The sequence below is a fragment of the Lycium barbarum genome, chromosome 12, assembly GCF_019175385.1.
Source record: "Lycium barbarum isolate Lr01 chromosome 12, ASM1917538v2, whole genome shotgun sequence".
Classification (NCBI taxonomy): domain Eukaryota; kingdom Viridiplantae; phylum Streptophyta; class Magnoliopsida; order Solanales; family Solanaceae; genus Lycium; species Lycium barbarum.
The window spans coordinates 93,543,019-93,603,619 of record NC_083348.1 but is presented as its reverse complement, the minus strand read 5'-3'; the positions used below and the strand labels follow the sequence as shown (position 1 = coordinate 93,603,619).

The following is a 60,601-nucleotide window of genomic DNA, read 5'->3' as shown; positions in this document are numbered from 1 at the left end:
GAGGAAATAGTTGGCAAAGGTTGCCATATCGAGGGATGCCTACCTTGACAAACAAGAAAAAGTGTCTTCCACTTTTAGTGGGGGAGTGTTCGCCTATGAAAAGGCATTGGGCCATGTGAAAATTGAAGGACGATTGTCTTCTGAAGTAAATGGTAAGAAGGGACTGCAAGGGTTGCAGTGGGACTGTGGAAGTCGCACCAATGGGTGCTATGTAGGAATTACCAAGAAGGGAGACAAAGGTTCCTGATCAGAGGAAGGCCGTGAGGAAAATAGTGTGGATGACAGGCGGGTCACCACAAAGTTAGCCACCAGAGGGTGCAAGTGCGGAGGCACTTTCCAAGCGGGGTGCAGAGGCACGCTTGGGAGAAACTAGGGAGGAGAAGTGCATGGGGCACGACTGCATTTTTAAGAGAAGATGAGATGGGTTTTAGACCCAAAGGATTACGGAAGGGGGTGTGAGACCCCGAGGGGGCAAACTCTGGGTTGACGTGGACGTGTCTATGTCACCGAGAACGATGACGAGCTTGAGTGGAAGAGAGTGTTACGGGCTGCCTTCGTTGTGCCTCGGCGCCCTGCGCCCCTGCGCCCCCCAAGAGGGCCAAGCGAGTGTCAGTCGTGCAGGAGACGTGCGTAAATGAGTGTCATCCGCGCGCAGGCAGGGTCGGCCGCGCAGGCAGTGTCAGCGGTGCGCGGGCGACGTGCACTGACAAGGGGCTCCGACGGGCGAGAGTCAATAAGCATCTAGAGATGCTCTATGGCATATTATAAGAGTTCCAAGGAAGTTTAGCAAGGATCTGGGATGAGCCCATGGGCCGTCGGCGGACGAGGACACGCGCGAGCCTGAGTGTCAGTCCCGTGCGTTTCCGAGCTATGGATGGAATCTTGGGATTTAGGGTGAGAGGACCCTTCCTAGGATGTTATGGAATGTGCTTACCAAGTTTGGCGTCATTTGAAGATCGTTCACCTAAGGGCTTGACTTAGCCAAGGAGCAGTGTCAGTGATAAAGCTCCCGAAGGCTATATCTTGATCCACGAGTATGGGAATGACATGAAACTTCATGGAGGAGTGAAGGAAGTCAAAGAAAGAGTTAGGAACAGACAACGCCTCATTTGGAGTTCGGAAAAGTGAGAAAGGCCAAGTGAGATTCTCTGGCAAAATGATGTCCAGTGCTAGAACTTGGGTTTTTCTTTTTAAAGCATATATAATGGGGCAGAGGTGTCTACAGCTCAGCCAGCCTCCCCCGTGCGTGCTGTCGGCCAGTCGCACTAAGTGAGAAACCTTGAGGGAGGACCTCAAGGGCCTGCCGAGGCACCTCATTGGAGTGTCCTAGGTATCCATACGAGTTAGGGGACCCTATGGACGGCGCCGTGCCTGCGAGCCCGCGTTGGGCGCACAACGAGTGCCGGAGGCTTGACGTATGAACTGATTATGCCCCGCGGGCTATCTTTATGGATGTGAAAGACCTCTGTGCTGATTGAGTACTCGAGGTACCACTCAAGAGCCTCGTGTATTGACTTGTGAGCTTGGCTTAGGTTCAGCCTTGCAAGCAAGGGTTCGTTGGCCTAGACGTACAGTCGTGGGGTAACGCTGCACTACGAGGGATGGAGGTATGTTGCGAGGGCTATGTTTGCCAATGCCATGGGAGTACCATAGGCACAGAAAAGAGGACCGCACTTGACAAAGGCCAAGGATTGGAAGTTTCCTTACTCGGGCACGCACAAGGCAAGTGTCAAGCTTTAGGATAGGACTGTGCGCGCAGGAGCGACGCTCAGTGCCAGGCAAGGGACTTGTATGTCCGTAGCCAACCCAAGGGGTGCGCATAGACGAGACCCGCCATATGAAATGTGCCACGAGAGTATGTTAGCAAGACAAGGCTGAAGCTTGACATCAAATGGGCGGCACAAGGAACGCTAAGCCTGTGAGGCAAGCTTCATCATAGGCATGGGGTCTTGCTAAGAAAACCTGGGATAAGGAAAGGTTGGCTTGTAGTCAGGTGGGACTACGGGCGCCGCACGGGCTATTTGTGTGCCGCTGTCGCTTAGGAGGAGTCGGCCCGTGACAGACCTCATGGTTCCGCCACTTCATTGACCATTCACTATAAGAAAAAAGATATTTGGCAACAGAAATATTTTTGTTGCTATAAATTGATTATTATTGCAAAAAGTACTTTTAGCAACAATAAAAAAAAAATTGCATAAACTTTTCGCAACGGCTATTATTGCAACAATGTGCAACAACGTTTTTTTTTGTTAAAAGTACTTTTTGAAACAATAATCAATATTATGATAATAAAATTAAATTGTTTGGCTACAAAAAAATTCATTTACCAACAATAAAACTAAGTTATCTGGCCACCCTTGAATGTCTAGTCAATTTCATCACTAAATGAAGGGAAAATTATGAAAGATCCTACACAAGTATATGCGATGAGTTTAAACTTTTACATCTCGTATAAAAAAACTTACATTATCATATCACACAAAATATAAAAATTAGCTGTAATATGTGAAAACTTTTGAAAAATAAGACAACAACCTATTAGAAAAAGTTCTATAATACCGATCATAAGAATTCTTTAGGACTAAAATGTATGGAGTTTTACTACAAGTTAAATTCAAATGGGGGATTGTCAATGAGGAATCCCATGGGCATTCTTTTTGTGTATATAGATTTTTATTTATTTATTTATATATTTTATGCCATGTTTAAATTTGTTTATTTAGAGCCTGTTTGGATGGGCTTATACCTATAAGCTGAAAATAGCTTATAAGCCAAAAAAAATAAGTTGAAATAATCTAACTTATTTTTTTTAGCTTATAAGCTGAAATAAGCTGTTTTAGATAAGTTAAGTCAAATGGACCAAATTATTTTTTTAAGTTTATTTTAATCACAAAATAATTTTAAGTTGGTCAGCCAAACACTCAAAAAAACTGAAAACTGCTTATAAGCAACTTATAAACAACTTATAAGTGAATCCAAACGGGCTCTTAGTTCTAGAACTTCACATCCTTTAATTTGGCCCTTCGGGGATGAAGGGGTAGGAGGAGAGAAGCGTAAATCTGGAAATACAAATGAATGATCAAAGAATAATGCATGTGGGATCACTGTTTAAGCCAGTGGCTAACGGGGTTAATGTGGCAGTCAATGGTACATAATTTAATCATTCTGTCTAATATTAGAACTATTTATAGACTAGGTGATGACAGAAGGCTAGTTTATAGGGGAAGTATGGTTGCATTTGGCTTTCCTGATTGGCTAAATAAGAAAAAAGAATGAGGCAAAATATTGGTGGTGAACTGTTAATTTAAAAAGTTACTCCGTTCACATTTTTCCTCATGCACTATTTTAAAAATAAATTTTTATTTTATTTATCCACTTTATCATATTATAGGAAAGATAATTTTTTTATTTTTATTTTACCTTTAACATTAATTACTTATTTTTAAATTATTCTTCAAGTATAAAAAAAAATCATTCTTCACGTTCAATGAGACTATACATCAATCAATATGGGTATTATAATAAAATATATACGTCATTTATTAATTCTTAACAGATGTGTAAAATTAAAAATGAATAAGTAAAAGTGAACGGAGGGAGTACAAAATTTAACCAGTCATGTAGAAGAAACAACCAAATACTGAAACGCAAGGTTATAACTTTCAGGGTTTGGGATCGTACCACCTCGAAAACAGTAGAAAATTAGTAGGGGTAGGTCTCTAGATTTTGGAGTAATTAAGTCACTGTTGTCTTCCAATTAGGTGGTAATCTTTTTTTAACTTTGACTAATTACTAGCCAAGCCACCCCAAAAGTTTAATTACCTTACCTTTCAGCTTAGCTAATTAGATGCGTGGCTCGAGATGAACAAAAACAGTGAGAATTCACCAACGCTAATCTGATTGGGTCATTCCAATTATAACAGCTCATGTAATACCCAAGATCTTACCTAAGCTATTACATCATTCTCCTTTTGTTTGGGAAAATAATCGAGCTCAAATAAAAAAACATTTAATCTTTTAACATATTTAAAATTGTTTGAAATGAAACTAGGATTGCAAAATTGAGTCCCTTAATCCTATGAGCATCCTTTGGTTTTCTTTATCTTTTTTCTTTGTCTGTATTTAACTATATTTCCTTAGAAAAATTTATATGGTTTGATAAAATATAATTTAGTATAGCTCAAGTCTTAAATTTTCTCGAAGTGAAGTTCCCCTTTAAACCGTGACAAACTCTGTATGTTCGAAAAGAAAATATTCGGACATCGAATTCAATAAGTCGACAAGTATCAGTTGATCAATGAAATAAAGTGTATAGAAAGCACTTTCACAATTGCACTCTGAAAAGTAATGAATCATAAAGTTGTAGCAATTCAGTGTTGTGCATTGATTTTCATAATACTAGGGCGAATGTACGTAAGTGGATAACACAAATGGGGTCCGGCCACAAACATGGGCTATGAAAGCTAAGTACTAGCTAGTGCCTAGCTTCTTTGTTTTCTAATGAAGGTGGTATTTGTATTGTTTGTGTGCATCTCAAATATTTTGTTAACCACTTATTACTTTCCATTAATATAAATATCTCATAATTTTGTTTATCAAGATTTAAGTAGATGCATGAAAAAAATCATCTAGTAGTAATATTTTGTCTGATCCATAAAATTTCAAGTTGAAACCTCATTATTCTTAGCTCACTTTATTAAGCATCAAATTGTTGGCATAAAATAGCCCATAAATACTATTAAATTGTGTGGTATTGTCCAATGTCACAAGCTTGCTCGATATTTCCCCAAAGACCTTTACCATTAAGTTTCGTATGACCATCATCAATATTCATGGGCAAATTTGGAGATTAATTGTGTTTCAGCCTATCAATCGAGTAGCATCTTTTTTATGTGTATGCGTTTTTCAAGCTCTATGGGTAAAAATGGCAAATTGGTCAGTAGACATGAAAATTAAGGCGCTAGCTGAGTCCTATGTCATAACTTAGCCATCTTCGTACTCTTCTCGCTGAATCATGATATGTCACTCAAAAATACTCTTAACATAATATGTCACACTATACATTTCGGGCAAATTGCTAGCCCACGTTGATTTTTTTTTTTTTCCTAAAAAACTTCATACCATTAAGAATATTGAACATCATATAAATGATTTAAATTCTTTTCGGCCAGTGATGTGAAACTTTATTTTTGCACACACAACACAAGGGCCTGTTTTGTCTGTTAGTACGTAAATGAACAATTTTCCAATTTTATTTTTTTTTTGCTGAGAAATTATTTCAAAGTCTTTGTCATTGTCTTTAAAGCAAGGACAGAAGTCACTGTTCAGATGGCCAAACCTTTTCGGACCCTCTAGTCAGTTCAGTTTTTGGATCCTATATTTGATAGGTCTACGAAATTCAATATTTTTTACGGCAACAAAAGAGAGAGGATCATTGCAACTCGAGAGACAACTTGATGAGGGGATTGGGTTGTACTTTTTACAGTGTGGTACAATACGTGTACCTATTAACCACCACCTGACTAACTACTACTTATCTTTGTCAGAGCTAAATGCACCCTATATTTGATAGGTCTACGAAATTCAATATTTTTTACTTGAAATATAAATTTATACATACAAATATCAAAATTATTAATAAGTATTAAAATCAAAATTTATAATTTAAATGTATAATGTATTTTAAAATAAAATATTTAAAAATTAAGCTCATTAAATTTAAATTACGAATTCGCTTCTCTTTTCACATTTCTAAGTAGGCGTTTGACCATGCATATTGATTTCAAATCAGCGTTTGTTTATTCAGTTTGCACAAATTTTCAACTTCAATATCATATCATGATTTCAAATCCTAAATTCGCTAAAAAGGTTTGACTTTGAATTCCAAATCATGAATTTAATTTTTTTGAAATGTAAAACTTGACTCATGAGTTTATATTTTATACAAAAAAAAGATTCTTCAGTTTATAGATATATTTACCAATCATGTTTATCCATTTATATCAAATATTAAAAGATCTGCAAGTTGATAGTATATTTATAACAAATTTACTCTTACCAACTGTGAGAGGATTATTTTAAGGAATAATTACACTACAACTCATGTTCAGTTTTCCTTTTTATTGAACTAAAGTTATATTAATTGATGTTCTATTTTTCAGAAAGACCTAATAGCGTATTAATTTTATTATGAATTGTGATTTGGTCAATAGGTAAGATTGTATAAGAATTTGAAAAGTTTTGATAATTTTCATAACTTGTGAGATTTTTATGTTTAAAAAAATACAACTTTAAAATTTTTAATTGCATAGCTAAACAAAACTTTAATTTCAAACTATGTCTGAACAACTGTTAAATAGTTAGCTGAATCTGAAGCCAAATAAAGGAAAGTAGAAGAAAGGAGACAGCTCCACAGAGCAAGGAAAGGCACATGGGAGCAACCTACGAGCTTTTACGCGCGTCACTCCCCTAATGAGTTACAAGGGACCACAACTCACTTTACCAATCACGTGTAATCTTTCTAGTACATTTCAATCTACCAAACCTGCCATTTACCAACCTATCAACACGCACTCCCACACTAATTCATTTAATTTAATTAACTCTATAGTAGTATATATACAGTTATAATCATATAATGGAGCAGGTATTTTACGGTCTTGGCCCTTGGGTGTAATGTGAAAAGAGGTGTTTTAGGTTTTGCACACAAACACCATACTTATAAAACTTTTTCTATACTAGTATGATATCAAGTTGATAGATAACAATAGATCATTTTTTCACTTGTAACATAAAATCTCCTTATTCTATCATTTATGAGTAACTTTAGATATCTAACAAATCTTTAAAATTGTATTGTGTATAGTTGAATCAACAATAGACATACCTTTCCTAAGGTATCCCTGGAATTGAGTAAGCCATCACGTTGTTTTTGTAGAATTCTCAAACTACTCAGAGAGAACACTTTGTTATTGATTCATAAGAATAGTCGAGTACATGTGCTCCATTTATAGGAGTGAAAGATACATAGAGACCTTAGCCTACTACACTTGAAATACATGAGTTCTATTTTAATACAAACAATACTACCTAAGCCTTACGATGACTCAACTAGATACATACAAGAGTTTGAGTACAACTACAACTCAAGTAGCCGGATAACAAACATTAATGTATATCTTTATGTATATCCGATATATCCTGTATATCAGGATCCTTATCTTCAACAGTTTTTCCTCAACTATATAACAGAACAGTGACGGATGGAGAATATAAGTATTGGAGTCAAATGAGTTCAATAATTTCAACATGAATCATAGAAATATATCTTAAAATTTACTAATAATAGTTTAATAGATTATGAATTCATAATCTCAAATATGTAATGGATTGATAATAATGACCTAAAAATTGAATCCATCAAATTAAAATATGCTTTTGACAGAGCAATATAACAACACAAAATGTAAGTGGTACATAATAGATCAAAGAAGATCCCTTCTTATAAGTTAGTTAGGCATATATAAACATTTCTCAAATATAGTTATTACAACATCATTTGGTTTCTCTCTGTGTAAAATGATAATGTGACAAATTAAGAAAGATATACGCATTAAGTAAGTGTTTCATATAATGAACATACGTTGGGTCCTTCTAGACTCTAGCTACTTTACTTTACTACTACATAGAAAGGTGGGTTTGGGCACCTTTTCGTCGTCCGTTTTTGGGTAAAAAAATAATAATTTGTGGGTCCACATATTTTAAACAATTACTAATATTTTTTTTAAAATTGTGGACCCCATATTAAACACTAACCAGTAATAAAAAAAAAAGTGAAACCCACCACATTCAAACTCACGGGAAAAAAAAAGTGGATCTCATATTAACAAAATCAAGCAATATTAAAAAAAAAGTGAATTCCATATTAAAAAAAAATATAATGTTAAAAAAAAGTGCTTAGAAAATCAAACAATTAAATCAATAATGATGGATTCATTGCCACATGCGTATCAACCCATTAGAGGGAGCAAATGAAATTATTGTACAGCAACATACTTAAAATACAAAAATGCTTAGAAAATCAAACAATTAAATCAATAATGATGGATTTATTGCCACATGCGTATCAACCCATTAGTGAGAACAAATGAAATTATTGTACAGCAACATACTTAAAATACTTATATATATATATCCGTTTTCCAATTTTTGAAAGAAAAAAATTGTGGGACCATATAGCCTAATGGATTCATTGCCACATGCGTATCAACCCATTAGAGGGACCAAATGGAATTATTGTACAGCAACATACTTAAAATACAAAAGTGCTTAGAAAATCAAACAATTAAATCAATAATGATGGATTTATTGTCACATGCGTATCAACCCATTAGTGGGAGCAAATGAAATTATTGTACAACAATATACTTAAAATACTTTTAAAAAAAGGTGTGGTCCCCATATTAAACATCAACCAATATTAAAAAATTCAAAAAAACACCAACCAATTAAGCATTTAAAAAAAAGTGTGGTCCTCATATTAAACACCAACCAATATTAAAAAAATAATAATAATAAAGTCAAAACCCACCATCTCCAAACTCACTGGAGAAAAAAAAAGGTGAACTCCATATTAATAAAATCAAGCAATATAAAAAAAAAAAGTGAATCCCATATTGAAAAAACAAACAATGTAAAAAAAAAGTGGAGACTTTGTATTCATAGCAAACACTAATATAATAAAGTTTTAGATATGGAGCACGAACTATAATGTTATACTAATCGTGTTTTGAACATAGTATATATATATATATATTATATGCATAAAAATAGTGCAAACTAATAATATCCAAAATAATGGGCCGCATACTAAACAACACCAAGCAATATAAAAAATAAAATAAAAAACTATATAAAGCATGGGTTTAGACCCATGCTTCATCGTCCGTTGTCCCTAAAAAAAAAAAGGGGGCGGGGGCATACTAAATAACACCGAGCAATAAAAAAAAATGAAACTCACCATCTCCAAACTCATGGGAAAAAAAAGTGGACCCCATATTATCAAAATAAAGCAATATAAAAAAATAAAAAAACGTGAACCCCATATTAAAAAAAATATAATGTTAAAAAAAAAAAAAACAGACTTTATATTCGTAGCAAACACTAATATAATAAAGTTTTAGATACGGAGCACAAACTACAATGTTATAGTAATCGTGTTTTGAACATAGTATATGTATATATATTATATGCATAAAAATAGTACAAACTAATAATGTCCAAAAAAAAAAAAGTACACCCCATAAAGGGTGGACCCCATACAAAACGACATCAAACAATATATAAAAAAAAGTGGATCCCACCATCTTCAAACTCACGGTAAAAAAAAGTGGACCCCATATTAACAAAATCAAGTAATATAAAAAAAAAAGTGAACCCCATATTAAAAAAAAAGTGGAGACTTTGTATTCGTAATAAACACTAATATAATAAATTTTAGATACGAAGTACAAACTACAATATTATATTAATCGTGTTTTGAACATATTATATATATATATATATATATATATATATATATATATATATATATATATATATATATGCATAAAAATAGTGCAAATTAATAATGTCAAAAAAAAAAGTGCACCCCCTATTAAAAAATCAAACAATATTCATGTAATTTCCAATGTATCTCATTAAATCAATAATCATGAATTCATTACCACGTGCGTGTCAATCCATGAAATTGTTTTTCTTCAAAAGGTTAAGTAGTCAAACCATACAATTTTCTTTCTTTTTTTATATTAGCGTGAGATCTAATCTAGATATTAAACTGTTGTATTTGCTATTCCGCCATGTCATTTATTTGTTATGTTTACTAAAATAAATATACTTAAAATATTTATATTTTAAAATAAGATAGAATTTAATTACTTTTTTATTTTTATTCTTACTCTAATAAATGTGAAAAGAAATTAATGTTGTAAAAAAAATATATCAAATACAGATCAAATAATGAATAAAGTAAATTAGTCAAATTATAATTCTAATCGACATTTTCTTAAAAAACCATGCAAAAGACAACATGACAAGTAAAATGAGCTACACCGAGAATATTTACTAAAAATTTAAAAAATAGTATTTCTTCGTTTAAATGAAAAATCAATTTCTACTTTGTTTCGTTTTAAACATGTAAAATTAATTTAATAATTTGAATTATAATTGTCCAAATGAAAATTTGATAAAAAATAATAAGTATTTTACACCTTTAAATTAATCGAATTAAAATTGAAAGTATCAATTGATGCTTAAATATTGCTATTGTTTTATCTCAAAGAGAAGAAAATAGTTTCCTTTTAAACAAGTGTTCTCTTTTAAAAAATATTAATAAATTTGCCGATTTTGTGTTCATAGCAAACATTAATATAATAAAATTTTAGATACGGAGCACAAACTCTTATGTGATATTAATCGTGTTTTGAACATAATATATATATATATATATATATATATATATATATATATATATTATCACTATTCAAAAACAACTAAATACACATAAATACACTATAATCTAAAGTGTTGGACCCGTACGCAGCATGGGCATAGGCCGTCTAGTACAACTAGATATCTGAGGTTATGTTATATATATATATATATATATATATATATATATATATATATATATATATATATTATCACTATTCAAAAATAACTAAATACACATAAATACATTATAATTTAAAGTGTTGGACTCGTGCGCAACACGGGCATAGACCGTCTAGTACAACTAGATATCTGAGGTTATGTTAAATATAAATTCAGATTATGTACGTTTTTCAGCCACTGCTTGCATTTGCATGAGCTAGCCGTGATTCATTTCATCATTATACATTTATAGGTTCTCACGTTGACAATTGTAACTAAGGGGGAGGCTCAAGTTTCCTTTTTTTTATAGAAGAACTAGCAAACTTATGCCAGTGCGATGCACAGGGCTCAATATGATTAATTTGGTTACTTAATTTAGTTAGTTTTTATGGTTTGTATATTTTGCAAAGGATACTGCGATTCTCCCTAGTGAGTCTCCATATTTTTTTTTCTTTTCCTCTTATTTTCCCCCTTAATTTTTCAATTGTTGTTAAAATATGTCTTATTTTGGTTATGCCCGCCTCTTTTTATATTTAGTAAGTTGACAATTCAAATATCCTACATGTCAAGTTTATAATCACAAGATTCAAATGATATTTTATTATATTATACACATTTTAATTTAGAACAACAAGATTCAAAAGCCTGTCTTTATTTCTTAAATTCCGCCTCTTATTAAACCTAGACACTTAAATTGAGACAGAGGGAGTATATGCCAAATGAAGGAAATGAAAGGACAATTGAGACACTGCGGACACGTAGGGACTTAAAAAGTAAACACATAAGAGATAGTATTAATGTTAAACTTCTGAAATGTACACATGTTAGTCCCGGTTTAGAGTACAATTTCAGTTGTTTTTTGTACAACTTATTGTTGTTGTGTTCGTCCATCTTGAGTGTTTGTTGTTAAATAAAAAAAATGGTCTTATTTTGATTATGTCCGCCTCTATTTATATTTAGTAAGTTGACAATTCAAGTTTCCTACATGTCAAGTTTATAATCACAAGATTCAAAGGATATTTTATTATATTATACACATTTTTAATTTAGAACCATGAGATTTGAAAGTCTATCTTTATTTCTTAAACTTCATGCCTAGTCAAACGTAGACACTTAAATTGAGACAGAGGGAGTATATGCCAAATTAAGGAAATGAAAGGACAATTAAGACGCTTCGGACCCGTAGGGACTTAAAAAGTAAACACACAAGAGGTATAATTAATGTTAAACTTCTGAAATGTACACGTGTTAGTCCCTGCTTAGAGTACAATTTAGTTGCTTTTTGTACAACTTATTGTTGTTGTGTTCGTCTACCTTGGGCGTTTATATATAATAAGAAAAATATAGAATAGAAAAATAGACATATATTTTTAATAATGTGGCCAAGTAATATGGACGAAGGGAGTACTTCATTTATTAATTCTTAAAGAACGTGAAAAGTCATGTATAGTAATGTGGTCAAGTAACATGAGACGAAGGGAGTACTTCATTTATTAATTCTTAAAGAAGGTGAAAAGTCAAGTAATGTGACCAAGTAATATGGGATGGAGGGAGTACTCCATTTATTAATTCATAAAGAACGTGAAAAGTTAAAAGTGAACAAGTAAAAGTGCACGCAGGAAACAAATATGTGTCGGAGAATTAAAATTGAAGTGCATACATGTATACATGAGAAGAGAATAAATATTCCGCAAGAACATGAAAAGTGAAAAGTGAACAAAAGTGCACGGAGGAAATAAATATGTGTCGGAGAATTAAAATTGAAGTGGATACGTGTATACATGAGAAGAGAATAAATATTCAGTATTATGGCATATGTCCACGTGGGATTTATTAATTCTTAAAGAACGTGAAAAGTCAAAGTGAACAAGTAAAAGTGCACGAAAAAAATAAATTTGTGTAGGAGAATTAAAATTGAACTGCATACGTCTATACATGAGAAGAGAATAAATATTCAGCAAGAACGTGAAAAGTCAAAAGTGAACAAGTAAAAGTACACGAAGAAAATAAATGTGTCGGAGAATTAAAATTAAAGTGAATACGTCTATATATGAAATATTAAGTACTGTGACATATGTCCACGTGGAATAAAAAAATAATTGATTAAAGTGTACAAGTTATATAATTTTTGGTATAAGTATTCATTGTGTGTACAATTTATAAAGTGTTTGGTAGAAGCAGTCAATGCTGTGTTGATCGCTCTTCCACATTTATATATAATAAAATATGTTATCGCCAACAAAACGCGGCCAGACCTCCACGGTCACCCTTTTCATAAATTTATCAAAGAATGATAGTACTTATAGGAGTAGTGGTTGTTTTTTTAAGTCCCTCTGTCCTAATTAGAGTGGTGGTGTTTGACCGATATCTTTTAAGAAAGAAGATACTTCTGATTCGTGGTTTAAAATAAGTTAATATGTGACTATGATTCTATGGACCATCTTATTAGGGGTACAATAAAAAGTTTACAGTTAAATTGTATTAATTATTAAAATATATTATTCTTATTAGAACTGGCTAAAAAAAAAAATATATCACATGCATAAATTAGGACACAAGGATCAATATTTTATACTCTTCCGTAAATTTTTACTTGTCCACTATGTTAAAATTAGCTAATATCCACTTTTATTTATTCAATTTGAAAAATCAAGAAATACTTTACCACTTTATACATATTTTACCCTTTTATTTTATTAAGTACTAATTATTGCTACCCAGAGGAAGTCTGGGTAATTTGATAAAAAAAAGTACTAATTATTCCCAATTCATTTCCTAATAAGTGATTTGACTTATAATAATTAGGGATGATATAATAAAATTATTATATTATTTATTTTTTCTTATGGGGTGTGTCAATTATGGACGGAGGGAGTAATTGGATCATAAGATGTGTCAGATTTCAAAGGTCATCGCATGCGCTGATTGGATTTTGATTTTTGAGATTTAAGTCTTGATATCATTACCCTGTCGATCTCCACTACATCAATCGACCATCATATAAAATCATGAAAATCCTATAAAAATGGCTTATTTTCTTATTCAGTTGGAGTTTTCTTAAGCAAGAAGCTGGATAAGACTAATTGCGGTTAAGATAGTTTATTACTATTCTTACAAGGTTAACAAGGTTTACACTAAACCTAGAAGTAGTAATATAGTTAAGAAATAAAAGGATAAGGATGATCAAGAGGGGCGGGGGGCTGGGGGGTGAGGAGTTTATGCGTAGGACATTCCTACTCGCCTAGTATATTTAAGTTGATCGGGTCCTTGTCTTAAGGGTGATTAATTTAATTAAAATAATAAAAGGAATTCAAAAGATTATTTTGAAAAAGATGCGCATGGCGTGGGAAGGTTTCCCTTTCATATGCTTTTGACGAGTCTAATTGAGTCGTCTTTAATTTAATATATTAATATGGTTTCACATTGCATAAACTAATTGGTGCCATGTTTATCCCGACAAATCGAGCTCCTGTTTCCTATCTTCCGACTTGGTAATATATATGCTAAACACCCATTAACGATTGGATTTCAGCACTTTGGCTAATCAGAATTGTTCCTTGATTATTGTCTTCATTAACATTTCTTTATTGTTTTCATTAGTACACTGCATTGATCTCCAATTTAACTCTATTAGGACTTTAGGAGTATATGTCACGGGCATCATATGAATGCCAATTTATATTTTACTTGCCGACGTCCCTTTGGTTTGAAAGAGAAATTTTATGCTTTAGTGGTTCTAATTTAAGTAGCACCTTGATTTAATTTGTATAAGCTTTTAAACTTAGATCCATCTTCGTTTGGTCCGTACATTAATTTGCGCTCATTCAACCATTTACTCAAATTATATCTCGTCGTCCTATAGATTTAAATTTTATTTTTAAAAAAAAAAAATCTTACAAATATATCTCAAATTGAACAGGTATTAGAAGTTAGAAACTGAAATACATTAATTCCGACATAAAGCTTGAATAGAACATTATGTCTTCTCTTAGTTTCTAGTATTAAACACTGACTTAGCCATACAATTTAATGATAGCAAAACTATTTCCTCTACTAAGCTTCCAAATCAAAATTTACAGTACGAATGCATGATGATAACCTTTACCAAGCAACGAAATGATCCAAGAATCATTTGTAACCATTTATATTCGTTGGTGTTCCTTTTTGTCAAAATTAAAGTTGCGTAGTATTATTGATACGACCTAGACAAGCTAGTCCAATTTTATATGACAACTATTTCTAAAAAGCTGCATGCATGGTAGCCCTAGGGATCTATATATGTGTCTTTAGCTTCGTGTCAGATATATGAATCCTGTTAGAGTATAATGAAGATGGTCTCTCCTATATCTAATTTGCTAGTGAAATGTACGATGGTCAATTTTGTTTTTTTGTTATAATATGTGACCCCCAGTCTCCTTCCATGTTTCCCTCCACCCTTACACTTTGAAAAATGTCACTTCTTTGGTCTTAATTTTTGTGATACCCATTTTACATGAGTATGACATTTAAGAAGAAAAAAATAGAAGACTTTTATAACATGTGCATAAACAAATCCTAGAAGTTAGTGAAATTGTAAATTATTTCATTATAGGAGTTTAAAATTATTTTTTAAAATATAAAATTAAAATGATATTTCATGTGATAAAATAAAAAAGAAAGTGTTTCATATAAATAAGGAAAGAGTAATCACTTTCTTCATTTTCACTTCCTCCCGTCCGTCTTACTAGTATCTTATACTAAAAATAAATTTTCCTTTTTACTTGTCTATTTTAATAAATTAAGAGATTTCTATTATTTTCTTTCAATACTATGCTTGTCATTAAGTAATTATGTAAATTTTTAGTTGTCAAATTTAAATTTCCAAAACATAGTTAATATGAGTAATTTAGTATTAATTAACACAAACTCATACAATAATAAATAATTTTATTAAAGGAGTGTCAAGTCAATAACGAGGACTAATAAAAGGGAAAGATGGAAGTCGTTTTTTTTTAATATTTTTTATATTTATATCTTTTGACTATATTTCCTCTGAGTTTGAGCCTGTTTTGCTTCATTCTGCAAATTCTTACTCGAGCATGGATTGAATAGTGTAATTTATCTACGCCCATAGAATTTGGCAATCCCTAATTTGCGCCTTACTTTAAGCCATAATATAGGTAGGTTATGACTTTTTAGTGCCCAAGCTCCATTAGCTTCTTTTGATGGTCACATATTACAAGTGCCGACGAGCCACTAAAATCGATTTAATCGAACAATCAAGTTAATTTTTCTTGCTAAGGAACCTGACCGACATTTTCCCTATTGATAAATTAAGCAGCAGTAAAAGATTTATATTCAACGAGTCAAATGCTCAAAGGAAAATCCATAAAGAAGGGCAGCTTTTTCTCTTTGCTATTGGAAGCAAGTTCGGTAGTTTATTACTTTCGTTAATTAATTAGAGATAAAGAAAAAAAGAGGAAATTAAAGCCCCACACCACCAAATTAAGCTACCTAAACATAAAGTAAGATTATTCGCCGGCCATATTTAAAAGCAAAAAATCTACAAGAAACAGCTAATTGCATTTGATATCAACGAATCTATGTTTAAACAAATGGCTCTAATCAATTAAAGTAGTAAGTAATCTGACAGTAATAATCAGACTTAGAATAACCTAGATATTTTAGAAATGGATTACGTGTCCTATCAAATCTTGCAGTCTTCTTTTGAGCAAATCTGCTAGCTTTGAGCACATGGTCACCCACTTAATTACTAATTCTGTTGTTTTTCAGTACCTAATGAGCCTTCTTAAACAATAATATAGCCACCAGCTTAATAAAAAAAAATTAAACACGTCTCGATCTATGACCATGGCCACGTCTATAACTATATATTTATAATTCAATTTAAAAGGAATTGTACACGTGTCCCTCTTGTGTCCAAGATCCGAAGACAATGGTGCGTGGATACTACATCATCTTCTTCTGATGGTTTAGTGGTCCCATAGAGATATGAACCTTTTGCCCTGTCACTTTGAATTCTTAGCTTGTTCAATACTGGTAAAGGATTTAAATTTTAAAATTTGAAAGTGATCAATGTTTCATGGTTAAGCTTAAATAGACAAATTCACCACCAACAACAACTATCCAGTCTAATCTCACAAATAGGTTTAGGAATGATTACCCTTACATTTATGGGGAGAGAGGAAATCCGTTCATTCTTTTTTCTCCGATAGATGGTCAGAAACTTCATACACCTTAAAGTTCATATGATGAAAAAAGATGTGTTCCAAGATCAAATTCATATCCTGAAAAGTATTATAGCAGTGCCAAAAAAAAGTGAGTATTATACGCTTTTAAATAATTAACTATCTTATGTCTCACCGCATGCCCAGTTGATTCTTTTCTCATGTCTAGACATGTATGTTTGATTCCTTTTCATGGCCAAACAGATGAAAATTGGTTTTCGAGTGACGAGGAGATTTATACCTAGGAGCTTTTACCAACTCTGGTACCATATGTGATATTACCTCATCTAAAACTTTAAAATGTCGAGCAAGTACAATTTTAGTTAGTTAATTATATATTTATATTATGTTTCAACATTTGTTACAGTCGCAAATAAAAACGTCTTTCTTTACCAATTTACATTTGTAGATAAGGCAATCATACAATCTGGTACAGATGCGGCACAATTCAAATAAATAAAATTGTCTTTTCTTTACCAATTTACATTTGAAAAGGCATCTTGCTTTCTTTCCGAGTCAAATGTTTCTATGAAAAGACACGACTAAGGTCTAATATTATGTTAAGGTATTGTTCTAGAAAACGTTTTAAACACTTTCTTTGCTATAAATCATTAGTATCAAGAGAGTTCCCGGAAAAAAACAAAATCCGCAAATTAAATTATCCGAAGAAGAATAGACATCTAATGACGTTCATGAATGAATCATACTATCCTTGTTAATGGTAACTTCCTGTACTAAGTGCCAACTGATTAAAATGTGGACAAGAGTCAAGAGGCCTAAGGTTCATGGCATCGGTTCCAATTATATATCATGAATGAAAGTTTTAAAGGCACGTACGTGAGTTTTTTTTTTTGTTCGATAAGTAGTCTCAAAACAGAGTTTAGTCACTGTCACTCAAAATCTATGCAATAAAAAATAAATTAGAGTAATTATGGGTCTGTTATGAAATATATAGTATGTCCACTACACAAATATAATGCCTCTTCCATTATCTTCCACCATCTTAATGGTTCTTCCATTATCTCATATATTGAATGCATATGTAGCACTATAAATAGAGGCATAAGTTTTCATATGGAATTGACTTGTAACACATTTTGGATTAATAAGAAATCTCTCCTCTTTTGTCACTTTATTTCTATGGTTTTCATCCTTTAATATTATTACTTTTTTAGCTTCATTTTATAACACGTTATCAGCACGAATTGTCTCAAGTTTCAATTTTATTCACCACTTCCAAGTTGAGTTTTATTTAACCAAATGGGAGATACCAATAGTTTGGTGTGATGATGAGAAGGAGGAGTAAACAATTGTTGATCAAGTTTATGCATATGAACTGATCACATCTGAAGCAAATTTATGCTAACGCAAAGATACGTTTGACATATTTCTTTATTCAATTTTTGTCTAATCGAAATTTATCTATTTGCGGTAGTAACTATTTTTTTTAGTGGATTTTGTAAAGCCAATCGTAGTTGAGGTCATATGCTGCATGCCTATTGTGTCTGGAGAAGCCTTTCATGAAGGCTTAAGTTGTATTGGTCGATGGATACAGAACCATATGTTTAGTTTGGAGTTCTAGTATGTTTTCTAACTCTTACTGTTGATAAAATAAGGTAAATTGATAAAATAATTTTACCTTCGACAGTTATCCTTATCATATACAGTAAATGTCTACAAAATAAGGCTCTTGACATGCCCATGAGATTTAATCCTTATTCTCTAATTTTTTTATGCATCAAGTATTACTGCTTCATGGATATTTAAATATATATCATCTAAACATAATTTATTGGATACTTAAATTTGCTTCAGTGTAACAATTGGTGTATTTTTAAACGGATCAATTGGTGACATTATATTTTCAGGCCTAGATTTCCTTCTAACCACTGTTACATAGGCAATTAAGTACCTTAGTATGCTATATCAATTTTGACTGTCAATTGATGGCATGAATGCCAGTTTGAGTTTGTGCAGTACTATTTTTCCCTTGTAGATATGTTACCATAATAATACTTGTAAAAAAGGCTCATTTGAACTACTAATAAAGTTCACAAATGGAATAAACACATCACTTTGTGATTAACATGCATAAGTTTTAAGAACCACTTATGGTTACTGAATATATAAGGTGAGATTTGCTTTATGTTATCTTATAGTCTGCGGAATTAGCGAAACGTATGTACATAAGGATCAGATATTCTTCTTTGGCTTTCTAATATATATTTGTTCGTTGTTACTAACCTATTTGTGCAGATCTATTGGACTTCTCGTGGTATAGATATTTCTACTTTGACAATTTATTTTATCATCACTACCACAAACGAAGGAATATTGCTGGATAATAAAAGTTTATGTATTTCACATAAATGTCAGAGGTTACAATTTATATATGGTGATTTGAAGAGAATGTGACTTGTGATAAGCATCGTGAATGCTCGCCCATTTTGAAAGTGAAATGTGAATACATTATGGATAAGGCCGTGCTCATAGATGGTTGAATGAATACCACACAACTCAACTCTACGAAAGGTTTGAGAGAAAAGAAAATTGTTTTGACATAAAAGGTCAATGGTCAAGCACTTACTTTTAGTACTTCATAAATATTATGGTATGTATTATCATGAATTACCAAAGAGTAAAAGTAAGAAATAAGTATTGCTTATAAAGGTTTTGACCATGACCATAATGACAATAATTTTCTCTCTAAGAGGAGATATTCACCATGCAAATGGTGTGATGAAAGATTTGGTAGTGCAAAATTAATTGGGAACTCTCAAAGAGCTAAAGAGTTACAACCCGATGGAAGAATTTTTTCATAATATTGGTGTTGTAGTAAGTCTCAGAAGAAACTTTTTAAGTTTCAAAGGCATTGGCCAGAAATAAATTATATTGAGACTATAAATTATGGGAAGGTTTAATATCTTCATATTACTACAACTATAGCGGGGAAACAAAATGTATGTGAAATGTTGCTCGTTTTTCCTCAGAATTTGTACCACATAAATATAAGCATGATGGAATCACATGCTATGGAGGTTGGCATGACCGGTTGACCATCCCGGTTCAATGTGATGTGAAAATAATTGAGAATTCATATGGTTATATTTTGAAGAAATAAAGAGATTCTTCAAGAATTCTCTTGTGCTGCTTGTTCTCATGATGCCAAATTGATTAATTTACCAGCTAAGGCTGGGATTGTATCCCATGATTTTGGAACGTATAAAAGGTGATATGTATATATGGGCCCAGTCACCTGCCATGTGGATCGGTTTATTATTATATGGTTTTGATAGATGCATATATGATAGTCACATGTGCATTTGGTATCAACTTGCAATTTGATTTTTGCAAGGTTGTTTGCTCGAATTTTTAAATTAAGAGCACGATTCCAAATTATGAAATGATGTAATAATGCTGGTTTATATCCAAGTTGGTTTAGCTGAAATTGTATGCCTCCAATTATAGCTAAACAATTGGTTATGAGAACAAAACTCCTAAAAAGAAATTTGGGATGAAATATGTTATTTAATATATAGCAGCACTTGTACGCATCAAGCCAACAAGTGATATTAAGTTCCCCTATTACAATTGGTTCAGTGTCAGGAATCAAATAATTTCCATCTAGAAATTTGAATGTGCGATATATGATTTAATTGCTCCACCAAAATGCATAAAGATGGGTCCCAAATAATGTTTGGAGGTAAATGTTAGATTTCCTAACATTAGGGGGAGGGATGATATGCAGCTGGAAAATAAGGTATATGTAATGAATTATCACTGGTATGATCCTCGTTGAAAGGATAATTCAAGTTAACTGCCAGACGCATTTGCTGACCCAAAAGTGAATATTATATTCTAGCCACAAATGCTCCAATTAGAATTAAAGTCCTGGAAGAACAGAGTCTATGGCGATAGACCAATCGGTTCCAAAGATAAAACTCCTTGAAGAAGGAGAGGAGCAAATGATCAAGATGGTCATATAATGAGGCAAGTGCTTTAAAGAGGACCACGGCATAACCTTCATAAAACCTTGGGAAAGGTTCAGGTACCTGAAATTGATAAAAAATGAAGAGATCTCAATAAGTTATGTCGCATTGGAACCGATATCAAATAACCGTCGACGGTATCTTTGAAATAATGTAGTGCTCAATATTATAATGGTGATGAGGATCTTGAATTCAAATCTGTCAAAGAATATGGACAAATATAATGATTGGTCAAATAAAATACGCTGTTCAAGTAAATTTTTCTTTCACTTGGAAAAGTGATGCTTTGGACCTATAGTCCGATGATCTCAAGGTATAATGTCAGTGGGGTACAAATGGATTCTTGTGCGAAAAGTACAATGATAAATAAAAACCGTAAAAATAAAGTACGGCTTGTGCCTTGTGGCATAAAGATTTTTCGTAAAAGTCCTGACATTATTGTATGGAGACGTATGTACTCTCCTGTGGTGGATGCAATGGTGTTTCTTATCAGTCTGGCAATATATGAAAATTTTGAATGCGTATAATTCATTGATGTCAATATGGCTATATAGACAATAAAAGAAAATCCGTAGGGATTTAAATTGGTTTGAAGCATTTAAGGTTTACGAAAATAAAGCTTCACAAATCTTTATATAGGTTAAAGCGATTCCATTGAGTACCCCAATGGTTGTGATGTCGCTAAATATAAATAAACATCATTTTGACCTAATGATAATGATGAGTATATTATATTGCATACTGTAAAAGAAATTATTAATATAGATTTGTTTGTCCTAACAATTATTATCAAGATTTTGGTGGTTATGTAAATGCAGGGCATTATTTGTATTATTACATGAAGTTTGGTTTTCAAGCAAGTACTGATTTGCATGTGAGGATACTGCCACACTATAATGTTCGACATGGCAGTCAATTGTTGATACTTATACAAAGCAATTCAGGAATACGTGTCTGGCTGAGATCAATAATTCAATACATTTTGCAATACTATGATGTTTATTTGGAAATGAAGATTTCAACAATATTGTACGAAGCTTGCATAGCTCAATTGAAAGAAGGATATAACAAAGGAGACAAAATACAACACATTCCTCAAAGTTCTTTTCCAGACATGATCTTCAACAGAAAGGTGAAATAGGTTTTCAACAAATACGCTCGATTGATAAGTTGACGGACATGTTCAGTAAAGCATTGCTAACCTCGACATTTGAGAAGTTGATATACAAGATTTGGATGTGTTGTCTCCAAGAATTAAGTGATACTTTTATCATGGGGAGTAATACGCGCTGTACTCTTTTTTCCTTAGCTGAGGTTTTATCCCACTGGGTTTTCCTGGCAAGGTTTTTAATGAGGAAGCTAGCAATGCGTATTACGAGATATGTGTACTCTTTTTCCTTCACTAGGATTTTTTCCCACTGGGTTTTTCCTAGTAAGGGTTTAACGAGACACATCATCTATTAAGACATGGACATCCAAGGGGGAGTGTTATGAAAAATAAGTGTGGATGTCCACCACTCTAGAAATAAATTCCCACTTCCTCCATGATCTCAAAGGTTTAATGTAATGTCTCCCACTTCACCCATGATCTTCCCCACATTCTCATATATTGAATGTCATATTTATATCTTCCCCACATTCTCATATGTTGAATGTCATATTTATATCTACCCTTTTATATGCCTCTATGCACCACTATAAAAAGATCCGTTCCGACGTCAAGAAGAAAATGAAGAGCTTCTTGGTCCTGAAGTACCATATCTTAGTGCAATTGGTGCACTTCTGTATCTTGCTAACGCTACAAGACCTGACATAGCGTTCTCTGTTAATTTGCTAGCAAGATATAGCTCTTCTCCTACACGAAGACATTGGAACGGAGTTAAGCATATATTGCGATATCTGAAGGGAACTAGCGATATGGGTTTGTTTTTATACTAACAAAGGTAGTACAGATCTTGTTGGTTATGCAGATGCAGGTTATTTATCTGATCCACATAAAGCTCGATCTCAAACAGGCTATCTGTTTACATGCGGAGGTACTGCTATATCATGGCGATCCACAAAGCAGTCCATTGTTGCTACTTCTTCAAATCATGCTGAGATAATAGCTATTCATGAAGCAAGTAGAGAATGTGTGTGGTTGAGATCAGTGATACATTTCATCAAAGAAAGATGTGGCTTGAAGTGTGATACAAAATTACCCACAGTATTATATGAAGATAATGCTGCATGCATAGCTCAATTAAAAGGAGGATTTATAGAAAGAGATAGAACGAAGCACATTTCACCAAAGTTATTTTTCACACATGATCTCCAGAAGAATGGTGATATTGATGTGCAACAAATTCGTTCAAGTGACAATCCTGCAGATTTGTTCACCAAAACTTTGCCAACTTCAACTCTTGAGAAGATGATATTCAAGATTGGAATGCGAAGACTCCGACATCTGAATATTGGTCTTCGTCAGGGGGAGTGAAATACGCGTTGTACTTTTTTTTCCTTAACCAAGTTTTGTCCCATTGGGTTTTCTTGGTAAGGTTTTTAATGAGGCAGCTCTCAAAGCGTATTACTAGATATGTGTACTCTTTTTCCTTCATTGAGGTTTTTTCCTAATAAGGTTTTTAACGATGCACATCATCTATGGACATCCAAGGGGGAGTGTTATGAAATATATAGTATGGATGTCCACTACACAAATATAATGCCTCTTTCATTATCTTCCACCATCTTAATGGTTCTTCCATTATCTCATATATTGAATGCATATGTAGCACTATAAATAGAGGCATAAGTTTTCATATGGAATGGACTTGTAACACATTTTGGATGAATAAGAAATCTCTCCTCTTTTGTCACTCTATTTCTATGGTTTTCATCCTTTAATATTATTACTCTTTTAGCTTCATTTTATAACAGGGTCTGTGTAGTTCATTAAAAAAAACGTTTTTCTTTTCTATTCTTTAAGATAGTTGCTTTTCATTTTTTATATCGGAAGTTCTGCTTCATTGCATCTATAATACGGTCACAATTCATTAGAAAGAATCAAATTTACACATGAAATCGACAAACAAAAAAGTAGACTCATTTGCTTAGTGGTTTTGACTTTCCATTCTTGTGATGATTTTTTTGAGGCCAACCAAATGGAAAAAGTGGAAGAAAGAGATAGCAACAGAGTGAGACAGGTAGCTGGGCTTTGTAAATTGGTGGTCCACTAGTAAGATCAGTGTGGGTTTTCTATGGTGGAGGTGCCCAAATAAACAATGGGCCGGGTCTATCATCCTTTTAGGAAAAATTACGTGAGAAGTCACGATACCATAAATAAGAACATAAATAGCAGAAATTTTCATATTCTACAAAAACAACGCTATTTATTACATATATAACACATTAAAAAAAGTATATGAAGAATGGGAATATCCCCAAAATCAGGGATTCAATCATATCTTTTAGTCTTTATTTTCATTTATCCATCATTTACGAGATAAACACATCATTTATTCTCTGATTTAAGATAAACATCTACTATGTATCAATCTTCTCCAACATATATATCCTCCATCTCCTATTACTCATCCCTCCATTCCTTCATTTTCCAGTTGAAAAAATACCATATTTATTTATGGTATAAATATATTTTTGCAAAAATACTATGTATATATATATATATTAGAAAATACCATGTATATTTTTGCTAAAATGCCATGCATATTTATGGTATAAATACATATTTTCGAAAATACCATGTACATGCTATAAATATATTTTCGCCAAAATACCAAGTATATTTATGGTATAAATAGATAATTTCAAAAATACCATGTATAATTATGATAGAAATTTTACATGTATTAAGAACATAGGAAAAAACGTTTAAAAAGAAAAGGAACAAAACTATTTTTTTGAATGATTGTATCAATTGTATATGGAAGATAAATATTCAGCCCAAAAAAATAGGAAGAGTTAGTTTGGGATTGATTCACGTTCAACTGAATTATAGGGATTTTCCTTTGGAAGTTTAATATTTAGTTGCTATGAAATGAAAACTAAATAACCTTGCTATGATTATGCAATTATTCGCTAACTATTGCCTAGTTATGTTCTTTTCCCATTATTTTATTTACATAGAATCAAGGCTATTCTTGTCTACTTGTACTGTTTCCTCTGTCTCTCTAGCCCCGTGTCTATGGGCTGAAATGTTCTCATCAGGCCCATTTTCATTAGATCCAATTGTCAAGCCTTTGTTGTTTGCCTGTTGCTTTAATTGGGCCTTCGAAAAGCCATGGGCTAAGAAGTCTTTTTATCTTTTTTTGCACGGATTGGCCTTTAAAGGTGCTGGTCTTTAATTTTTGTCCTTCGCTTAAAAAAGTGATTGAAAATACCCAAAAGTTTTGGGTTCGAACCCCTTTTCAGTCAAAAAAAAAAATTGCAAGGCAAGGCTTTGCGAAATGTCTGCCTTCAAGCAATTTTTTTTTTTACTCTGCTGGAATTCTAGAAAAGTTAGGCCTCCCGAATAGGCCTAATTTTGCAACAAAACTCTATCTTGCAATTTTTTTTTCTTTTACTGAGCCGCGGTTCGAACCCAGAATCTCTGAATATTTTAGACGAAGGGAAAAAATTAAAGACCAATGATTTGAGGGGGAAAAATTAAAGACCACCCCTGAATAAGGACAATCGTGCAAATTGCCCACTTTTTTTTTTTTTTTTGCGTGGATTCCATTCATGCGGACTAGTCTTTAATTTTTGCCCCTCAAATCGCTGGTCTTTAATTTTAGCCCCTACTTCTAATTTAATTTGTGGGCAAAGGTACACTTATTTGTTGGTCTATGAAATCAAAGATTCTGGTTCGATCCCCAGCAGAGGCGATGAATTTGTTGTTTTCTTACAAAAAAAATAAAAATCGCAAGAATAAGTTTAGGGAACCTTTGCCTTGTCCGGCATAAGTTCCTTAGGAATTAAATTATGCGGCATAAGTTGTGTAGTAACTAATTCGCAAGGCTTATGTTTATAGAAAGTTTGCCTTGTCCGGCATAATTTCTGTAGGAATTAAATTTTCCGGCATAAGTTGTGTAGTGTGGAGTGAATTAGTTACTACCAACTTATGCCGGAAAATTTAATTCCTACAAAAATTATGCTGGACAAGGAAAAATTTCTATAACATTATGCCTTGGAAAATTAGGGGGTAAGCCGATTTTTTTTTTTTTTTTTTTGATGTTAGGATATTTTTGGCCACTTTTTTGTTACTTAAAGTGATGAAGGGCAAAAATTAAACACGACCCCAAGAGAGGGGCATTTGTGCGAATGACCCCCGAAGAAGACGGAGGAGGATGAGAATGAAGAGGAGCTTAACCATTTTCCAATAGGGGAATTTCATTAGTGGTTTAGGGGACACGTGTTTAGAAGACGTGCATATATCAAATAAAAGTGTTTATCTGATCATTAGCTAAATTAAATATAAAATGAAGGTCATATTGGAAAGAAACGGTAGGGATAATCCCAAGTACTTCAGAATTATCAATGTAATTCTCAATTAGTCAGAAGTGGTTGTTTAAAAGGAAATATTTTAGAGCATTAGAGTGTTTGACAACCTTTTAAAATGAAATGATTATGAGCAGCATAATAGTAGTAATTTTTATGTTGTTGGAAGTAATTTGAAATTTGTAGTTTGTCAAAAGAATCATCGAAAATATTAATTTTACCAGAGTAAAATTACCGTTGCAAAGAAATTATATTCATCGGTACCTATCTCTTATAAGATGTTATATATATATATATATAGTTTTCTTTTTCATATTGGGTAACCTTTTCTTTATGTCATTGGACTAAACCTGTTAACCGGTTCCAACCGGAACCGGACCGGTAACCGGTTAAGGAACCGGTCGGTTCCGGTTAACCGGTTTTAAACTCCAAACCGGAACCGGTCCGGTTTGGAGTAGTTAAAATCTTTTTTTTGTTTTTGTTTTTGTATTATATATATATATTATAGTATTTATTAGTATATTGTAGGTATATTTACATATGTTATACAACTTTATAATTAAAGTTTAAATATTTACTGACTAACAGCCTAACAGCAAGTCAGCAATACAGAATAGTGTTTTTCGTATACATATATATATATATAACTTACATATACTTATATATTTGTATAACTTAATATATATATACTATATATACTGATATATATGTACTATATACTCTATATACTTATATATATGTATAACTTACTATATATACTATATATACTTATATATATATGTATAAATTAATATATATATTATATATATGTATAACTTAATATATATACTAAATATATGTATAACTTAATATATATACACATATATATATGTACTATATACTCTATATACTTATATATATGTATAACTTAATATATATACTATATATACTTATATATATGTATAAATTAATATATATACTATATATATGTATAACTTAATATATATACTAAATATATGTATAACTTAGTATATATATGTACTATATACTATATATACTTATATACTATATATACCTATATATATGTATAACTTAATATATATACTATATATCCTTATATATATGTACTATATACTATATATACTTATATACTATATATACTTATATATATGTATAACTTAATATATATACTATATATACATATATACTATATAAGTATATATACTTAATATATATACTATATATATTTATATATAATATATACTATATATACTTATATATGTGTATAACTTAATATATATACTATATATACTTATATATATGTACTATATATGTACTATATACTATATATACTTACTTATATACTATATATACTATTTTTTCTATATATACTATATATACTTATATATATGTTTAAGTATACTATATAACTTAATATACTTATAAGTATATTCTTAGTATATTTTAGGTATATTCCTAACTTAATAAAAGTAAAAATATGAACACAAGTAAATAGAAGAAAGCTCAATGAGCCATATATTTTATTCAGTCTTGGATAACATTTATTTGCAAGTTGTATTTTTTTTTAACTTGCAAATAATACATGAGTTGTACAAAAATAGTAGAATAATAAAATCACCAATTTTGAACCATTTCGTTAATTTCCCCCACATCATATTCGGTCATGGAAATATCTTCAAAGTCTTCCATTTGGTCCGGTCCACTAGCTATCAAATCTTCAATTTCTTCCTCTTCGCCTTCCTCCGCTTCTGAGTTTTGGTTGCGTCGCTCCGATCTAATCCAATCTCGAATGCACACTAGTACTTGCAAGCTAAAGCCGGATAATGAATGTCTATGGCCCCGACAAGCCCTTTTTGCTACTCTGAGAAGTAGTAGGGCGTGGAGCAACGGGTGTAGCACGTTCTTCCAAACTAGAATAATGAGTAAAAACTTTTCTAAACTCATCATCAATAGCGAGATCGGCTTCAGCTAAAGATGGTTGAACTCCCTCTTCAATTTCTAAAAATGTATAAATTTGACTAACCAAATTTTTAGTATAAGACACTTTTAAACAAGGATTTAAAAGGGAACCCAATATAAATAAAGTTGGGATGGGAAAAAAAATACTTCTTAAATTTGATTATCATTTCAAATATAGCCACTTGATAATCGGGTTTATATTTATACTCTTGTAAAACTCTAGCTATTTCCGCTAAGTAGGCTAAAATTCCGGTTACCGTGGGATAGAATTGTCTAGAAAAAGCAAGAGTTGCATTATAAAAAATTTCTAAGAGTTCAATACATTCTTTAACATCTTCCCAATGCCTAAAAGTTAACCAATCCTCACTATTAATATTATATTTGTTGTGAACTTGTTGTATGGGAATCCTATACTCATATGCTTGTTGTAGCATAATGTAAGTGTAGTTCCACCTAGTCTCAATTTCTACTTGAATTTTCCTAGGTCTAAGGTTATTTTCCACACCAGCATTCTTAAAATCTCTAATTCTTCCCCTATTAGCATTACAAAAAAGAAACGCAACAACATTTCTAACTTTTTGAACAGAATCATCAAAATGCACAAGACCATCTTTAACAATTAAATTTAAAATGTGACAACTACATCTTACATGAAAAATATTTCTTAGAGGAGGGTTTATTTCTCTTTTTAAAAGACCAATTGCCTTTGTATTATTAGAAGCATTATCTAAAGCAATACAAAGTGTTTTTCTATAAATGTTAAAAAATCTCATTATAGTAGACATTGAATCGGCTAAAATTTTTCCATCGTGACGACCTTTTCCTTCGTCGTATAAAAAAGCTATAATTCTTTTTTGCATAACCCAGTTGTCATCAACCCAATGACATGTAATATCAAAAAAATCTAAATGGTTAATACTAAGACCCAAATCAGCGGTAAGACAAACATTACAATTTAAAGAATTAAATACATGGCGCAAATAAAATCTATATTTTTTAAACAAATCTATAACATCGGCTCTACAAGTACTTATAGGAATACCCTCAAATAACGGGTTATAACAACGTTGAATGTAAGTAACAAACCCCAAACCCGAGGGAAAGGAAAATGGTAAACAATCATAAGCTACCATTTTAGCTATTTCTACGCGTTCTTTTTTCTTGTCATACTTAAAATTTCTACCGGTTCGTGGGTCTATCGTCATTTGAATCCCCCCCACATTTGAACCCGTTTGCTCTCCCCAAACATCCATATGTTTGGTTCTCATATGAGCATTTAGTGTACCCGTTCCACCATCCTTACCAGTTCCTTGCTTAAAACTAAATACTTGTCCACATAGGGTACATGTAGCTGATTGGTTTTCCTTATTCTTAGTCATAAATTTCCAAACTTTAGCTGTTGGCTTACGAGTTCTAGGCGGTTTGTCTTGTGTATGTGATTGTGCAGGACATGTATCTCCTATGGGATTTTCGGGGGGTTGTGTTTCATCATCATCATCTAAGTCTTCATTAAAAGTGTCGGTAAAATGTTGTTGCATTGCCTCATGACCTAAAAGTGGATTATTTCCACCAACATCAATACCTAAATTAGGTGTTTCTTCCACAAATGTTTCCTCATTAAGCGCATCCCTAATAGTACGACTACTACTACCGGCACCACGTCTTAATCTCTTTGACATTATTAAATAGAAATAATTTAAATCACAATCAAATAAATCACAAGAAAATAAATTGCTAGAATTAAATTGCGTTAATTAAATTGCGAAAAATAAATTGCTAGAATTAAATTGCGAAAATTAAAGATAGAGTTGGAACGAAGGTACCAAATTGCCGGATTAATTTCCAACAAAGTGAAGGCGGCTAGAATTGCAAATCCACCAAAGCTACTTCGGATTGTTGCAAAATCACCAACTCCACCAACAATATTATAATTGCAAAATTAATAATTGAAAGTTGAAACTATAATAAGACTTTGTGGCTAATTATTGCAAAGTAACTATAATTGAGAGATTGAGATTTGAGAGAAAGATGAAGAAGAGTGAATTGATGTGAATTAAAATGAAAATGAAGAAGGGTTTATATAGGGGTGGGGGATGGGCTCTTTCTTCTTTTTTTTTTTTTTTTTTTTTTTTTTTTTAATTTTAACCGGTTAAACCGGTTCCGGTTAAAAAAAAATTGGAACCGGACCGGTAAACTAATACACGGTTAACCGGAACCGGTTAACCGGTTTAACCGGTCCGGTTACCGGTTAAAACCGGTTATAAAGAACCGGTTGCCACCTTTACATTGGACAAAGAGTCAAAGAAAAGGACAAAAAGTCTAACTGAAATTTGAGACGACAGTTTAATCCTTGAACTACTTGAAATTTTGAGGGAACTGATTTTCATATTGAATTTGACAAAAACACTCATTACCACGTTACAAATTTATGAAGCAAACACAACAAAAAAGGATAGAATGAAAACTCAAAAAAGGAGTTGTAATGTGAATTCAGAATAAATTTTATGATGGTTTTTTACACGTCAAATTCATCATAGTTACTTGGTGGGAGCTTCTTCCTTTGCCTCTAAATCTTCTTATTTTTTCATCTTCCCTTTTTCCACTTTTAGGAAAGGAATGCCTTGTGCTAGAAGACAATCAAAGGGAGATACATTAGAATTAAATCCCATGACATGAAAATACTAGCTAGTAATGTATAATGCATACTTGCGTGCTACAATTTCAACCGTAATATTAGGAACTTGAGCCCATTTTTTTCGTGATGGTTAATTAGTTGAATTTTTCTCTTTCAAAATCAATTTTAAAACACAAAGATAGAAGAAACTATTTATTGGAATTCAAATCAAAGTCTTCATCTGTTTCCGTAAAAGTATGAAAACGAAACATATGTTTCTAGAAAAGATTCAATTTAGAGAAAAAATAAATTTTATATTATCAACACAATTTAATTAGCTTAGCTCTATGTTGAGGTAACTACAAAAGTTACCTATTGTTATAAGTCAACATAACATGATTGTGAAAGTAGAATTCACAGATTGTTTGATCAACTTGCTGAAAAATCAAAATGCTTAACTATCAATATTTTAGTAATAGCAGATAGGATTAAGTTAATTTTGAGAGATCGAAAAAATTGTTTCTCCCCAAAAACACGTTTGAAAGTTTGGCAAGCACAACTTATTGATCTAACATTAATAAATGTTGGAATCGAAATACTCAGGGTGTATGCTGAAACTAATAATTGCAAATCTTGAACAAGATGAATTGAACAACAAAGAAAAACTATAAAACAGACTTTATGGTAGATACTTTGAGTTTTGGTCAAATAACCTACATACGATAATCCTAATACGAAAAATATTTTAAAGCTATCGAGAGATTAAATCTCACCTTAAGCAAAACTAAAGGACTACATCATGGATACTCTTAGTGTGTATTGTTGTATGAGAGAGATTCTTCAATTTATAGAAGTCTAAATTATTTTCTTTCAAAAAGAGGTTATCCAAATATAAAAGATTATTTTTTCCTTATAGGAAAAGTAAAACCGATAAAGGTTCTACTTTGTCTTTCCTTAAATAGAAAAGTAAAATCAATACATGATAAGAAAATCACTGCAAAAATCCTAGTAAGCAGTATCGATATTCATAGAAGAAAGAACAAAAATTTAATTATCACATATATAATATAAGACATATCACTGACTCGTAGTTTAGTTTAAAGTTAGAAGAGGTTGTGGGTTCAATACTGCTTAACCACAATTTTAAGTAAAAGATGTTATTTTTCCAAACATAGATTACTACTCTTCAATAATATTTTTTGAAAAAATATTTCTGACAAAACCACTTCTAAAAAATAAATCGATTTTAAAACTCTGATTAAACAAGCGACTACTTATTAAACTAAGATTAAAAATAACTCATTGATATACGAACGTGGCGTCCATGCAGGTGGGAAGCACCGTTACTACCCCAATACGTAACGTAGCAGATTAGAACTACTTTATGTCATTTCTTACTTTTTTTTGTTTTTTTTTTTGTTTGTATACATACAACAAAATAAATAGTACTACTCCACAAAGGACTACCCTCAATTAATAAATTACCAAATTTAAGAGATTTTCCCTCTTATTTCTATCGCTGTAACTCGTTTCAAATGCTAGCCTACCCCTTAATACCCCTCACTCCTACACCCCCACAGGGTTTTGGTTTTTAATACGTACGCATACATACATACATACACTCTTCTTTTATCTCTCTTTTTTTCTTTTCTTGTAATGCAACAGTTGCTTTATAGCTATGGTGGATACTAAAGATTTTCTCAATCTTGAATCTTCACTTTCTAACCCTTTTGGGAATTTTTCTGATGGTGATGATTTTTCTGCTCAAAATGTTGTTAGCATTGATAGGAAGCTACTTATTGATTTACACCAGCTTTCTATTGGTCCTATGATCAGTGATGGTCCTTATTCTGTTGTTTATGAAGGATTGTGAGTACCCTTTTTCGTTTTCTTGATTTTTACAAAGCCCCATTTTGCTTTTCTTGGTTTGTGTTTCTTGAATTAATTGCATTTCTGTTTCAAGATTGCATTTTTGGAGGTTTCTTGATTTGTGGAGTGGAAAACCCTTGTCAAATGTAGAGATTAAATTGTGTCATTGTTTGTTATTTGTTCTTACAAAGAGTTAAATTCATATTGACCCGTGTAGTTCTGGATTATTGCGTGGCACTGGGATTGGCTTTGTTGCCTAATTTATCTAAAATTTACTTTCATTATTCTTCTTTGCTAGTAAAAAAGGGTGATAAAAGGAATTTTAGTTTTGCTTTGCTTTTTTGTTTTCTATGCTTGTATTGTATTAATGGTTTTTCAATTGTCAGCATTGTCCCTTTCATCTTCCCTAGCATCTCAAAATTGGAATATGTGCAAAAAGAATTGTTTAGTACTTGTGGGCATTGGCGGAGCTAGGAATTCAAGTAAGGGGATTTTAAAAAAGGTTCTTATCTCTAGGGGATTCAACAACTTATATATATGCAAAAAAAATCATTTTTGCCCTATCGACATAGTATAATTTTTCAATCAAGGGGTTCATTTGACCTCCCTTGCACCCCTCTCACTCTGCCCCTGCTTGTGGGAGTGGTTGAGTTCAGTAGTTCCTTGTAATTTTTGGCTCTAGAGATATAGTAATATGGAAAAGACAAAATTGTTTCAAGCACCAACAGGACTGGAAGCTGCCCTTCTTTCAAAGAGAGGACGATCTGTTATTTACACTTCATTTGAACTCACATTTCATTTGTCGGGCAAAGGCAAATTGAAAGCTAAAAGTTCTGAAATTCCAATTGTGCCTCTCTTGAATTCATTTTTTTGGTGCATAGATTAGGTTGTCGGTGGTAAAAAGAAGAAAAAAATGTTTTAGCTAAGCTCACACATTCCTTGGATCTTTCTGTAGTCCCGTGTTTTACGTCTTTTATTTTTCAGTTATACAAGTTATAGTGAGCTAATGGTTCACGGGTCTCTGCTAAAGCTTTCAATATGACTCAACTGAAGGCTAGAAAGGAGCATTTACTTAAGTGTTTCAGCGCGTGTTTAGCTGCTGGCACTTACACTGAATTTTTGAGACTATAATTTCTGCTGACATCCAAAGATAGTTTGACTAATTTGTTTGGCATTGAGTTTAGTATAAATATTATCTTTTTTTCCTTATTTGTCCTAGATCATTAGGAGGCTAGGAAGTGAACTCTATTGAGATCTAGTCTCACTGTGTTACCTTATTGACTAAAAGGACTAACTTTTGGCTAGGTGATGATTGAGTAAACAGGTTCATGCGCTCTTATTCAGCTTAGACATTAGGTGAACTTTCAACCTAAATCTAATAGAATCCATTTAGGGAAATTGTATGGAACAAATTGGTGAAGTAATATTTGTTGCTTCATATTGCAATCTTACCAATTTTGGAGGGGGTGGAAGAATTACAAAACTAAACAAACCAAATGTGTTCTCTTCGCAATGAAGTAGACAACATATTAATTTGCATAGTAAGGTAGAAATTGTAAGTTAACAAAATGTTCTACTTCCCAAATCATACATCCCTTGCTAGTGAGGAATATAGGTCTCTTTCTCTACCTTACATGTTATTCAGGAGCAAAACAGTGAAAATGAATGAAGTTTTCCTAGAACTTTGATCCTTTTCTTCCTTACCAAAAAAAAAAAAAAAAAAAGAACTTTGATCCTTTTCTTAATTCATCTATCCTTGTGAGAGGTAGCCACACTAACAACTATGCTTAAGCCTTAAAGTAAGATTATTAATGTAAAGAAATTAATGCATTCCAGGAAACTATCCATTGGCACATATATTTCACTGGTAATAAGATTTCTTAAAACCAACTTCCTTCTTCATTCAAAACTAGTAACTTTAATACCAATGTTTAAAGAATTTGTAAGAACTTTTGGAGTTTCTCTATAAAAAATATTTTTCAAAAGAGCAAATGATTCCATATCCAACTTACAACATCATCAATTATGGTGAAGCGATATCGGGGCCTATTTGGACCGAGAGATTTAGTCCAATATATTTCCCATCTACTGTCCAGAAAATTTTGTACCTATTTAGATTTACCAATGATAGTTTGTTTAAAATACAAACTCCATTATGGTTTACATGAGATGTAGCTTTGAATTCATTTAAAATGAAACTCGAGAATGTGTAATTTTGGAATTTATAAATTCAGTTCCAGTTCAATTCTAAATGTTTTCATTGAAGTGTCCCTAAGCGTATTTCAACCATTATCTGTAATTTCACCTTGCCTAACCAGTGAAAACTTAGTTTCCTGCTCCCTTGATTGGTAACTGATACGGACATGAAGATAACCAGATTTATGTTTTGGTAAAGGTTTTCGGAATAAAACCTCATAGTGGGTTGAGTCAATTATTGATAATACTTCATAGTCCACTCAGAAGAATTTGATTCTCAGACAATCTACTTTAGTTACTACCTGAAACATCTATCTAAGATCTTCTAGATTTAGATTTACTTCTCATAGTCTCATTCTCGTTAGTTAACGCTAACATTCTGGTACAACTAAAGGTTGATAGTGCATATTACATGGTTTTAAGGTTACTATATTTTGCACTCTCAAATGTGATCAGGCGTTTCAGTTCGTTTTATTAAGGGTCCTGCTATTCTAAAGCACCTTTTGTAATACTTGTTCCAGATATAAATCCATGCCTGTTGCAATAAAAATAATACAGCCAGACATGTCGGCAAATGTGAGTCCCGAGCGGAAAGAGAAATTCCAGAGGGAGGTCACTTTACTATCTAAAGTGAAGCATGACAATATTGTGAAGGTATGGTGTTCAATAAGAAATAGCGATACTAGTTAAATTTCATTCACTTTGTCCACCTTGCTTTTGCTGGTATCAGTCCACAACAGAGTCAAAAATACGAAATTGTGATTCGTTTTCTGGATTTGAAGTCCAACTGAGAAACAGAATAAAAAGTTGTGGTCTATTTAATCATTTTTGGTAATAAAATTAGATATTTGGTGCTGCCCTGTAAAAGATATATATAAGAGGTTTTATAATAATTCATACTGTATTCAGACATAAAGTGAAAAGAATTCCTGTTTATTTCATACCATTTCCTGGTGGAAATGATTTACTTATAAAGCTAATGTACTCCTGTCCTTTCTTAGTATTTTGTTAAGCGTTCTTGCATAAATATCCACGGTTACACGGACTGTTTGGAACTAAAAACTGTTTTCTATTAAGCATATATGGTATGGTTAATATGATGTTCAATTTAGTGTGTAGCATAGATTAGGGTGCAGATAATTTCCACAACTATATACCGGTTGCTTTTGAACTATTTTGTTGATTCTTGGTACAAAGTTGCTTCCTCTGAAATTTGATTCTTGTTCGAAATGGTTTCTTCCCATGTTGTATTCATGAGGAAAGAGTTGGCCAAAACCAGAAAACTGCATGTTGATTCAATATGTATTGAATGGTTAATCCTAATTGGATAGTTAGTTTCCTACAAAAGTTAAACACAGTTATTCATTGTTAAGTGTATCTGTAAAAGGGTTCAAGCGGCAGACATTAAGTCTTCAGGCACTTCCTCAATATTATCTTGTTTCTCTCATTACACATCAGGGGGGTGGGGGCCTTGGAGCAACAGTATAGTTGCCTGCACATGACCTATAGGTCAGGGGTTCGAGCCGTGGATTCACCCACTGATGGTTGCGTCGGGGTAGGCTGCTTATATCACACCCCCCCCCCCCCCTCTGGGTGCGGCCCTTCCCCGACCAAGTGTGAACGCGGAATGCTTTGTGCATTTACCTGCCCTCTTTTTGTCTTGTTTCATATTACTGTGCAGAGACTGCACTAAAAATGTCCTGTACGGTGATTGATTCTCCTTTCGTTGGTTGCTAATATGTCCTGAAAATTGTTGAAACAGTTTATTGGTGCCTCTATGGAACCAACATTGATGTTAGTTACAGAGCTAATGAGAGGTGGCACGCTTCAGAAGTACTTGTGGAGCACCCGACCACATTGTCCAGATTTGAAACTTTCTCTCAGTTTTGCATTGGGAATCTCTCGAGCAATGGAGTATTTACATTCAGTTGGCATTATTCACCGCGACTTGAAGCCAAGTAATGCTCTGCCTATCTCGTAATTTGCTATGGCACTACCAAGTTTTAAGTTTTAGGTGGCTATCGCACTCTGATCAGGGTTACTACTTGCTTGAGTTGCATAACTTCAAGTTTTTTTAATGATTTAGCTTGAACTTAAGAAAACAACTCCATTTCAAACCCAGACTTGTTGGAATTGTCTAAATGAATCCTTATGTCCATTTTGCTCTATTTGGGCCGTGTTCATTCAGCTACTTGATAACTTGTTTTTCAGGATGAATTAGGGATTCTTCAAAACTAGGAATTCTCTAAATCTCACAGCCATCTGGTTGCTATTATACAATCTCTGATAAAACATAAAATATTCATGTCAAATACTGGACTTCATTGCAATCGTTCCTATAATGTCTAACCTTAATTCCGACTAGTTGATATAACCTATACTGATATTTTACATCCATTATGTTCTATCTTTCGCTAAGTTTGAATGGAATGAAATCATTTATCTCATCAAAAAAAATAAAAAAATAAAAAAATTGAATGGATTTCAAGATATTCTAGGAGTTTTGGTACATCTTACCTCCGTATGATTATTGGTGTACCTCATCCTCTTTTGAGGGCTTCAATCATCATGATGTGACGTTACGGTTCGGTATCTTTGTAGGTCTAGATAGGATATGTGTAATCCATCTGAAGCGACATTTTCGTATATTTTTCTCTACATATGCTACTTGCACATTTTGTTAAATATGATAGATTGAATCTTGTACGACCGTACATCCTTCTTTAACATCTACATTTCTACGACACTCATTTTGTCGAAGGGCCTAATATTCACACTACATCGTTTGTCTTATATATGTTCAATGAGCTTTTTGTATTTGGTAGGTCATATCGTATAGCACTCTTGTAGCACTCATTCATATCAACCATGCTATTTTAGTCTTTGTGTTTATTTTCATCTATCGGGAAGCCCGGTGCACTAAGCTCCCGCTATGCGCGGGGTCCGGGGAAGGGCCGGACCACAAGGGTCTATTGTACACAGCCTTACCTTGCAGTTCTGCAAGAGGCTGTTTCCACGACTTGAACCCGTGACCTCCTGGTCACATGGCAACAACTTTACCGGTTACTCCAAGGCTTCTCTTCCAAAAGTAATGGGAAGGGGAGCCAACTTTTCATCTGTCATGCCATTATATTGAAAAAATCAGCCTAAATACGTGAATTGTCTGCATTAGAGGTCACATTCTTGTCTAATTTCACCCCAACTTTATTCTTTTTATGCTAGCTAAACATGCAGTCGATATATTCTATCTTACTTATGCTTATCATAAAAGCTTTACTCTCTAGTCTCTAGATTGCTTCTCCATAGTTCAAGCTTTTGGTTTACGCCTTCACGAGTTTCATCAATTAACATAGTATTGTCTCCAAATGAATGCACCATGCCACCCTATCTTGTATATTATTAGTTGACTCATCTATAATTACAAACAACAACATACCCAGTGTAATCCCACAAGTGGGTCTGGGGAGAGTAGGATGTACGCAGGCCTTACCCCTACCTTTATGGGGTAGGGAGGCTGTTTCCGAAAGACCCTTGGCTAAAAAAGATTGACTCATCTATAATTATGTTGAATAAATATGGTCTCTACGGTGATTCCGGGTGTAAACCCACGGTTAACGGCAACTTCTCAGTATCTCTTCCCTCTATTCTCACACTTGTGAATGGCTCTTTCATACATTTCCTTTTATGGTATTTATATATGTTATAGGAGTTCCTTTCTTCACCGCCAAGGAAGATCAGACCATTAAGATGGTTGAGACTGGAATTTCGTTGTTTGATTATGTTATTCATTACCATTAGCCACATTTGTAGGTAATTTACTCCTCACAGAAGACAAGACAATAGTTAAACTAGCTGACTTTGGGTTAGCTAGGGAGGGGGCTGACTCTGAAATGACAACAGAAGCTGGTACATACCGCTGGATGGCTCCGGAGGTATTACATTGGGCGAAAAATTTACACCCTCCTTAATAATAATAGTATATGCCTTACACTTTGCCAATGCCAGATGTTCAGCGTTGAACCAATTAAAGTTGGAGTGAAGAAATACTACAATCATAAAGTGGATGTCTACAGTTTCTCAATGATCCTGTGGGAGCTTCTCACCAACAGCACTCCGTTTAAGGGAAGAAGCAACATTATGGTGGCATATGCTACAGCTACGGTATGTTTCTACCTTTTTGTGTCTGTTTTGACTTAAACATTGGAGTTGATAAAAGTTTTACATCGAATAACTTTTCAGTGATTGGTAAAAGATAAAACTTTCATTTCCTCCATAAATTCCAGAAACTGCGTCCCAGCATGGATAATATTCCGAGGGAAATAGAACCCCTTCTTAGCTCTTGCTGGGCAGAGGATCCAGCAGAACGGCCAGAATTTGAGCAAATATCAGATTTCCTTGCAAACGTTCTTCGCAATGTGTGTGCCTCACAGACTTCTTCTCCGAATATGTTTGAGACGGAGCATCCCACAGGCAAAGAGTTGGTCAATTCTCCTGTCATGAATTGTTTGATGGACAAGGATGCAGAAAATAGCAAGAAAAAAAACAGGAGTTCATGTTGTTGCTTCATGAGTGCCTATAATGATTCTCTCTGATAGGTGGAGAGACTTTTTTCTTAGGATATTGCAGGTGTAAATAATTGAAGGACTTCCCGTCTTTTTCGCCAGTTTTATGATATATAGAATGGTCTTGAAAGCCACATGGTTCTCCAAATACACCATCATTGTACAGAAAGCAATAGAAGCTTTAGTACAGAAAACAATAGAATCAAGTCACCAGTCCACCATCTTTTGATACACATTTCCTTTGCATTTCTGCAATTCTATAATATTAGGAAATTATGATGGTTTGGCTGTTTAAATGCATTAGTATTTATTATGGAAGACCAGTAAAAAAGAACAGGAGAATACAAATGCATATAGATGTTGACATTATGGTTCCAATATAAAATGAATTATCAAGTCTCAACGTGTATTCGAATATCAGAATTATGTGTCAATAAGAGTAAACTAATTAATGAAGTCCAAACACATTAATTTAAATAACTAAATCTCATCTGGATAAGATTGGTATGTAGGACTTCACAAAATTAGTCAACTTTATTAATTCAAGATCCATTTAGATATTATTTTATCATGAGATCCGAACTTATGCCATGTGTCGAGTAATTCGTGCCAACTCATATTTAAGATCAATAAAATGATGCAATGTATAAAGTGACCTGGTGTGCCAAATCAAAATGAAGGCGAACTCTATCTTTGAATGTGTCAAGCGATATGACATGCATAATTAAATTAAAGTAATAGATTCGAAGACTTGAACGAACACATTTTACTCTATTAGAAAAGAAATTAGGAAGTAAAAACATTGTGATTAAGGTCGAACAACGGAGTTTTGCTCGTTGGATGAACTTGCTTGACTATTATACACAATGTTTTATTTCGGTAATCATGTTCAATCTTTATTGTGTATACACATTTTTTTTTCCTGAATAAATTTAAATATATGAGAAGTTTCCTTTTAATACGAAGCTAGTTCAATTAAACTACTCGCTATTACTTGTATGAAACATAAAAAGATTTAAAATCAAACACACGACATGAATGGTCTATTGTTTAAGCAAAAAAAGAAAAAAGAATGGCCTATTGGTACCAAAAACATAGTGCGGGACTTGGATGTTAAGACACACACACGTACATTACATTAGATGACCCAAAGTACTGAAGAGTTGGTGGTTGAAGCAAATGGGGAACATAAGGCAGTTGGAGAAATTAATTTAAGTTATCCACTTAAACATTGTTGCCTTGTCATTCCTCCTATCCACTATTCTTTTGCCAAGTCTTCACTCTCTTTTACGCTCACGTGTCACCTTCCCCTCAAAACCCTACAATTGTAATTAAGCCCAAGACTTCTTACATGGCATTAAAATAACATTAGCAGACATTAAAAGTCTTTGTCAAAAAAAGGAAAATATTTAGACAAAACCGTCTTTCTTCTTCTTCTTCTTCTGCCACAGTGTTCTTTTAGTTCAGAGTTCAAACCCAAGAACCAAGATTCTGTTTTGTGCAGCCGTTGTTAGGACAACCTTAACCCTAAAGTTTCCTTAATCTCTTGAGGAAGCACTTGGGGTACTATATTCACCAACAACCAGAAGGTAAAAGGTCAAAAATAGAACTTTTATGGAAATACAGCCTCGTGTATCCGACTTGGAATATTCTTGTTCCAGGTCAGCTCCCCCCACCACCTCTACTTTCATTATTTTGTTATGAGTTGTTTGCTAGCGCCTTAACATGCTAATACTCTCTACACACAGAGACTGACAACTCCAAGAGAATTACCTAGGAGCTTGATTTTTTTTTTTTTTTTGTGTATGTGTGTGTGTGTGTTAGATTTGAACATTGTGATCTTTTAGTGGTCAGCGGTTACCTTTGGGTTTTGTTACTTGGTTACTGTTATGTTATGGTTGACTAGTTTTTTTTTTTCTTTTTTCTTTTGAGTTTGGTAATCAATTTAGCAAGTCCCAAAGGTTTCTCGAAGATTAACTCTTGCAACTAAGCTGTTTAATTGACAAAAGAAAACTCAATTCTCTAACAAGCTTTGTATTATGAGTAATTGCCTATGATTTAATATTTTCAGGGTTTAAATAAACTTTCCAAATTTCTCCACTTTTTTTTTTTTTTTTTTTTTTTTCTGGTTTAATCTTTTGTGTTGGGAAAAAACAAGCAATAACCAAATTGCACGATGAGGTAACAATGGAAGAAATACCCAAGTCAAAACTTCTCACACTATTTGAATCAAGAGAAGACAATAAACACTAGCACAAATGGAAATGCGGACAACAAATACACCAACAACAAAATAGCAGAGCAGGCAAAGTAAATCAATTGCAAGAGACACCAAATTTACGTGGTAAAACCTCTTCAAGGGGAAGAGGAAACATCCACGGGTCCAAAAGCTCCACTATATCAAATGAGAGAGTTACAAAGTTCTCCAAAATGGCTACAATATGAATGCCAAATGCAGAGCAACAATAACAACAAGAACAACCATCAAACAAGAGAAAATTGGAAGAAAGTCACCCAAAAACGCAGCTACTGTTCACCGACGAAAATCTGGAGCTACGGGTCTCCAAATCCACCTCTGTTAGTTCCCAATCAAAGATTAAGATGAAAGGAACACGCTGTCCAAAAATTAGCTCAATCGCACAAGAAACGAAGCGGGAATCGACAAAACAAGTTGGCTGCACAAGCTGATTTTTAAGAAGAAAAATCTGCACTCACTCTCTCTATTTTTAGTTGAAAGGCTGCTCACTCTCTCTCTGTTACATGCCTCCAAATCAGACCTAATAGGTCTTTTAATGTATGGGCTGAAAAATATATGTGGGCTGGACCAAGTTGGGTATTTATTTTTCCACATACGAAGGGAAAAAGTCCAAAACCCAATAATTCTCCTCCTCCCGACGATGTGGAGGAGACTGCCATCTCGGCGATCATGCAACACTCTTCAAACTTCCCTCTTGGCAAAGCTTTAGTCATCATGTCTGAACCATTATCATCTGTGTGAATCTTTTCAAGTTGAAGCAACTCAGAATCTAACACATCTCTAATCTAATAGTATCTCACATCAATATGTTTTGACCTACCATGAAATGTTGAGTTTTTGCCAAGATGAATAGCACTTTGACTGTCACAGTAAAGCACATACCTCTCTTGAGCAAAGCCAAGTTCCTCCATAAATCTCTTCATCCAAAGCAACTCTTTACAAGCTTCAACGGCAGCTATAAGCTCAGCTTCTGTAGTAGATAGAGCAACACATTTTTGCAACCTAGATTGCCAAGACACAGCTTCCCTGCATAAGTAATCAAGTAGTCCGAAGTAGACTTACGAGTATCAACATCACCGGCCATATCTGAATCAGTGTAACTATAAAGAATAGGTTTTCCTGTCCCAAAACATAAACTCAGACTAGAAGTGCCACAAAGATATCTCATAATCCACTTCACAGCATTCCAATGCTCTCTTCCCGGATTAGAAAGAAAACGGCTGACAACACCAATGGCATGAGCAATATCAGGTCTTGTACAAATCATCGCATACATCAAATTGCCAACGGCTGAAGCATAAGAAATTTTCTTCATATCTTCCTTCTCACCATCACCGGAAGGACACTGCTTCGTGCTCAATTTGAAGTGCATAGCTAAAGGTGTTTTGACAACCTTAGCTTTATCCATGTTGAACCTGCGAAGTACTTTCTGAATGTGCTTTTCTTGTGATAACCACAACTTCTTGACCTTTCTGTCATGAACAAGTTGCATGCCAAGAATCTGCCTTGCTGGTCCCAAGTCTTTCATAGCAAAAGACTTATTCAACTCTTGCTTCAACTTCTGAATTCTACAAGCATTCTGACCAACAGTAAGCATGTCATCAACATACAACAATAGAATGATAAAGTCATCATCAGAGAATTTTTGCACAAAAATACAATGATCCGAAGAAGTCTTCTTGAAGCCCTGTTGACTTATAAAAGAACCAAACTTCCTGTACCATTGCCTGGTAGCTTGTTTTAAACCATACAAACTCTTCTTCAATTTGCAAACATAATTCTCTTTTCCCTTGACTTCAAAACCTTCTGGCTGCTCCATATAAATTTCTTCATCTAAGTCACCATGGAGAAAAGTAGTTTTAACTTCCATTTGGTCAACCTCTAAATCTAGACTTGCAGCCAAGCCCAGAGTAACCCGAATAGATGACATCTTCACAACTGGAGAAAAGATTTCATCAAAATCAACTCTCTTCTTTTGATTAAAGCCCTTTACAACCAATCTAGCCTTGTACCGTGGAACTGGGTTACTATCTTCATGTTTCACCCTCAAACCCACCTATTTTTCAAAGCTTTTTTGTCTTTAGGAAGCTTTACCAGATCAAGTGTATGATTATCATGCAAGGATTTAATCTCATCTTGCATAGCATCAAACCACCTTTCTTTTTCTTCACTATCCATGACCTCATCAAAACTTTCAGGTTCTCCCCCGTCAGTCAAGAGTACAAACTCATTGGGAGAATAACGAGATGAAGGTACTTTCTCTCTAATAGATCTTCTGAGAGAACTCTCTGGAGTATCAATAGCAGCTAGTTGCTGGCCAACCACATCATCTTCCACTGGAGCATCAACAATATCACGCTGGTCATTCTGAACATGATCACTATCTTCATTATCAACTTGATCTTTATTATTTTGAAGATTTTCTTCAGGTGCAATAGTCACAGGAACTGGATCAACATCAACTAAGCTCTCATTGCTCTAAGAATCAACCTTCTCAGCTTTGTCAAAATCTTCAATTGTCTGGTCTTCAAAGAACACAACATCACGGCTTCTAACAAGTTTCTTCTCAGTTGGATCATAGAAACGATAGCCAAATTCGTCTTGACCATAACCAATGAAGATACACTGCCTAGTTTTAACTTCCAGCTTTGACCTCTCATCCTTAGGAACATGCACAAAGGCCTTACACCCGAAGACTCAGATGAGCATAATGGACATCCTTACCAAACCAAACTCTATCAGGGACATCACCATCCAAAGCAACAGTAGGAGATAAATTAATAACATAAGCAGCAGTATTAAGTGCTTCAGCCCAAAAAGAATCTGGCAACTTAGCATCTAAAAGCAAACATCTAACCCTCTCAACTAGAGTTCTGTTCATCCTCTCTGCTAAACCATTAAACTGAGGAGTCTTTGGAGTAGTTTTTTGATGCCGAATACCCTGCTGTCTACAATAATTATCAAAAGGACCAATATATTCACCACCGTTGTCTGAGCGGATGCATTTTAGTTTCTTCCTTGTCTGTCTCTCAACCAAGGCCTGAAAAGCCTTGAACACATCAAGTATTTGATCCTTGGACTTCAAAGGAAATACCCAGAGTTTGCGAGAGTGATCATCAATAAAAGTCACAAAGTAAAGTGCACCAACACGAGAGCTTACTTTAAAAGGACCACACAAATCAGAATGTACCAACTCCAGCAAATCATGCTTTCTTGAAGGCGAATGACTTTGAAAGGAAACTCTTTTCTGTTTTCCGGCTAAGCAATGAACACATTTTTTTACTGTTTCAAAGAAATGAACACACCTCTTTAACTTTGCTTGTTTCACTCCAGAAAATAAATTCTTCTTAGCCAAGTTATCAATCCCTTCTCGCTCATACGACTCAGCCTTCTATGCCATAACTCTGATGAAGTATCATTCTCCACCAAATTTATTGAGTCACAACAAATGGAGCCCTGAAATAAGTACAAGTCAGATATCTTGTTACCTCGAGCCACAATCATTGAACCTTTAAGAAGCTTTCACTGGCCACCACTAATGGTTTGATCATAACCCTCATCATCAAGGTTTCCTACAGAAATCAAATTCAGACGAACATCTGGAGCATGCTTGACATTGTTAAGAACCAACCTCGAACCATTCTTACTTTTCAAGCAAACTGTGCTAATACCAAATACCTCAACCTCGCTATCATTGCCCATTCGTAACATTCGAAAATTACCTGGAGTATAAGAAGAAAATAATTCATTCTTTGGCGTGACATGAGAAGTGGCACCTGAATCCACAAACCGGGTAGACTCACCACAAACAAGATTGATATCATTTTTACCACAAGTAACAAGATCATTTTCAGCAACAATAGCAACACGATTTTTATTATCGCCTTCTTTCTTTTGCTTTTTCTGGTCTCTCTTAAACTTGTAGCAATGTTTCTTGATGTGCCCTTTCAAGTCACATGTAAGATTCTTGTACCTGGAGTATCTTGACTTGCTTCTACTTTTACCTCTGTCATTTTGACCTCTGAAACTGCCTCTCCCTTTGTCTTCGGTAATCAAAACATCGGAGTGTAACCCTTTGTCTTCGGTAATCAAAACATCGGAGTGTAAAGATGAAGAAGACGAAGCTTGAGATCTTCTTCTCATCTCTTCATTCAAAACACCACTCTTAGCATATTCCATAGTTACACCATCACTGGGAGCAAAATTAGTCAAAGAAACTCTAAGGGTTTCCTAAGAGTGGCAAAGTATTAAGAAGCCAAATTCCTTGTATTTCTTCATTAAACTTGACACCCATTCCAGATAACTGATTAAGGACACCCTGAAAATCATTTATATGATCAGAAATAGGAATGCCCTTTTTGTATCTAATATTCATCAATTATTTCAGTAGGAACAACCTATTATTGCCAGTCTTGGAAGCATAAAGTGTCTCGAGCTTTTCCCACAAGCTTTTAGCATTTGTCTCATTCACAATATGATTTCGAGCATTATCTTCAACCCATTGCCTAATATAGCCACAAATCTGTAAGTGCTCAAATTCTCAATCCTCATCTTCAATAGACTCGGGTTTCTTAGAAGCGAACACAGGTAAATGCAATTTCTTGACAAATAGAAGATCTTTCATCTTGCTTTTCCAAATATGATAATTATGCCATTTAAACAAACCATCTTGCTCATATTTGCCTCCATTTAAACAAACCACATTGGTAGCTGGAAAGAAAAAAAAGCTACTTATAAGAAGTTGGATACTCTTAATGATGTGAGGCCTTTTGGGGAAAATCGTGCGGACTAGGCCCAAAGCGGACAATATCACATCATGTTAAGAGTATCTTTGGGCCGTTTTAGCCCAACAACTAGTACCAGAGCCCATGATTTGGCGGGATGAGTACGAAGATGGCAGAGTGTGGCGTGGGGCCCGGCTTAGTGCCTTTGCTCGTCTATGGACCGGTTTACAATCTTTACCCGTAGTTTTGAAGACGCATACACAACCTTTGGGATTTAGTGACCGTAAATACTCTGACAGTGTGAGTGGCACACAGACATGTTGAATCGCTGATCCGTGGTATGATATGAGCCACGTAGAACTTAGTTCGAGGGGGAGATTGTTGGATGTGCGAACAAAGTACCACATTGGTAGCTGGAAAGAAAAAAAAGCTACTTATAAGAAGTTGGATACTCTTAATGATGTGAGGTCTTTTGGGGAAAACCGTGCAGGCTTGGCCCAAAGCGGACAATATCACATCATGTTAAGAGTATCTTTGGACTGTTTTAGCCCAACATTTTGTTGTGAGGTGCCAAAGGCGTGTTTTTTTATGAGGTACAGCGTTGCCTACTAGCAATATCACACCAAATTTTGGGTAATCTGACAAATGTTAAAAACATTCTTTTGTGTTAGATTGATTAATCTTCATTTAGCAAATAAAAGGAAATTAATACAAACTGGATGCTTTTTTCTTGGTTTTGAAGGACGAAATGGGAAATAATAGGAAGTCTTCACTATGGCAAAAGTTGGTCTGTTTTCCACGGATGATCTTTCGCTGGGGAGTTGTCCAGCAGAACCTGGACTGAAATTGGTCTGTGATGTTAAAGATTGTGTTTTGTTTGTCATACAAGTTAGAATGATGTTTGTGATTTCAGTCCTTAATAAGGTCTTTTTCTCTCTATGACTCGGCTTTCTAAGTGAGCATCAAACACGCGTCGCAAATTTACTATCCAGTAGTAAAATTGATTTGACGAAACGTGAAAGAATTTGGTATCTGTTGATCACTAATTGCAAATATTATTGCCTTTAAGAATGTAAAAAAATGAACTGGCCATCCACGGCCTCTTTTTTTTTTTTTTTTTTCTTTTTTTCTTTTTTCAACTTGGAATTCTGTGTATCAGTTAGAATAGTAGGGCATAATGGTGGAAAAAGATCCATATAGGCGATATCTACTAGTGAGGAAAATGATTTATTCTTGTTAGAGAACTTCTAATATTATTGTATTTATTATGATTACTTTTCTTTATATACATTTAATTTATTTTTCACTTTTATTGTTTTGTATGATGATTTTTGATAACCTTATTTGGTATGATGATAACGTGAGTTGAGCTTAAATGGAGAAGTGGGGATTCATATAGTCAAGTTGGGATTGAGCGTAATAGTTGTCGTTGTTCCTATGAAATGATGGAAATAATCTCTATAGATGGAAAATGGTAGGAGTTCTAACTTCTACTTATCCAAAAAAAGAAAGTGGAAGAATTCTAATTTCTTTTCCCTATTTATGATCTATCTAGCCTATAATTGAGTACGCCATTTCTGAATTATTCACGTGGATACCCGCATATACAACCGATTGACCCAATGGGAGCTGGGGAAGAGAGCACTCCTGCAAAGTCTTCAAAGCCGGCTTCAACTCAGGTTCCTTTCCTTCTCTTTCTTTTTTTTGTCTGTTTACGGCTAATAAGTCATTAAACATGTGTTATTCTTTCTCTCGGTCTCTCTGTGAGTATTAATGTATGTGTTGGCTCATTGCTCATGAGTTTTCTAATGTTTGATCAGGAGACACCAACTGCACCTACATATTCTGATTGGTCAAGCTCCATGCAGGTTGTTATTAAGCTCCATAATGATTAAGCCAATCACATGAATGCTGATGGATAGTTTTTTAGTTTTCTAGTCTTTCAAGTACTAATTTTCTTTTCCTGTGTAGGCTTATTATAGTGCTGGAGCTACTCCTCCCTTCTTTGCTTCACCTGTTGCGTCTCCTGCTCCCCACCCATACTTGTGGGGAGGTCAGGTAATTGATTTTTCCGTTCCTGATTTATTTGTTCTTTTATTAGCTATCACACAACCTCAGAACTTGCCGTACTGCTTTCTCTGATCACCTTCTCATATTTCAGCACCCTCTTATGCCTCCTTATGGGACTCCAGTCCCATATCCAGCTTTATATCCTCCTGCCGGAGTTTATGCTCATCCTAATATGGCCACGGTAATCAAGCTTATCGGTAATTTATTCTTATCAATTTGAAAGTGATGAAAGCACAAGTCACCTCTTCTTCCCAAATTGAAAATACAAATCTACAGTTCATGTTAATACTTCTGTTCATGTGTTTTTCAGCAGACTCCAAATACTGCGCAGGCAAATCCTGAATCAGATGGTAAGGGGCCAGAAGTAAAGGATCGGAATTCTAGCAAAAAGTTAAAGGCCAGTTCTGGTGGCAAGGCAGGCGACAGTGGGAAAGTTACTTCGGGTTCTGGAAATGATGGTGCCACACAAAGGTCTGTTTATGAATCATATTTCTGTAAATTCTTCTTTTTGGATCAGTCATGCATCTGATTATTATATTTTTTCTTGAACAGTGATGAAAGCAGAAGTGAAGGTACATCGGATACAAATGATGAAAATGATAACCATGTGAGTATTCAGATCAATCTAACCAACTATTTTCTTTATTTACATACTATGGAGATCACGAGCCTCAATTTTATTCTTACCTTGTCCTGTAATTTGATCATATGTCATCTCCCAGGAATTTGCTGCAAACAAGAAGGGAAGCTTTGATCAGATGCTTGCAGATGGTAACTTCTGTGAACTTGCATCTTGATTCTGTCCTTGTTATTACCAAAAAATAACTAAGTTTCTTAAGTCTGGCAATTATCAGGAGCCAATGCACAGAATAATCCTGCAACAGCGAATTACCCGACTTCCATACATGGAAATCCTGTCACTGTGCCTGTAACTAACCTAAATGTTGGAATGGATGTGTGGAATGCATCATCTGGAGCGATCAAAGTACAGCCAAATGCGACCGGTCAAGTTATAGGTCATGAAGGAAGGATGAATGATCAGTGGATTCAGGTACATTTTCTTTTCTTTAGCTCTTTTCACTCACTGAAATCAGTACTGTCGTTTTTTACCAGATCAGTTTGTGTATTCTGTCCTTCAAATTCGCCAGTCTACCTGCTTGTCTGTTAAAAAGCACGTAGATCTAGTAGCAGATGGTATTAGTGAAGGTGGAATATCTTCTCTCATTACACTAATTTTCTGTGTATCTTGATTCTTAACACAGAGAGTTCCATCATTATGTTGCAAATGAAATGGCTAAAAAGACTAATTTGTGAAGAAAGATCACAACCTGGAGAAAGTTATGAAAGCATCCAAAACTCTGATTTTACAAGGCTTCGGGTGTTTTGGTTGGTCCAAATACAGCTGAGACTTATAATACGCCAGAAAACTCCTTAAGAAGTGAAGATATGCCTGTTTTATTATTGATCGGATAAAATTACCTGTTTGTAGATTCAATTTTCTAGTCTAGTTTACTGCAAGAAAAAATCTAACCCTTCATATGGTTTGAAAAGGGATTATAAAACTGAACTTCCTTATATCATTAGTTCTTTTTTTTTTAATTACATATGGGGAAATGGGGAAGGGGATTACGACGTGGGGATTCGAACCCTCACCAACAAGGTGAAAGTTCAGGTAGCCAACCAACTGAGCTACTTGATCCCTATTATATCATTAGTTCTTAAACATACTTCCATCTTGATAGTTATGTATTTCTGGATAAATCAGCATCTTATACTATTTTAAAGTTCATGGTTCTACTTTATAACACCACCTCCACCCCCCAAAAAAAAGTTCATGCTAATTCAAGTAGTTCAATAAATTTAACATACAAAAACACAACTTACGTTCCACATTCCCTTCATTTTTGTGTGCAAGAGGAAGTACATGGGTTATAGCCTTGTTATCATCGTTTTTCTGTTTCTTTTGTCGATAGATTTCATTATAACCCTCTCTTTGACAGGACGAGCGTGAACTTAAAAGGCAAAAGAGAAAGCAATCTAATAGAGAGTCAGCTAGGAGGTCAAGGCTACGCAAGCAGGTATGAGTTATTTTTTGTAGATAACGTTACTCTTTCCATCTTTTACCAGTCAGAGTTGACTGCATGTCTTTTATTATGAGCTTGTAAAGATTCTTCTCTGTATGGATTTAGATTAGGGGTGGCAAATGTGCGATTTGAGCTAAATTTGGACGGGTCAAAACGGGTTGAATCAATAACTGGGTCATTGCCCAACCCTGCCTAAAGTTTACTTCGGCTAAGATGGGTTGGGTCACATTGGCTAAACAATGGGTCGTAACTCAACCCGTCCAACTTGCCTTTTGGTAACACCTACATTTATTAGCTAATAACTCTATTCTTCTTTATAAGCAAAAGAGTTATTTCGATCTTCCTGAGATATTGATTAACAATAACTCCTCCTGAAATTTACCAATTTTTTTTTCTTTTGTAACTTTCACATTTAATTAGTCCAATAATTAGTTGTAGAAAAAATTGCACAAAAATTAGTACCACTCAAAAGCTACATGGTTTATACTTCATTGAGAAATCTGAAGACTTTCTCAATAGATGAGAAGTCTTCAGGTTTTTATTCATAGGAAAATTTGACAGTGACTTTTATTACTTCATACAAAAATTTAAAGATGATTTTGAGTTACTTCAACTGAAAAGTTTGAAAATGACGACATATTTTAGATATATTATAAATTGATAACTAATGAAGTGATGAATTTTTTTTACAGTAGGCCTCCCACTTTTTTTATATTTTTATCTCTGTCTATTCGATTTTTTAATTATTTTCTAGTTCAAAAGACCGTACAAAATATTAATCATCCTTTCCAGAGTAAATATTTTATGAGCAAAACTACTTGTCCCAGGAAAAGACAAAAGTTGCAAATTGGAAATTAAGAAACAACATGAAATGCAACTAAAAAGAAAAGAAAGATAAATACAGTACCACTTTCTAAAAAGAAAAAGAAAAAAGAGAGGATAAACTGCACAACCAAACCTAACAACTAAACTTCTCAAAGTAAAAAAGAGTGTATAATTCCCTATAAAAGCGATTGCAACTCTGGACTTGCACATGCTAATTCACGGGTTGAATTTGGGCCGAGTCACGGGTCAATTTGGGCTATTAGCTGTATAACGGGTTAGCTTTTTGGCATTGCCCATCATAGCCCATCGGACAAATAGCTCCAATCCGTTAATTTGTGGGCGGGTTAGGGTTTTTTGGGTCAATTTTGCCATCCCTAATTTAGACTCAGATATCTGATTTCAAACAGAGGTTCCAAATTTATTTCTAACAAAATAAAAACAGCTCTTAAACACAATGATGGGTCTACATCACTGTGACGCTTAAGATCATCCTTTTTGCGCCATCAAACGGCACATTGATTTTCTTGCATTTTCGTCTAGCCACATAAACCTAAACTGATGCGTCAAGTTCCTTGTTTCATCCAAATCCTCAATGTCTTGTGATGATGAATTTTTCTAGTTGATTGAAACACATTTGTGTCACCTTTATGAAATGGTCTCCAGCACCTAAGAATATGGGAATGCAATTCGATTTGATATCTGCATATCATGCTCTAATCTGCGGATAGAGTGTTTTAAGGCCCTAGTAACTGTAACTTCCTTTCTTAGTGTTTTTTTTTTCCCCCCTGAAAGAACAAGATCTTATGTCTCTCTATTGTTTCAATTTATAAAGACAATGGACAGCACATGAGAGAAATTCAGTGGATGGTATGTACCAAAAATGGAATATAATGTGAAAAAGCAACAGGTGTTGCATTCATATCAAATGTCAAATAAAACAAACCACTTATAGACAGTCTCCCTTAAACCACCGTCCGCTTGAAGGCTGATAACCTATTATCAAAAGTATGTCTGTCCCAGCTATCTCCCAACCCTTTCCAAAGAGAATCTTATATCAAATCCTAGTACAGCCTCTTTTATGACCGTTGATCAATAATATCCCAAGAATCAAGATGCTGTTACTTTGCTTAAAAGTACCAACATTACATTCTTACAAGTTCTGAGAACTGGAAAACAATATGCAGCTTTATGTTACCTCTCACCTTATAGATTTAATTGTTAATTATGATTACTGATCCCTTTTAATGTGAAACTGTTTCCTGATATTCCTAGCCAAGACATACTGTGTATTGTAAGGAGTAATAAGTATCATATTTGGGAGTCATGGTTCGGTAAATGCAGCCTCTGATGTAGAATATACCCTCCTCTAACTATCAGATAATATCTTGAAAACACCTTTTAGCCCTCGAGTTCCTTAGAACAGTTTGAACCAGAAAACTATTAACTGACAAATTAAAGACATGCATATGATCTGGATGCACTGATAACAATGAATTTGATGGGTTTAATTGAATGTGAAGTGGATAGAAGCATAAAAACCCATTATAATTTCTCGTGGACTGGGGATTGCTGCATAACTTAGGTGTATCCAACCAAAAGGATAAAAGGGAAAAATATAGGGGCAATATAAATTCACCCAGATGCAGTAGTCAGCTACTGTTTTCTCCTAATGATAGTTATTAGTTAAATTAAATAGGAACAGGAAGTGATGGTATGTGTCATCAAATTATTGCCAAGAAACCGAGGAAATGGCTGCTTTTCATTTTAGTGGAAACTCTGAAAAAGAAAGAACAGAAATCTTGTTTTGATTAGAAGTTTAGCAAACAGATTCTGCTGTGAACGGATAAGCCACTATCTTATTTGGACTGAGGAGGAAGACTCACCTACATTCTGTGCATACACCGAGATTAGTAGATGAATTGGAACCATGGCGAATGTGTTACTTCCATTATAAGATAGGATCCATGGAGTAACAACTGGTGACTAAGAGCCTGTTCCTAGCGGTTTTGAGGCCAAAAGCGTTTTTTTTTTTTTTTTTTGTGAAAAAGCACTTTATTTTTTTTGGATATTTGAGGTGTTTGGCCATTTATTAAAATTGCTTTTCAGTAGAAGCAGAAGCAATTTTTCTGCGTTTGGGAAGAAGCAGAAATTTCTGCTTCTTGAAAAAAGCAGAAGCAGAAGCAGATAATTATTTTTTTCAAGACAAAAATATCCCTACCATAAATACATATTTATTCAGTATATCCCTCATTAATCCATTAATTTTTAACTAATAATTCTTTGTGTTGAATTTTAATTTGTGGAATGATTTTGAATTTTATTTTGGTTGTAGTTTTCGAGTATATTTAAATCATCGTGTTGATATTATATCAATATTTAATATTTGTTTTTTATTCATCTATGTATTATATTAATTAAAACATTTAATATGTACTTTTAAATTTTAATTAAATAAAAGTAAAAACTTTTCATAATAGATATTCAAAATAGTAAACGTTTATTGATACTTGTCTCAAGAATTTTTTATGAAGAGTAGCCAAACACAATCTGCTTATTAAAAGCAATCAAAAGTACTTTTCAAATGAATTAGCCAAACACAAACTGTTTCTCACCAAAAATACTTTTTTGAAAAAAGCACTTCTCAAATTAAGCAATTTTAGCCGCTAGGCCAAACAGGCTCTGAGTGTAAAAATTCTGCCCGTGCACATGAAGCTTGTAACTTGGCTAGGGGCGGAGTAGAGTATCGTTTTATAGGTTCGGCGTAATCTAGTACGTTTGGCCAAAACCTTGTATTTGTGTTGAGAAATTTACTTAATATCTATAAATAATTTATCCCGAACCTAGTAAACTGTTTTTTCTAGATTCCAGAACCCATAGGCACAAACCCTGTATTTGTGTTAAGAAATTCTATCCCGAACCCAGTTAGCTGCTTTTTCTAGAATTCAGAACCCATAGACACAATATTCTTGATCCGTCTTTATTATTCACCCCACACAAAATTCTTGACAGCAAACAAGCCGGTTTTAGCTCTTAAACATGTATGTGTGGTTTGCTTGTTTGCTTGCTCCAATTTCTGGGGAACCCAAAATGTGCTCTAAATTTCTGTTAGATCTTCTGACAATCATGTATTATGTTCCGTATTTTTGCAGGCAGAGTGTGAAGAGCTACAACGTAGAGTAGAAGCTTTGAGCAATGAGAATCATTCACTCAAAGATGAGCTCCAACGGCTCTCTGAGGAATGTGAGAAGCTTACCTCAGAGAATAATTCGATAAAGGTACTTAATACCTTCTTAAGTATCCCTCCTAACTGCTTATCCTCCTTGATTTTCCCTCAAGTATCCTTTTCATGTCCATCCCCTTTATCCTTTCCCTCCTTTACCGTGCCACCTTGTAAGGATAATTCAGTGGTGCTTCTTGAATAGCTTTTTGTTATAATTAATGAGAGACAATTAATTATATGATGGAGAAAGATGGAAGTACTGATATTTGCTGGAATTTGATGTAAACAGGAAGAGTTAACGCGATGGTGCGGACCAGATGCTGTGTCTAAGCTAGAGAGCAATGGTAATGCTGCACGCGTTCAATCTAATGTTGAGGAAGCTAGTTAAGGAAAAACTGGAAAAGCCAGGACTGAGTAGGTGATTTTAGTTACAAGTGCTCACAAATATTTCAGGAGCCTAAAGAATTCATTACTTCTAGGTGCAGCAGAATGAGAAATGTTTGTTGTCCTACTAACCTATACCCTTTAACCCCTTTCTGAGTGTGACTGTAACATCTGACATCTGAGTCTGTAAACTTGTTTTAAAATTAACTAAAATAACTGGAATATTGTAAACTCAGAAGTCTTCAAGTGACCTTGGAATTTTACCTTCATGTTATCCTATTCTTGGCTATCTTTGAAGTCTCTTACAGGGAATATGGATGAAGTTTTATCAAGTATCAAATGAATACTGCTTTTCTGGTAGGTTATGTAGTTGTGCCAATCAATAGTTTATAAATTAAGCTAGTTGTAATACTTATAAGTGATTTGGTTGTGTTAATGTTTTTTCATTGCCTGGTGCCAGTATAGGTAAACTGAAGTCGATAAAAAACAAAATGATTTTTCTTAGTATCGGCAGGCTCATTCCCAAAATTCAAAAGGAGGAGCGAAATAGTGGAGGAAATAAGATCTCTTGACCTCTTACAATTTAAATAGATCTTTTCAGATTTTTTATGTGTTTTTTTTTTTCAGATCTTTTATGTATAAAAAATGAAGATCTCTTGCAAAAAGATCATAAAATTAAAAAAAAAAGTTTGTATAGGGTTAAAAAATCATTTCTTCCGAACTAGTGGCAAGTCACTGTACTGCTTCTAATCGCTTATCAGCAGTCGGTTTATCGGCATCTACCTGATTTGACTATACATAAGTTTAGCTTTATCTTTTCATGAGATTTCTCGAATAACTCATAAATTGTGCTCATCTATTACTTCTTTGGTTTCAAACTATGTAGCATAGTTTGAAATTTGAATCATCGTAGAATATATTATTTTGAAATTTGAATCATCGTAGAATATATTATTTTGAAATTTATATTATTAAATATGTCATAATATTTGTATGATCATAAAATTATTTGAACTTGTGGCTTCAAACATGCCATAGATATCAAACATTTATAAAAATTTGACAAAGATAAAAAATGCAAAATTAGTTGTTTTTAAATCTAACAGTTCAAAAAAAATAAAATGTAACAGTACATATGTCAAATAATCTATAACAGAGAACTCAATAAGTAGTTGAACGTTGGGGGAGAAATTATTTTTTAGCCCTTTATAAAAAAGTTTTAGTTTTATGATCCTCTCAGAAGAGATCTTCAATTTTTACACGTAAGAGGTCTGAAAAAGTTATTTTCTTCTATTCAAATTGTAAGAGGGCAAGAGATCTCATTTCTTCAAAAGTTTGCGATGTATCCATTCAAATTAACAGTGAGAGTTACAAATTGCAATTATCCACTAATTAGAGACACCAACCTGAGACTTGAAATTAAGCTACAAAATTACAGAAGATAGATATACCAGGCTACCAGCACAACTGGAGAAAACGAAAAAAGACCATTCAACTTCTTAAACTTTCTTTTGAGTTTTCATCTGTTGTTATATGCTACTCCCAACCCCTAAAACTGAACCATACAGCTAAAGATCCAAATCACTGCTTATTACAACTACAGTAGTTTATGGTTAGTTTATTTTTACTATTATAAACATCTACAAGATGACGTGGCCACTAAGGGCCTATCATGCCAACAAAGCAACATCTCTGCTTGTCTCTTTGCCACGTGGATCTCCTAACCTGTACCCTTCCCAACAAGCAATCCTCAAAATTCGAAAAAAGAGAAACTAGAACAGAGAACACAATTAGTAGTTGAACATGGCGATATATCCTTTCAAATTAACAGTGAAAGAGTTACACAAATTAAGCTACAAAATTACAAAAGATATATAGTACCAACACATTTGGAGGAAGAAAAAAAAAACAAAAAAGACCACACGACCTCTTAACTTTCTTTTGAGTTTTATCTGCTGTTATAACTACACCCAACCCCTATAACTGAACCATACAGCTAAAGATCCCAAATCACTGCTATTATTATTACAACTACAGTACTAGTTTAGGGTTAGTTTTATTACTATTATAAACACCTCCAAGCTGACGTGGCTACTAGTGCCCTATCATGCCAACACAGCAACATCTCAGCTTGTCTCTTTGCCACGTGGAATCCCCTAACCTGTACCCTCCCCAACAAACAATCTGCTTGAAAATCAGCAAACTGACTTAACCCCACTGGCCGGAATCCAGCGGCCACCATCGCATCCTTCCAAGAACCACCCCCACCTCGCCGCCCTACAGCAGCCACCATATCAACTATCTTAGGAAACAACACAAAATTCTCAATTTTCCTCATCCAATCACTGCAATTCCCACCACTTATATTTGCAGCTTCAAGTGATTCCAATAACGTGGAGTAAAATTCAAGCCCGTCAATCACTGTTTGCCTAAACGACAACCCACCGTATCCCATCAGCCCTTCACTGTCCACATGTACCACCACGTTAGGTGATATACGACGAAGATCGTTTATAAAACCTGACCCGACCCGTTTAAAGATAGCGGGTGATAAAAGTACTGCTGTCTTCTCCCCTTCCATGAACTTTATTGCTTTGAATGATAACAACTCAAATGTACGGATTAGAACAAAATCAATTTCGAACCCGATGTTAAGTTCACGTGCAAATTGGTTTAAATTTTCTCTAATTAACCTTGATTCAACAGCGTATTCTTCAGGAACTAGAGCGGTTATTCGGAGAACTGGTACGTTGGATTTGCGACCCTCGGCTTTGTCTGCTAACTCTTTCATGAAGGAAGCCCAGTGACCACCTAGTCCGATATCGAAATCGATGACGTGGACTAACATCGAGCCGTCAACTGCTTCAAGCACGGCTTGGTTAGCCGTAAAGCTGGAGAACATAGGTATAGGGGAGATATTTGAGAATATTTTGTATGATTTGATTGTTTGAATCACGTCTGATGAGCTTGATGGACGAGTTTGTCGGGTTGACCCGGCGAGTTGAGCTTGAAGTGCTTCCTTGAAGTAAAAGGCAGCTCGTTGAAGAGGTTTCCCAACAGCAGATCGTAGCCGTTGATTGAGCCGTGCCAGTATCACATGTGCGAGTTGAAAAGCGTTAGTTTCGAAACACTCAGCGAAACGAATGAGTTCATCCACGTAATCAAATCCCACGTTGTTGTTGTTGTTGTTGTTGTTGTTCCAGCTCTGGTGGATATCATGAGATAGATCAAGGGCGTTAATGAAACTTCCCTGAGGGCTAACGAAGTGTTGAGGGAAAGTGCTATCAGTGAAAGAAAAATCAGGGCTAGTGAAGTGAGTTGAGTCAGCTGAGAATTCGGAGAGATTATGGAACTGAGTCAGCGACTCGGTTTGGGTGAGGGTTAGTTGAGGGTTAGTTTTTGAAAGTGAAGCAGAATCGTCGTGTAAGCCAAGTTCTCTCATCAAAGAATCCCAATCTTCGAAGTTGCTTAGAACATGATCACCTAACTGAAGAGGATCTTCGAAATCGGGGTTTGTTGTGATATGCGCCTTTTCGACGATAGGGCTAGGACTACGACGGAGTTCGAGGACTGATTTGGGTTCGTAGCACAAATTAGGGCCGTTGGTGGTGGCCGGAAAAGTAGCGTTACGGAGGTTATTGTTGTTGTTGTTGTTGCTGCTGCTAATCAATGGTTTAGAACTCACGTTGTCATTAGTGGAAAAGGGCACTTTCATTTCTCTGAAAAAAGGAGAAATCTGTTGGTAGCCGTACCCAAAGTTTCTAAAAGACTATGTAATCACTAACAAGAATTTTAGTGTTTTGTTTTTGCGTGAGGGGTTTTAGTGTATGGTGTCTCTATGCTTTAATAGAAGGGAAGACCACTTTGTGGGGGTGTTTTTTTTTTTTTAGCTTTCTCTCTACTTTCCTCTACTTTCCTCAATGGCTCGGAAAACTTTGGGAAAATGGAGGCTTTTTGGTTGATTGTTGCCTTTTTATCTTTGCGTGCGTGCGGGCCTAATTGCATGGGAGTTTCCTTTTGGGGATGGGTAATGCCATGCATGGATATATAGTATGTAGGGGTATACAGGAGGAACATGCAAGACACGAACATGAAAGTGATTGATTTTAATCTTTATGTAGGATAAGAGTCGTGAAGGTGAAGTATCATAATTGTGTACCAGAAAGAAAGAAGAGAAAAAAGAATGCTTTTGTATACTTTTCCTAACACTTTATTAGCACACCTATTACTTGCGTCCAAACTTCCAATGTAATAGCATACAATTAGATACTATAGAACTTTATACTGTAATCTGTATTAGTATTATACTGCGTTTAACACTCTTACCTTTTTAACCGGTCTAAAAACAATAACACACTTTTATATTTACTACACCCTCCATCTATGTGACGATATTTGACTACGCATAGAGTTTAAGAAGGAAAGAAAAAGTTCTAAAATTTGTGACTCAAAACAAGCCTTAGATATATATTTGTGTAGTTGTAAATCATTAAGGGTAAAAGGTGAGTTTTAAAGTTAAACTGTTTCTAAATATAAAAAAAAAAAAAAAGTAACATTCTTTTTTAGACAGACTAAAAAGGAAAGTGTGTCACATAAAATATTTTTTCTTAATGAGATGATTTATAACCAAACAAATATCTTTGACTTGTGTTAGATTCACAAATCACAAGTTAAAAAAAATATTATTTTATTCTTAAACTTTGTGTTTAGTCAAACAACTTCACAAAATTTGTGGCGGAGACTCTCTATGTTGCATGCATTTTATGTGAAGGTAATGTTTACTATTTGGAGAATTATTCAACTTTTCTTTTTGATAAATTTTCCTAAATTCTCTTTATGAATTATTAACTATGTTAACTAATTATAAGTAGTATCTTTCATGTAATTTTTAAATACGTGAATCTCGTTTTAAAAGTTGAAGAATCTACACACAAAATAATGTATATCGAAAATATGGTTTTCTGAACCAGATCAAACGCCAAACCTCTTCATATAAATTATTAGGACAGAGGAACTGTACATATATTGGCTTTCTCATAAGAACATCATTTTGCAAGTTGAGGATAACGTGAGTAGTTTAGCACGTTGAGGATCCCAGTAAGTGATTAATTTCCTTTAAATTAACTTGGATACCTAACTTGCGGTTTTGATTTATTTGTTTCTAGATAAGACCTTCAGGATCTTAAGGGTTCATAAACATATTGATTCAGTCAAGAAGAGGAGTATTCAGTCTAACCTATTCTGCTGGATGTCCCAATTAAGTCATCTATCTTTGTTCTGCAATCAATCTCAGATCCACCTATTTAAAAAAAGTCAAATTTCGCACCAATCTAATTGCTTAGAAGGTTCAAGATCCTTGAATTATCAGAAGTAGGGTTATTCGAACATATGACGCAATGACGAAGCATATCTACGTTACTAGAAAGTCGAATATTAGGAACGAAGGCTATGTGCAATGCATGTCAAATTAACCTGATTTTTTTATAGTGTACTTGT

The 60,601-nt window shown here is 34.0% G+C and overlaps 3 protein-coding genes across 10 annotated transcripts; 2 read left to right on the top strand and 1 right to left on the bottom strand.

Moving 5' to 3' along the window:
* Positions 1-32,424: 32,424 nt before the first annotated feature.
* Positions 32,425-39,822, top strand: LOC132623851 (serine/threonine-protein kinase STY13). Its single transcript, XM_060338661.1, has 6 exons — positions 32,425-32,783; positions 35,501-35,633; positions 36,742-36,937; positions 38,790-38,911; positions 38,985-39,140; positions 39,263-39,822. The coding sequence occupies exons 1-6, from the start codon at positions 32,593-32,595 to the stop codon at positions 39,569-39,571; spliced, it is 1,107 nt and encodes a 368-aa protein (XP_060194644.1). The 5' UTR covers positions 32,425-32,592; the 3' UTR covers positions 39,572-39,822.
* Positions 39,823-40,803: 981 nt separating this feature from the next.
* LOC132621719 (G-box-binding factor 1-like) lies at positions 40,804-55,384 on the top strand. 8 transcript variants are annotated; one of them, XM_060336082.1, is made up of 13 exons: positions 40,805-41,202; positions 47,265-47,371; positions 48,078-48,201; positions 48,343-48,390; positions 48,494-48,580; positions 48,684-48,773; positions 48,903-49,063; positions 49,145-49,199; positions 49,315-49,363; positions 49,432-49,643; positions 50,593-50,670; positions 54,651-54,776; positions 55,011-55,384. In XM_060336082.1, exons 3-13 carry the CDS (start codon positions 48,145-48,147, stop codon positions 55,107-55,109), a joined length of 1,062 nt encoding a protein of 353 aa, XP_060192065.1. In that variant the 5' UTR covers positions 40,805-41,202; positions 47,265-47,371; positions 48,078-48,144; the 3' UTR covers positions 55,110-55,384. The 8 variants fall into 8 exon arrangements, with proteins under 8 accessions (XP_060192070.1, XP_060192065.1, XP_060192067.1 ...); XM_060336083.1 differs by lacking the exon at positions 40,805-41,202 and adding an exon at positions 41,290-47,155; XM_060336084.1 differs by lacking the exon at positions 47,265-47,371 and having other exon boundaries at positions 40,806-41,202; positions 48,906-49,063.
* A 1,515-nt stretch (positions 55,385-56,899) lies between these two features.
* Positions 56,900-59,114, bottom strand: LOC132621813 (scarecrow-like protein 15). The gene has a single exon (XM_060336256.1). The coding sequence runs from the start codon at positions 58,818-58,820 to the stop codon at positions 57,171-57,173; it is 1,650 nt and encodes a 549-aa protein (XP_060192239.1). The 5' UTR covers positions 58,821-59,114; the 3' UTR covers positions 56,900-57,170.
* Between the last annotated feature and the right edge of the window lie 1,487 nt (positions 59,115-60,601).

What these genes read in the sequence shown, in the direction of transcription:
- LOC132623851 (XM_060338661.1), top strand. Translation starts at nt 32,593, where the DNA reads ATGGTGGATACTAAAGATTTTCTCAATCTTGAATCTTCACTTTCTAAC. An exon ending in AGCATGACAATATTGTGAAG is followed by an intron (nt 35,634 to 36,741) that starts GTATGGTGTTCA and finishes TTGTTGAAACAG; the next exon opens with TTTATTGGTGCCTCTATGGA. An exon ending in TCACCGCGACTTGAAGCCAA is followed by an intron (nt 36,938 to 38,789) that starts GTAATGCTCTGC and finishes CCACATTTGTAG; the next exon opens with GTAATTTACTCCTCACAGAA.
- LOC132621813 (XM_060336256.1), bottom strand. Translation starts at nt 58,820, where the DNA reads ATGAAAGTGCCCTTTTCCACTAATGACAACGTGAGTTCTAAACCATTG.
- LOC132621719 (XM_060336082.1), top strand. Translation starts at nt 48,145, where the DNA reads ATGGGAGCTGGGGAAGAGAGCACTCCTGCAAAGTCTTCAAAGCCGGCT. An exon ending in CTCATCCTAATATGGCCACG is followed by an intron (nt 48,774 to 48,902) that starts GTAATCAAGCTT and finishes TGTGTTTTTCAG; the next exon opens with CAGACTCCAAATACTGCGCA. An exon ending in TGAATGATCAGTGGATTCAG is followed by an intron (nt 49,644 to 50,592) that starts GTACATTTTCTT and finishes TCTCTTTGACAG; the next exon opens with GACGAGCGTGAACTTAAAAG.